At 40.0% G+C, this 72,089-nt stretch overlaps 1 protein-coding gene across 1 annotated transcript; it reads left to right on the top strand.

The window, feature by feature from the left end:
• The first annotated feature begins 28,744 nt into the window (after window positions 1–28,744).
• On the top strand, window positions 28,745–66,240 carry LHFPL1 (LHFPL tetraspan subfamily member 1). Its single transcript, XM_032837078.1, has 3 exons — window positions 28,745–29,141; window positions 37,711–37,809; window positions 65,412–66,240. Exons 1-3 carry the CDS (start codon window positions 28,760–28,762, stop codon window positions 65,591–65,593), a joined length of 663 nt encoding a protein of 220 aa, XP_032692969.1. The 5' UTR covers window positions 28,745–28,759; the 3' UTR covers window positions 65,594–66,240.
• Window positions 66,241–72,089: the final 5,849 nt, after the last annotated feature.

The raw sequence follows: 72,089 nt of genomic DNA, 5'->3' as shown, positions 1-72,089 counted from the left end.
CTCAATCACAAGAGGAAATTTGGAAAGAACCCAAATACATGGAGATTAAACCACATCCTTCTAAAGAATGAATGGGTCAACCAGGAAATTAAAGAAGAATTGAAAAAATTCATGGAAACAAATGATAATGAAAACACAACAGTTCAAAATTTGTGGGACACAACGAAGGAAGTCCTGAGAGGAAAATATATAGCGGTACAAGCCTTTCTCAAGAAACAAGAAAGGTCTCAGGTACACAACCCAACCCTACACCTAGAGCTGGAGAAAGAATAAGAAAGAAACCCTAAACCCAGCAGGAGAAGAGAAATCATAAAGATCAGAGCAGAAATCAATGAAATAGAAACCAAAAAAACAATAGAACAAATCAACGAAACTAGGAGCTGGTTCTTTGAAAGAATTAATAAGATTGATAACCCCCTAGCCAGACTTATCAAAAAGAAAAGAGAAAGGACCCAAATACATAAAATCATGAATGAAAGAGGAGAGATCACAACCAACACCAAAGAAATAGAGACAATTATAAGAACATAGTATGAACGACTCTACGCCAGCAAATTTGACAATCTGGAAGAAATGGATGCATTACTAGAGACATATAAACTACCACAATGGAACCAGGAAGAAATAGAAAGCCTGAACAGACCCATGACCAGTAAGGAGATTGAAACAGTCATCAAAAATCTCCAAAGAAACAAAAGCCCAGGGCCAGATGGCTTCCCGGGGGAATTCTACCAAACATTTAAAGAAGAAATAATTCCTATACTCCTGAAACTGTTCCAAAAAATAGAAATGGAAGGAAAATTTCCAAACTCCTTTTATGAGGCCAGCATCACCTTGATCCCAAAACCAGACAAGGATCCCATCAAAAAAGAGAACTACCGACCAATATCCTTGATGAACACAGATGTGACAATTCTCACCAAAATACTAGCCAATAGGATTCAACAGTACATTAAAAGGATTATTCACCACAACCAAGTGGGATTTATTCCAGGGCTGCAAGGTTGGTTCAACATCCGCAAACCAATCAATGTGATACAACACATTAATAAAAGAAAGAACAAGAACCATATGATACTCTCAATAGATGCTGAAAAAGCATTTGACAAAGTACAGCATCCCTTCCTGGTCAAAACTCTTCAAAGTGTAGGGATAGAGGGCACATACCTCAATATTATCAAAGGCATCTATGAAAAATCCACCGCAAATATCATTCTCAATGGAGAAAAACTGAAAGCTTTTCTGCTAAGGTAAGGAACACGGCAGGGATGTCCATTATCACCACTGCTATTCAACTTAGTACTAGAAGTCCTAGCCTCAACAATCAGACAACAAAAGGAAATTAAAGGCATCCAAATCGGCAAAGAAGAAGTCAAACTATCACTCTTCACAGATGATATGATATTATATGTGGAAAACCCAAAAGACTCCACTCCAAAACTGCTAGAACTTGTACAGGAATTCAGTAAAGTGTCAGGATATAAAATCAATGCACAGAAATCGGTTGCATTTCTCTATACCAACAACAAGACAGAAGAATGAGAAATTAAAGAGTCAATCCCATTTTCAACTGCACCCAAAACTATAAGATACCTAGGAATAAACCTAACCAAAGAGACTAAGTATCTATACACAGAAAAGTATAAAGTATTCAGGAAAGAAATTGAGAAAGGCACAAAGAAATGGAAAAATGTCCATGCTCTTGGATTGGAAGAATAAATATTGTGAAACTCTCTATGCTACATAAAGCAATCTACACATTTAATGCAACTCCTATCAAAGTACCCTCCATTTTTTTCAAAGAAATGGAACAAATAATCCTAAAATTTATATGGAACCAGAAAAGACCTCGAATAGCCAAAGGAATATTGAAAAAGAAAGCCAAAGTTGGTGGCATCACAAATCCGGACTTCAAGCTCTATTACAAAGCTGTCATCATCAAGACAGCATGGTACTGGCACAAAAACAGACACATAGATCAGTGGAACAGAATAGAGAGCCCAGAAATAGACCCTTAACTCTATGGTCAACTAATCTTTGACAAAGCAGGAAAGAATATCCAATGGAAAAAAGACAGTCTCTTCAATAAATCGTGTTGGGAAAATTGGACAGCCACATGCAGAAAACTGAAATTGGATCATTTCCTTACACCACACACGAAAATAGACTCAAAATGGAGAGAAAGGAATCCATCAAAATCCTTGAGGAGAACACAGGCAGCAACCTCTTCGACCTCAGCCACAGCAACATCTTCCTAGGAACATCGCCAAAGGCAAGGGAAGCAAGGGCAAAAATGAACTATTGGGACATTTCTGATGGCCTATTTATTTTAATGTAGCCAGCTACATCCCTAGTTGATCAAAGTTTTGTCTATTTAGCCCACTAAATTTGCCAGAGAAAGAATAAAATCTTTAGAACCATACCCCTAACTCCAATAAGGATCTCAGAGCTTCCTTAACTCCACAGAAGAGGAACACTCATGGGGGCCGAGGGGACAGAATAGTACAATGTGGAGCTCAAGAACAAGTTTAGATTGACAGAACTTGGGTGTATGCCTTCTTATGGCCTGGTAAGTCTTAGACAAGGTTTTTTTTTAAGATTTTATTTATTTTAGAGAGAAGGAAGAGAGAATGAGTGAGCAGGGATAGAGCAGAGAAGGAAAGAGAGAATTTCAAGCAGACTCCATCCTGAGTGTGAGCCCAGTGTGCAGCTCAATCTCATGACCCTGAGTTCATGACCTAACTGAAATCAAGAGTCAGCTACTTAACCAATTGAGCCACCCAGGGGCCCCTTAGACAAGGTTTTGACACAGAGGTACATCACTTTCCTCAGTTGTATAATTGGGGATACAAATGTGAAAAATCCTCACTGGGTTGTTGTGTGGATCAAATGAGATAATCAACAAAATCTCACCTAGTATAATGCCTGGCACAGAGTAATCATTTAATAAAATGTAATTGTTAAGGTTAGCCAAGGTGATCCATGGGGTATAGTTTTGAAGGGTAGAGCTTTTGTTGTCATGCAGGGAGCCATTAAACCTTCATGTCCTTGGAACACACTTATTACATCCTCTCTCCATTGTTCCTTTGATTCAGTTGGTGTCTCTGGAGTCTTTCGTGGGGCTTGAGAGGAAGCTCCCACCCTGAAAAGGACAAGGGAGAGTAATTGGATTACCTCTGCTCTAGATACAGAGACAAATATCCTCTCTCTCCCCTACAGTTCTATGCTCTTTGATTTTAGAGTGCTAATTTTTGAAAGGAAAGAAAAAGCCTTTGGCCTAGCACACAGAGGCCAAGGAACCTGCGCAATGTATATATTTAGTATTCTGAAACTTAGAACTGCATGGGGATTTAGGAGGATGGTATCCTTAGACAATTTACAACTCTGCCCCTTCTATCACTTTCTCTCACTATTCTTGGATAACATTAGCATGTTTTGTGAAAACATCTTTACTTAGATATAACTCAGATACCATTCATTCATCCATTTAAAATTATTCTTAGTATAATCACAGAGTTGTGAAACCTTCACCATTATCTAGTTTCAGAATATTTTCATTACCCCCAAAGGGCATTTACTTCTTCATTTCCTCCCCAGAGCCCTTAGCAACCACTAAACTACTTTTAATCTCTATAAATTTATCTATTATGCACATTACATATAAATTAAATCATATAATGTATGATCATTTGTGTCAGGCTTGTTTCACTTAACATAATGTTTTCAAGATTCATCCATGATGTAGAATATGTCAGAATTTCCTTCCTTTGGATAAGGTGAAAGCAGAGTATGAGGACCCTATGCTCACCTCATCCCACAGATAAAATTAAATCATACTCTCATTAGTGTAAATAACCCAGAAAATCACCTGAACACTGACAAAACAAACTCCACAACTAGAGGTAGAGAAAAGTCCACACTGAAGAAGGTGGGAAGGGCAGAGACTGGATGGGAACTAAATGTACATGCAAGACAGTACTTGAGGGAGGGACCTAAGGCATAGAGAGGGGAATGAAACAGACCATCACACCAGGGAGCCCACATGGGGAAAATGAATTCCCATAATATTTGGCTTTGAAAACCAGAGGGACCAAATTTTGTGAGTTTTTATACCAGCAGGATTAAAAACCAGGAATTTTAAAAATCAGTGTGCTTGGCTCTGGGAGAGTTGGGAGGGTGAGAGGAAACTGAGTCCCTGCCCTTAAGGGGGCAGCACAAAAAGCAGCCTGCAGAGATACAGCATAAAAGCAATAGTTTGAACTACACCTGGGACATACAGGAGGGAGAGTTATTTATTTATCTCAGAGCATGTCCTGGAGGGACAGAGACCACTGGGACACTCCTCCAGGAACAAAAGAGCTGTCAGGTTCCATTACCTTTCCCTATCTGCCCCCCAGCATAAACACATGTCCACCTGCAGGAACCAGCACACCACTGACTTTCCCTACTGGACATGCTAACACCACTGTTCCACCCACCTCCCTCTGTGCTTTGGCAGATCGACCCCCTCCAGGTGGTACTGCCTCAGTCCTGTTGCTGCAGGTATCCCCCTACAGAGGACCATGATAAATCTTGCCAACACCATAACTCCTGCACCCTGTGTATTTTGCAGGCACACCCCCTCCAACTTGGCCAGGCTCAGTTCTGTGGCAGGTCACCTCTCACAGAAAACTGGTGCACAAACCATGCAAACATTGCATCATCCTCCCCTGATGCATATTGCAGATCTACCCCCTCCAATATGCTCTTGGCCATATCCCATCCAAAGCAGTACCACAAAACTTCCAGTGTTCAACCAGCCCTGACAAGGGCCAGCACCATTCCAAAGAGACAGCTGCCCCAGGGAGAAAGAAAGATAATCACATACACCAGTCAGACAGTGGCCTTAGCAGTGGGCTGGAGGAAGATAGCTGTTAAAATTGTAGGCTCTCCTCACCAGTGAAAGCTTCTCAGAGCACAATACAAGGAAAGTGCCTTACAGTTGGTGCTATTGCATCTTGCAAAAATAAGGTCTGACATAAATCAAGCCCAAGGTGGCCCTAGACTGTCCCACTAATAACACAGGGATGAAACACTGCCATAAAGAGACAAGGAAAGACACTGCAGATGACTGGACTGAAGGGAAAAGTGGCTCAGCCACAATAGTATGGCAAACTCAACATACATAGGAGACATCCACAAAATGCCACATCTTGATGAACAGGGAACATTATACTGCAAGGCACTACAAGACTTCTCCTTAATAAGGCCACTACTTTTAGGAATAGGAGATGTAACTGACTATCGTAATACACAGAAACAAGAACAGAGAGACAAAATGAGGAGACAGAACATGTTCCAAATGAAAGATCAGGACAAAATTATAGCAAGAGACCTATGTGAAATGGAGATAAGTAATATGCCTATTAGAGAATTTGAAATAATGATCATAAAGATACCCATTATACTTCAGAAAAGAGCACAGGGCATCAGTGAGAACTTTAAGAAAGAGATAAAAAAGAACCAATCAGAGATGAAGAAGACAATAAATGAAATTAAAAATACACTAGATGAAATAAATAGAAGAAGAGAGGAATCAGAAGAATGAACCAGTGAGCTGAAGAACAGAATAATGCCAAATAACCAAGCTGAGCATGTGGGAGAAAGAAAAGTTATACAAAATGAGAATAGACTTAGGGAACTCAACAATTCCATCAAGTATAATAAAATTCACATTATAGGGATCACAGAAGGAGAAGAGAGAGAAAAGGGGGCAGAAAATTTATTTGAAGAAATGATAGCTGAAAAATTCCTGAATCTGGGGAGGGAAACAGAAATCCAGATCCAGGAGGCACAGAAATCCCTGAGCAAAATCAATGCAATGAAGTCCACACCAAGACACGTAGTAATTAAAATGGAAAAAAGTAGTGTTAAAGAGAGAATTTTGAAAACAACAAGAGAGAGACACCCACCTGGCTTAGTCAGTTGAGTTGGGCTTAGGTCATGATCGTGGGGTCCTGGAATTGAGCCCTGTATTGAGCTCTGTGCTCAGTGTGGAACCTGCTTGTCCATCTCCCTCTGCTCTTCCCCAGCTCACACACTCTCTCTCTCTGTCTCTCCCTCTTTCTGGAATAAATAAATAAAATATTTTTTAAAAAGCAGCAAGAGAAGAGAAAGCCATTTCATACAAGGGTAACCCTATAAAGCTATCAGGTGATTTTCCAGAAGAAACTTGGCAGGCCAGAAGAGAGTAACATAATATATTGAAAAAAAATGAAATGGAAAAAACCTGCAGCCAAGAATATGCTACCCAGCAATGCTGACATTCAGAAGAGAAGGAGAGATAAAAAGTTTCCTGGATGAAAAAGGTTACAGGAATTCATGACCACTATACCAGCCTTACAAAAAATGTTAAAGGGGACTTTCTGACTGGAAAATAAAGAGTAAGAAAAGTAGGAAGCACAAAAGCAGCAAAAAATAAGTATATCTGTAAAATCAGTCAAGGGACACACAAAATAAAAGGGTGCAAGGTAATGACACTATGTACCTAAAATGTGAGGGGGAGAGGACTAAATAATGGGTTCAAAATTAGGGGTACCTGGGTGGCTCAGTTGGTTAATCATCTACCTTCAGATCAGGTCATGATCCTGGAGTCCTGGGATTGAGTCCCATGTTGGGCTCTCTGCTCAGTGATGAGCCTGCTTCTCTCTTTCTCTCTGACCCTCCCCACCCCTGCTCATTCTTTCTCTCCCTCTCTCTCTCAAATTAATAAATAAAAATCTTTTAAAAAAGAGTGGGTTCAAAATTAAGCTACCATCAACTTAACGTAGAGTACTATATGCAGAAAACGTTTTATACAAACCAAATGGTAACCATATATCAAAAACCAGTAATAGATATGTAAAATATAAAGAGAAAGGAATCCAAGTATATCACTAAAGAAAGCCAATTCATCATGAGAAAGCAGAGCAAGGGAAGAAAGGAACAGAACTACAAAAACAACCAAAACAAGTAACAAAGTGGCAATAAATATATACTTATAAATAATTACCTTGAATGTAAATGGACTAAATGTTCCAATCAAAAGATATATGGTGATGGAATGGATTAAAATAAAAGACCTAAGACACCTAGGTGGCTCAGTCAGCTTAGTGTTCAACTCTAGATTTTGGCTCAGGTTATGATCTCAGGGTTGTGAGATCAAGCCCCACAATGGGTTCCATGCTGGTCATAAAGCCTGTTTGGGATTCTCTCTCTTCCTCTCCCTCTACCCCTTCCCCCCACTCTCTCTCTTGATCTCTCTCTTGAAAAACCAAAAAAACAAAAGAAAACAAGAAAACAAGATCCATTTATATTATATGTTACCTATAAGAGACTCATTTCAGAACGAACAGACACATGCAGATTGAAAGTGAAAAAATGGAAAAGCATTTATTGTGCAAATGAATGTGAAAAGAAATCTGGTATAACAATACTTACATCAGACAAAATGCACTTTAAAACAAAAACTGAAACAGGACACAAAGGACAATTATAATTGTAAACTGAATAATCCAACAAGAAGACACAACAATTGTAAATATTTATGCACCCAGTATGAGAACACCTAAATATGTAAAGCACTTAATTACAAGGATAAAGGAGCTAATCGATATTAGTAAAGTAATATTAGTAGACATTAACATCATATTTATTTCAGTAGACATAATCAGCCAAACAAAAAAAATAAATAAGGAAACAGTGGCTTTGAATGATATATTGGACAGATGGATTTAACAGATATATTCAGAACATCTCATCCTAAAACAGCAGAATAGGGGTGCCTGGGTGGCTCAGTTGGTTAAGGATCAGACTCTTGATTTCAGCTCAGCTCATGATCTCAAGATCATGGGATTGAGCCCCACGTTGGGTTCCATGCTCAGTGGGAAGTCTGCTTGAGATTCTCTCTCTCCCTCTCCCTCTGGCTCTCCATGGTGCATATTCTCTCTCTCTCTAAAAAAAATTAAATAAGTAAATCTTAAAAAAAATAAAACAGCAGAATACACATTCTTTTCAAGTGCGTATGGAACATTCTCCAACATAGATCACATATTGGGACACAAAACAAGTCTCCATAAATTCAAAAAGATCAAAGTCATACCGTGCATTGTTTCTGATCACAGCACTGTGAAACAAGAAATCAACCACAAGAAAAAACCTGGAAAGAGCACAAATATATGGAGGTTAAATAACATGTTACTAAACAATGAAAGGATCAACCAAGAAATCAAAGAGGAAATACAACAAACACACAGAGACAAATGAAAATGAAAACACAGCAGTCTAAAATATTTGGGATGCAGCAAAAGAGGTTCTTAGAGGGAAGTTTGTAACAATATGGGTGTACTTCAAGAAGCAAGAAAAATCTCAAATAAACAACTTAACTTTTCACCTAAATGAGCTAGGAAAAAAAAAAACAGACAAAACCCAGAACCAATAAAAGGAAGGAAATAATAAAGATTAGAGTAAAATAAACAAAATAAAAAAAAACCCAATAGGGGCACCTGAGTGGCTCAGTGGGTTAAAGACTCTGCCTTTGGCATGGGTCATGATCCCAGGGTCCTGGGATTGAACCTGTATCAGGCTCTCTGCTCAGCAGGGAGCCTGCATTCCACCCCCCTCTGCCTGCCTCTCTGCATACTTGTGATCTCTCTCTCTGTCAAATAAATAAATAAAATCATTAAAAACAAAAAAAAAAACCCACAAAAACAATAAAAAAAAATAGAGCAGATAGATGAAATGAAGGGCTGGTTCTTTGAAAAAAAAAAAATCCATAAAATTGCTAAACCTTTAGCCAGACTCAACAAAAGCAAAAACAAAAACAAAAGGAGAAAGGACTCAAATAGACAAACTTACAAATGAAAGATGAAAAATGACAACCCAAACCACAGAAATACAAACAGCTATGAGAATATTATGAAAAACTATACATCAAAAAATTGCATAACGTAGAAGAAAAAGGTAAATTCCTAGATGCATATAAACTATGAAAACTGAAACAGGAGGAAATAGAAAATATGAACAGAGTGGTAACCAGCAAAGAAATTGAATCATTAGTCAAAAAACTGCCAACAAACAAAAGTCCAGGACTAGATGGTTTTACAGATGAATTCTACCAAACATTTGAAAAAGACTTAATACCTATTCTCAAACTATTCTATGAAACAGAAGAGAAAGGAAAACTTCTAAATTCATTCCATGACACCAGCATTACCCTGAAACCAAAACCAGACAGAGACAGGACATAACAAAAGAGAATTACAGACTAATATCTCTCATGAATATAGATGCAAAAATCCTCAAAGTAACATAACTAACCTGAATCCAACAATACATTTAAAAAAATCATTCACCACAAGCAAGTGGGATTTATTCCTGGATTGTAAGGATTGTTCAATATTTGCAAATAAATCAATGTGATACAACACATTAAAAAAAAGAAAGGATAAGAATCATATAATCATTTCAATAGATGCAGCACAAGCATTTGAAAAAGTACAACATGCATTCATGATAAAACCCTCAGCAAAGTAGGTTTAGAATGAACATACCTCAACATAATAAAGGCCATATATGAAAAACCCATAGTTAACATAACATGCAATGGTAAAATACTGAGAGTTTTTTCCCTAAGATCAAGAACAAGACAAGGATGTCCACTCTCACCATTTTTATTTGACATAGTACTGGAAGTCCTAGCCACAGCAATCAGATAAGAAAAATAAAAGTTATCCAAATAGTTAAGGGGGTAATGAAACTTTCACTATTTGCAGATGGTGTGATACTATATACAGAAAAACCAAAAGACTCCACCAGAAAACTGCTAGAACTGACAAATGAATTCAATTAGGTTGCAAGATACAAAATCACTGTGCAGAAATCCATTGCATTTCTTTACTGTCTTTTTTCTAAGGTTTATTTATTTATTTACTTGAGAGAAAGACTGAGTGCAAGTGAAAAGGGGAAGGGCAGAGGAAGAGGGAGAGGGAGATAATCTCAAGCAGACTCTCCCCTGAGTGTGGAACCTGATGTGGGCTTGATCCCATAACCCTGAGATCATGACCTGAGCAAAAATCAAGAATTAAATGCTTAACTGAGTGAGCCCCATTACATTTTCATACACAAGTAATGAGGAAGCAGAAAGAGAAATTAAGAAAACAATCTCATTTCCAATTTCACCAAAAATAATAAAATACCCACAAATAAGCTTAACTAAAGAAAAGACCTATATTCTGAGAACTAGAAAATATCAATGAAAGAAATTGAAGATGAAACAAATAAATGAAAGGATATTCTATCCTCATGAATTGGAAGAACAAGTATTGTTAAAATGTCCGATCCACCTTAAGTTATCTACAGATTCAATGCATTCCCTATCAAAATCCCAATAGCATTTTTCACAGAAATAGGACGAACATTTCTAAAATATATGTGGAAGCAAAAAAGACCCTGAATAGTCAAAGCAATCTTGAACAAGAAAAACAGAGCTGGAGGTATGACAATTCCAGATTTCAGTTTATACTACAAAGTTGTAGCAATCAAAACAATATGGTACTGGCACAAAAATAGACACATAGAACAATGGAACAGAATAGAAAACCTGAAATAAACCCAGAATTATATAGTCACTTAATCTTTGACAAAGGAGGCAAGAATATGCAATGGGAAAAAGATGGTGTTGGAGAACTGGACGACTACATGCAACAGAGTGAAACTAGACCACTTTCTTACACCACATACAGAAATAAAATCCAAATGGGTTAAGGACCAAAATGTGAGACCTGAAACTATAAAAATCCTAGAGGAGAGCACAAGCAGTATTTTTTCTGACATTTTCTGTAACTACATATTTCTAAATATGTCTCCCGAGGAAAGGGAAACAAAACCAAAAATAAGCTATTGGGACTACATCAAAATAGAAAGCTCCTGCAGAGCAAAGAAAACTATCAACAAAACTAAAAGACAACCTACAGAATGGGAAAAGATATTTTCAAATGAACTATCCAATAAAGGGTTAATATACGAAATATATACAGAACTTACTGAACTCAACAGTCAAAAAATAAATAACCCAATTAAAAAATGGGCAAAAGGTATGAAAAGGCATTTCTCCAAAGAGGACATCCAGATGGCCAACAGAAACATGAAAAGATGCTAAAGATCACTCATCATCAGGAAAATGCAAATCAAAACAGTGTAATATTATTTAACCATAACAAAGAATGAAATCTTGGAATTTGCAACAACATGGGTGGATCTAGAAAGTATAATGCTAAGTGAAATAAGTCAGTCAGAGGAAGACAAATACCATATGATTTCATTCATATATGAAATTTAATAAACAAACAAAGGGGGGAAAGGAGACAAACCAAACAACAGAGTCTTAATTATTGAGAACTATCAGATGGTTACCAGAGGTTAAGTGGGTGGGAGGATTGGAGAAATAGGTGAAGGGATGTGAGAGTAAACTTATCTTGATGACCACTGAATAATACATAAAATTGTTGAATCAGTATATTGTATACCTATAACTAATTTAACACTGTATATCAATTAATTGGAGTTAAAATGAAAATATAAAATTAAAGTTAAAAAAAGAAAATTTCCTTCTTTTTATGGATAACTAGTAGTCCATTGTATGGATATGCCACAATTTATCTATTCATCCATTGATGGACATTTAAGTATTTTCAACCATTTGGCAATTGTGAAACATGCTGCTATTGATATTCAAGCACAAATTTTTGTTTGAGTACCTGTTTTCAGGGGGTTATTTTTGGTATATACCTAGGAGTAGAATTGCTGGATCATATGGTAACTGTATGTTTAACCTTTTCCAGGAACTGCCACGCTGCTTTTAATGGCAGTTGCATGATTTTACATTCCCACCAGCAAAATACAAGTGTTCCAAATTTTCCACTTCTTCTCCAACCTTAATATCTTCCATGTTTGTTATTATCATTATTAATATTATAGCCATCCTACTAAATACAAGATGGTTTTGCATTGTGGTTTTGGTTTGCACTTTCCTAATTACTACTTATGTTGAGCATCTTTCATATACTTATTGGCCATTTACATAGCTTTGAAGAAATAGTTACTCAAATCCTTTGCCCATTTTAAAACTGGGTTGCTTGTCTTTTTGTTTTTGAGTTGTAAGTATTTTTTAAAAAGATTTATTTGTTTATCTTAGAGAGAGAGAGGAAGAGAGAGCATGGATGAATGGAGCAGGGTGAGAGGGAGAGAATTTCAAGCAGATTCTCTGCTGAGCACGGAGCCTGATGTAGGGCTCCATCTCATGTCCCTGAGATCATGACCTGAGCTGAAACCAAGAGTCGGACACTTAACCAACTGAACCACTCAGGCACCCCTGAGTCATTCTTTGCATATTCTGGATACTAGGTCCTTATCAGATATATAATTTCAGATTATCAGATATATAATTATCAACTCACCCCATTCTGTAAGTTGTTTTTCACTCTCTCGATAGTATTGTTTGATACACAAATGTTTTCAATTTCGGTGAAGTCCAATTTATTGATTTCTATTTTGTTGCTTGTGCTTTTGGTGTTGTATCTAAAACACTTCACTGAATCCAAGGTCATGAAGATTTATGCTTGGATATTTTTCCATGAGTTTTATGGTCTTAGCTCTTGTATTTAGGTATTTGATTCATTTGGCATTCATTTTTGTATAAGGTATGAGATGAGGTAGCAGTTCAGCTTCTCTTTTGCATGTGAACATCCAGTTGTCTTTAGTCTGGATTTAGTTTCTTATACACTCCATTCATTTTTATGACTTGAGAACTCTTAATTTTATTTCTTCTGCCTGGAGGTTTCTTATCTTGGCTCTATGCATGGTTGGCTTCTGATCTTTCAGTTTTCATGTCAGATATCACCTCAGAGTTTTCCTAACTACCCTATCTAATCTAAAGTTACTTTTATTCCCTTCCTAACATCTTATCTTACAACCAAATTTTATTTTGTTCTAGAATTCATTACTCTATTTTATTAGTTGCTCACTTGTTTATTGGCTTTCTTCCTTACAAGAATGTGAGTTGTATGAGAGCAGGGAACTGGTTTATCTTGTTTTATCACTGTATCTTCAGTGCCTGACACATAATAGGCAGTTAACGAACATTGTAGAATGAACACAGAGGTCCCGTCAGTAGTATAACACTGACAACAATGTCCTCCAAGTCATTTTTCAACTTAATGTATGATATGTCACCACAGTATATAAGAATAGTTTTAAATTTTCTAAAATTTTTCTCTGGATAAGAAAATTAAGTTCTGGGAAGGGTAAAAGTGACTCTCTAAGGACAAACAGGAAGACTTTAACTTGTGGAGTGATTCCCACGACATTAATTTAGCTTGTGGTATCCCACAAGAGTAAAGGAGAAAGACACCGGAGACTGTTCAAAGTCAAATCCAAGGTGCTTGAACCTGCTTTCAGCTTCCCTGCCCTTCCTTGAAATTTCTTTAAATTCAAGAAAGAAAAAATCAGGTAGTACTAGTGTTGACGGTACTTTGCCAATTATAGCAAACATCATTTACTGAGTAGTCCTTTAAAATAGATTAAATATGAAAGGGACTTGTTAAATAAGCTGGAAGTACAATTGCATTTCTGAGTAAGACTGGTTTTTCACAGCTCATCCTTGGTTACCTCTGGACAATGGTTGATCGATAAAGCACTTAACACTGAAGGATTTTAAACCACTCTGCTGCCCCTCTCAACCTTCATGTTCCCACATCCTTCCTGAGCCAATTCTTTCTGAGCCAGCTCTTATTCTTAAGAGGCTGTGGTGTGTGGGAAACAGGATGGCAAAAGGAGGACTGAGCAATCTTAGTCTCCTTCAAAGATCCTTGTCCCTTTACCTATCTTTTAAATGTGGATGTTCATCAGGGTTTGTTTTTTTTTTCTGTCTTTGGCCCCCATATTTGATAAGCACCTTGGTCACATCTTCTACTCTTAGGGCTTGTGTCTTTCACATTGATCTTCCAGCCCAGAATTTTCCTCCAGACCCACATAACTATGTCTGTACTATACACTAGGATGTGCCAAAGATGCTTCTCACCTAATAGCCAAGCTGAAAACAATTATTTAATGCTCTTCACTGTCTGTCATTAAAGAGAAGGAGTATGGGGACATCACACTACAATGTGCCTTTATTCTTATCTTAATGAAGCATATCTCCATGAACCGCGGTTCTCGAAGCAGAAATGTAGGAATCATACTAACATCTCTTCCTCTCCCTCAAACTCTTTTTGGCCCCACCCACTTTGTTTCCCATCCAACCTGTCTTCTGTCTTCAACTCCTTTTCTGAATCCATCACTTACTAGACCTATGAGTACTATGGATTTGGGAAAGTCATATAACTTTTCTAAGTCTCAATTTCTGCCCAGAAAATTGAGGTAATGCCTACTTCATACAGTTAGTGTGAGGACCAAATTTACTATTCAAATTTAAGGGACAGTTATTTGGTAAAAAGCAAGTCTTACTAGCAAAATTTTTAGGCTGTATTTGTTCACAATTTCCAGAACATATCCATGATGACAGCCTCCTGTTCAGGTCTTCTAGACCGAAGGCATTTTAGAATCACTGATGGGTTTACTGTCACAAGAAAGTAGAATTACATCCCAAAAAACAAGAGAACAAAATTCTTTGGCTGTCAGTTGTATTTTACTCACAGCTGTCAAGAAAACATGGTGCATACTGCAGGTCATTAGGCACATGCCCAAATATGCCCTGGGGTGGTCTTACCCCAGGACCCAAATACCCAGAGAACAAAGCTGAGGTTCATAGAGCAGGGCCTTTCCTATTGTGTGATCCTTGTTTCCTGCAGCTGTTCCTTCATGGTATTTTGTGGGCAAGTAGTCTGGCTCATAGCACTGTCTCACTGGCTAGCCACTGGCCCTATCAGATTGCGCCTGTGGAAAATGTTATTGTATATTTCCTGAGCCTTACATCTCATTTCCTGAGCATATTTTGATTATCATATAATTCTCAATTTTCCCTCAGCCTCTTAGCCAATAACAGGATGGCGGGAGACACAATCATCCTTTCAACTCCTTTAATGTCCTTCTGCAGTGTAGTTGCCCAGGTCTTTTGGAGCAGCAGGACAGGCTACACCATTCAGCAAAGCCAGTAAAATGTAGTAATGCTGTGATAACCAACTGGATGCTTAGAAACCAGTCTTTGTGAATGAGGTTCCAAAACTGACAAATCTCCATGTCTTGCTTCAGGAAGCAAAGCAAGGATAATAAGGATTTCTTGGTTCTGGAATGTTGCTTCTCTTATTTCATGGAAACTCTTCTAACCCTCTAGGAAACGAATTAGGGTGCTTTAGAAAATTAGGCCACCAGTGGTCATTCTTCCAAATTGTTTGGCCGGCTGCAAAGACAGGGGTGTTAGTGCTAGAAAACTTCAAAAGACACTGAGAACTTTGTGGTGGGAGAGGAGGAATGGGGAAGAATGACAGAGGAGGTACTATTTTTTTTAAGATTTTTATTTATTTATTTGACAGAGATCACAAGTAGTCAAAGAGGCAGGCAGAGAGGTGGGGGGGGGAGGCAGGCTTCCCACTGAACAGAGAGCTTGACATGGGGCTCAATCCCAGGATCCTGGGATCATAACCTGAGCCGAATGCTCAGCTCACTGAGCCACCTAGGCGTCCCCAGAGGAGATACTATTGAGAGACTTGGGAGGAGACTTTGTTCTTTCAGCTGTCTGGACCATCATTTAGGACACTGCACTAGGAATACCATTCTAGTCAAACCTTGGTTAACTGGAGTATGAGAGAGTGGATCTTCTCTGTTCCTAGGCAAAGCAATCTCATAATTAGTTCAGCATTAGGGCACCTTGAATGCAGGTGCTAAAAGGGAAAAGAAAAGTGAAGTTTGGAGGTTGTAAATGGAAGGTAATTCCTGAAAGAATAAGAAAGATTTGAGAATAATGTGGGACCTGGAAATATCAATATTACAAATTTCTATATTTTACGAGAAGGTAATTTTCAAATATGAAGCAGATAATGCTTTAAACCAGGCAGTGGCTTCCTATTGCTGTGACTTAGGCTGGACCAGAATGTAAACTTATAAGGGTAGTGGCACTGTCTATCTTCCTAACCCTTGTGCTTCCAGTAACTAACACAGTGCCTGGTACATGTTGGTGATTTGTAGTTGTTGGCAAATTGTCTTTCTCCAAGAGGGCAACAATCAGCATGGGTGATGAATCCTCCTCATCTGGTATATCAGACTTTTTAAGAGTTTCATTTAATGCCTTGATGAAAATGTTCTCTATTCTTTTTCAGAAGTTTATTCATATTCAGTATAAATATGCTCACAGAAAGATACTCATAGTTGTTAATATAATGCAATTTAGCTTAACTCACATTGAAAGTATACTGAAAATTGGTAAATAATAAGGTAAAAAAGGGTTTATTTTTCATCTTTTATATATAAACCTGGTTTATTTTTCATCTTTTATAAATATAATAAAAAACCTGTCTCAAAAGTTGTTAAAGCAGGCAGCAATGAATCTTTTAGGACACTGCTCTAGGAATGAATTCTAGTCATTCTATATTCACAAGTAATTTATCTTTGGTTTACTTCTGTATAATACACAAATTATACTCTAAAAGCTTAAAAGTTGGTACAGCAAAAAAAAAAAAAAAGGAATATTTTAGTGCCAGCTAACAGTGTAGAGTGGGTAGACATCTATGTGTAACACACGAAACAACTATGAAAACTACCCTATTTTGGTTCATATTGTATGTAATTTATAAATATATACAAACTAAGACTGAAATAATTCTTTAAATCTGAGCTACAGTGATGTGATGGAACTGGCTTGTACCAGCTCATGACAGTAGATTGCATGTATATCTTCCCAACCCCACTTTTATTGACTTCAAGTTGATAGCTTGCAGTTGGCCATGGTGGGAATATTTACACCATGGAAATAAGCAAATGCTACAAATTAGGCCTCTCTTGCTCTCCTGCCAACCGAATCCAGTTACTAAATATTTATGAGCACCTACATCGTTAGCTAACACTATCAGCTGATCCTCTGAGGACAATTAAAAAAAAACTCAACAAAATAGTTGTCAGTTTCGATTTTTATAGAAATGTAAATATAAGTTTCATCTCTAGGTTTTCAGTCTAGAGCTGACACTACAGCATAGGCAAGGTATACCTTCCATATTCAACCTGACAGGCCATGGAGCATGCAGGTTTTTTTTTTTTTATTGTGTTATGTTAGTCAGCATACAATACATCATTAGTTTTTGATGTAGTGTTGCAAGATTCATTGTTTATTACAAGCCCTTATATGCAAACTCTCCAAAGTTCAAGGGTAATGGTGTTCTACAAATGCCTCTATAAATAAATGGTCCTTTCTTATAGACTAGGAAAGAATACGCACCCCATAGTAAAAAGAAACTTTTCTGTTTAAAAATAAAATCAAGTAGAGGTGCCTGGGTGGCTCAGTGATTAAGCCTCTGTCTTCAGCTCAGGTCATGATCTCAAGGTCCTGGGATGGAGCCCCGCATTGGGGGGCTCTGCTCAGCGGAGAGCCTGCTTCCCCCTCTCTCTCTGCCTCCCTCTCTGCCGACTTGTGATCTCTTTCTCTGTCAAATAAATAAATGGAATCTTAAAAAAAAACCAAAACAAAACCCAAGTAACCCCCCCAAAAGAAGCAACTCTGACAAAAGAGCAAAAATAAAGTATATGCTAATAAGTTGGGGTTAAGGAAAAAATTCTAGAATTAAATTGTAGTGATGGGTTGCACAATTTGGGGAACATACTTAAAAAACTGAATTCCACACTTTAAAAGGGTAAATCTTTTGATATGTGACTTAGAACTCAATGAAGTTGTCAGTAAAAAAATGGTTAAGGTATATTGGCTAACGACATAAACATAGGTTCAAAGGAGAGTTAACAGAGAAATACATTTTCATAAGCTTAAAGAATATTTAGCTTATACTGATCTCTAGTGTGTGGTTAACTTCAGGGATTCTAAAAACCTGGTGAGGGTTGATTGGCACCTTAACACAGATGAAAGCAAGCAGCATTTTAAAAAAATTTCCCTCCATTCCCCTTCTTTTTCAACCCCTTTTGCTTAACAATTGACATAATGTCTCTATCAGTGTGGATTTAACCAGGGGTAAGCATCATTTTTTTTTTCTGTTAAGAGTCTTTACTAGAGTCCTAGTAAACATTCTAGGCTTCGTGGACCATAAGATCCTTGTAACAACTATTTAAATCTGCAGTTGTAGCATGAAAACAGCCATAGATAATACACAAATGAGTAAGTTGTGGCTGTGTGACAATAAAACTATAAAACAGGCAGTCTATTGGATTTGGTGCATAACACAGCCTCTGGTTTGCTGATCCTTTGTCTAGACTGCAAAATGTTGTAGGGTGTTGATTTTGCTTGAGAAATTCTATTGCATAGAGCAATGGTTTGCAAACTTGGGATGGGGGCAGGATATATATCAGAATTATCTATCACTATACCTTGTCTTAGCAAGAACTCTTATTCCACACTGACCAAAGGCAAAATTTAGGTGTTCCCTGGGTCCCTGACCAATACCTATTTTCACATCATTAAAAATATTATGTACCATCCTATCCTCTAATAAATTACAAGATGTGTTCCTTTCTCAATCCTTCCCCCATGATCTTACAAAAGTAGGGCTAAATAGCATATTTCACTTATTTTTAAAATTTTTATCCACCCCATTCCTCTACCTCCCTCCCCTCCAGCAACCCTCGGTTTGTTTCCTGTGATTAAGAGTTTCTTATGGTTCGTCTCCCTCTCTTATTTCGTGAAAAGCACATTTTAAATGAAAAATTATCTAGAGTCACAGGATACATTTTTTTTTCCCCTGAGAGAATTATCAACTGTTAAACTAAGAACCGGAAACAGACCTCTACCCAATAAATTAGATCATTATTTAGTATACATTTAAGTTTTCATATTATTCCACTTAAGAGAACTAGGAACATAAGGAAAAAAGGATAAAAAGAGCTAAGTAAAAATGATCTCAACTTAGAGTTACAAATGATGATCAGTTTTCCAAATGATAGGTGTACCATTAAGCAAGGGGCAATATTTATTGATGCACAGAGTGGAATAAACTATTTTTCTTATGTCAAAATCTTCAGCTCTATCTCATACAGTTATTATGTGTATGCTAATATTGACTTATTTTTAATGACAGAGGGTCTAACATTTCCTTTAATACAGCCCGGCGTCTGAAGCAGTGACTCTTAAAGGGACACCACCTGGGAGATTTTAAAACTTATCTCAGGACTCACACTGCCAAAAATCTGACATTTCACCTACTAGGTCATCTGTCACTCCCCCAGAGACTGCCTTCATAAGCCATTATTACAGACAGGAATGTGGTTTATCAATGTGTTAGGGCAGGAAAAAAATGATTAAAAACTGCTGATGGAAAGTAACAAGATAGACAAATGCGTACATGAATATAAGGTTGTATCACTGATAAAAGACAGGATGCCCACTTGTAGCCACAGCAGGCAGGAAAAACTTTCAACTTTGTTAAATAATTGGGGTACAATAAATCTGTCAAACTGCTAGTTCATTTATTCTCCTCCTTTAAATTGTTGCCACAAAATGCCAGAAAATAGGTCTGATAACCTTTATAGCATTCTAGGTGGGCAAATAGGACATAGAAGTAAAGATACTTTGGACCAGTCTAGTAGGCTCTATTAAGTTAGACTGGTTACCATTCCTCCTTCCATCTCATTTTGTTTAGCAAAGTTCCCTATTCACAAGGCATCCTGGAGGGGAAATGAGACATATGTGAAAAACTCACACAAGGTAGAAGGTGATAAGTTTCTCAAAATAAATATGGAGTGCCAGGGACATTCACAGGTGGGAGAGATGACATCAGGTTGGAGCAAAGCATCTGGCCAAACTCCATTAATCTCCAGACTTCTCAGTTATCTCTCTAAGCACAAAAGCAGTTTTTGGTGCTTTGGGATAAGTTAGACACTGACTTTTGGTAGTGCTGTTATTTTCAAAGAGGCATTATTAAGCTTTTTCAATGTGTGATTTCAAGTTTCTTAAATGTAAAGTCATTACATCTTGGAGCCATTGATTGCACGGTTGGCGCATCAGACAATGGAAATCAGTTGGAGAAAAAAGGCTATTCTGTCTTAGTTCATTCAGGCATGTTTTCTGTCATTTCCAGTCACTTAGGTCTGCTGCCTAATGTATATGGTGGAGATTATTTAGGGCTTTTAAGGAAAGTTAGGGAGAACCTCTATTCCTCTGAAGACACGTGAGCAGCAGATGAGGAAGTGAGACAGATATGCAGTTGTAACATGGGAGCGTGCGTGTGCGTACACACACACACACACACAGCTGATTTGGCAGCTGTGAGGATGGAGGTGGGGAACTCTGTGCCAGCCAAGCTACTCAAGTATCTGCATGTCTGAGGCTGGATTTCAAGCCTCCAGCGTGTTTAGAGTTAATTCCCATTAGGTTGGACTCCGCCCCTCTCTCCCAAAGGTAAAGCAAGGTTTTCAGGCATCACTGCAAAGAGCAGCTGGGATTCCCATCCCCTTCTGACAAGCTGTAAGGAGAAGTTGTTTCTCAGATCTGAGTCTGAAGAGAGGGAACAAGTCAATCAGCTTTCGTGGTCAGAAGGTAAATTTGCAACTTGGGCCAAATGCAATGGAAACAGCTGGCTAAGAAACTGCTTTTGCTCTCCCCGCGCTCAGCCCCTCTTCTCCCTTTCCTTTCTCAGGCTTCCTGTACTTTCATCTTATAGCTCAGAGAAGCTGTTTTCTTCCCAAAGAGGGCCTTGTGCATTTTTACTCCCTCATAGCCTGTTGTTTGCATAGAGGGTATGAGGAATCTGGGCTGGATTCCTATTTCCTATTGACAGGGTTTGAGGACCTAAGGGTTAACTGTCAGCTGATTTTCCCAGGAGAGTTGGTAACTTGAGGAGAGGAAGTGCATGTCTCTGGGAGCAGAGGGAAGGATTTTGCTTCGGACATCTATAGAAAAAAGAGAGGATCCGGTTTGCTGGTGTGCTGGGTTGGTCTCTTAGAATTGCCTAAATTGGGATTATGGGACCAAAATGGGGTGATGGGGTTAAACTGAAATGCAGATGTTGAAGTCATTCAGTCGGGCTGGAAACAAAAGATTGTATTCACTCCATAAATATTTATGAGTTCCTACTATGTGTCAAGCATGATGATTTACAGAAAAACCTGAAATAGTTTGACTATAAATCCATTCTCGAAAAGAACATTGGGCCCAATGGTTCCATTTTGTGGTGATGTTCGGCTTTTTGGGAGACTTCAAGTCTTCTCTATTACTTATGGTGGAATGGAATCTTTTCCAGTAGAAGAAAGAATAATGAGCACCCAGCCTAGTGTTAGGTGTACCACAGATGTCATTTCACTTGAACTATGTTTAATCATCTCCATTTTATAGATAAAACTGAAACCGTGAGGTTTTAAGTGATCCTCTCAAGTTCATGTAACCTGTAAGGGGAAGACCTCAGGACCCGATCTCAGATCTGAATCCAAAACCTGGACCCTTTTCCACTAAAATGGTATTTCTCAATCATCAGTTTCCAGTCAATTGAGAATTTTTTTAAAAATGCAAATCTCATGAATTGTGATTCAGTGACTCTGAGAAGGAGAGTCATAGTGTGCATTTTAAACAAGCACTGAGGGTGCTTCTATTGCAGAGGGGTTGGGGCCATCATTTTGAGAAATGCTCTTAATATACCACACTGCTTCTCATGTCTGCCAAAGTGGTTGGTGAAGCATCTAGCCCACCTTCCTCCTATACTGTCCAGGTTCACTGAATGGAAGTGGTCAGCTGTGGTGGCATTCTATTCCCTATTAAGACAATAGGTAGAGGGTGTACTGGGCAACAGCAGCAAGGATGGGACCATGAAACTAAGGGTGTAGAGAGATACAGTACGAGTTAGCCCACTGTTGGTAAGGCTTAACAGTGTCTTGCCAGAGCAGGCTGGTAGGAATGGTTTCTAACTGGTGAATGGGACTCCGAGCTGACCAACTGATTGCTGATGGTAGTGGCATCTGTCTAGTCAGAATAAGAACTGGGACGTAGAATTCTAATTGGCACCTCATCAAAGCAGAAGACAAATGGGGAGCTCAGTAAGCACAACTTTTTTGCAGGAAAGGGAGGTGTTCATATGAAATTTAGGGAAATCATTCCAATTCCCACCCTTTCAACCTCCAACTCTAGAGAAAGGGAATAGCCCAGGACCTGACATGGAGGATCTTTGTAAGGTTCTCTCTCTGCATGGCCAAATTGATTATTCAGTAATAGCCTTCTAGGTTTTCAGTGATCGTTGGTTTTCTGTCTCCATGTATTCTCTAATTTCCTGCCTTCAACTGCCTTACCTGTTTGTGAACATCTCAGATGCAAATAAATAAATAAACCAAATAGCTAGTTTTGCTAATCTTTTTATTTCCAGAATAAAAGAGGAGAGAAGAAGAGAGAAGGCTAGAAAGAGATCAGCAAGCATGACAGCTGAGGAATTTGAAAGACAAGGCTTAGGTCAAAAGGGAGACATTAAAAGCAGAGTAGAATAGTAGTGCCAGGGACTGGTGGGAGTGGGGAATAGGGACTTGTTGCTCCATGTGTGTAAAGTTTCAGATGTTAGATGAGTAAATTCTAGAGATCTTCCATATATCTTTGTGCCTAAAGTTAACAGTACAGTGTTGTGCACTTTGAGATAAATGAAGAGGATAGATCTCACCTTATATTCTTTATGAAGACACACACACAAACCAATACAAGGAATTTTTGAAGGTTATGAATATGTTTTATTAACTTGATTGTGGTGATGGTGTTACAAATATTAACATATATCCAAATTCATTGAGATGTATGTGCTAAATGTGTGCATTTTTTTGATATATCAATTACACAAATGGGAAATAAAGCCCTTGTAGTAACTGCATCATGTGATGCTTTCAGGCATAGGAGGACTTGGAGTCACTCCCATTGCAGAGATATACAGAGGAGGAATAATTCCTGAAGGACTCAGGTGGCAGGAAATAAGGAGATAAATACTTGGGGCTGTGTCTGAAGTAGAAAGATCTAGAATGTTCAGGTTCAGGGTGCTTATATATCCAACTCGATACAAAGAATTATGTTGGGCAAAGACATGTCTCTAGAGTGTAGCCCTATTTACCACTAGAAGAATATGCCTGTGTATCTTGCTCATTTCGTACAAAAGTCTCAACACTGCATATGATGTATTTGTAACAGGGTTGGCAGGTAAGCAATGCACACCATCTGGGGGGCATGAGGAGAAACGCCTGTTCATATTCCTTTGCCAACACCAGTGCCAACAAAGCCACTCCTCACAGACCAGTCTGAAACCAATAGTCTTGCAACCATGTTTTCCTTAGCAGCTGCAAGTCTGAAACGCCCTTTCTGACCACTTCATATTCTGGTCATTAACTCACTGGGTGCTTTGCCTGGACCCTGTTACCTTTGGTAAGGTAGTGCTTTCCTTAACTCAAAAGTTGTATGACAAGCTCAAAATAGGGACAAAAGTATTTGAGTCTTTGTCTGTGAGGACTGGGGAGAAAATGAGATAAAGGAAGGACTTGGTTTCTTTTCCTCCACCCAGAAAATAATAACAGTTTTTTCAGTTTCATTTGATAGTAAGTGCCTATGTATGAGTACATACACATGAGAGTGAAAAGGTGAAAACAAATAATTAAAGACATGACAATGAGACACCACAGAGAGGTAGAATGCTCATTTTAGGGGGAAGAGAGTTAAAGGTAAGCTCCCAGAAATCTGAGTTGATTAAGGGCTCTCATCTGGAAGGCCAGCCAAGCTCTTCTCCATTCTCTCTGAGGATGCAACCAAAGAAATTAACCTTATGTTACAGCACAGAAGGTTTCAAATGAGACAAAATGAATGATTTATTAACAGTGAGAGTTGTTAACATACTGAGAAAAATCAGAGTTCCCTTCTCTGCAGTTCTTTAAAGGCAATATAGATAACCATTTGACATGTATGGCTTAGGTGGTTTTCCTGCCTCAAAAGGTTGAAGTGATTCCTACCCATGAGTCTGCATTAGAATGATGATCATCTCTCTAAAGATTAGTGAGCATTAGCCTTCAGTATGGACAGTAAATACAGAACGCACTTCATGCTTCCACCCTGGTTGTCACAAATTTCTGGCCACACTCACTGCATTTTATACAACTACTCTCAGAAACAGGCACATGACCCATTTAGGAGATGAAGAAACGAAGAGATGAGGGACCAAGTGACATCTAAAGAGAGAGGGTCAATAAGAATCCTATCAATGTCTTGTTACTGGACAAATTAGCAGGAGAACCAGTTCTTGTTTTCTGAACTCCAGTGTAGCTGTGTGGTTAGAATTCCAGGACAGGGAAACACAGCCATTGCATACATGACATATACAGGAAGAATAAAGATAGAATGAAGTATAGCACTGTGCATGATTTTTATTTATGTGAGTGCAAAGAGACTTGGCTAGTTCCTGGGATTGAACTTGGATTGCTTTGGAAGAGTGTCATGGGTGGACATCCACTGCAAGCCACACAGGAACTAAAAGTGTTTTCCTGAATGCACCTCCTTGTCTGGCACATGTGAACACGTAGCAGTGTGCTTGCATAGACTCCACATGGCCCAATGCCTCCCTGAACAGCCACAGGTGAAGCTGGGTTGGGGTTTATTCTATGCTCAGAAAACATTGAGCAATTGGATCTCTGTGTTCTCTTCCTTGACTGCATGAGGTAACATCTATGATTCAGAGAGGTTTACATTCAGAATACATAGGCTTCATCTCTCCATTGTTTAATTCCATGGTCACTTTTAACTTCATATTGTTTGAGTGCTGGGAAGAGAACATTAGAGAATTATCTGTGGCAGTGATTCTCAGCTTGTTGTCCATGGACAGTGCTGGCTCACCACACCTTTAGTCCTAAAGAGGGTGACTAACTTTCCTAGTTTTGTCACTGTAAGTCCCACATCCCAGGAAATCCCTCAGTTCCAGGAGAACTGGCATGATTGGTTGTCCTAGTCCTCAGTGAAATAAGGACAATGGGTCTTTCCTGAAATTAAAAGTATTTAAATTCTGAAAGCTGATGAGTTTCTCTAAAGCTTAGCATATGTAATTTAAACTGGATTTTGTGATTCTGCCTTCCTACAACTTGGCTTCAAAATTCCATTTTAAAAATAAAATTATAGTGACAGTGGTTGGTAGTATTGTAGTTTTTTTTAAACATCCTTATTTGTTACAGATTATGATAATTTTTTTTAAACAATTTAAAAAATAATAAAAGATTTTTTTTATTGGAGCATCCGGATGGCTCAGTTGGTTAAGCATCTAACTTCTGGTTTCAGCTCAGGTCATGATCTCCATGACGTGGGATCAAGCTCTGCATCCAGCTCCACACTCAGTGTGTAGTCTCCTTGAGGTTCTCTCTCTCTCCCTTTTCTTCTGTGTTAGAATGATGACCATTATCTCTGAAGAGATATGGTCACCCTCTCCTCGCCATGCCTGCACACTGTCCTCTCTCTCAAAATAAAGATTTTATTTATTTACTTATTTGTGAGAGAAAGAACCTGCCTGTGCGCATGTGCACACATGAGTGGGGGAAGGGCGGGGGTGGGAAGAGAGAGAGAACCTCCAGCAGACTCTGCACTGAGCATGGAGCTGGGTACAGGGCTTGATCTCACAATCCTGAGATCATGACCTGAGCCAAAATCAAGAGTCAGACACTTAGGCGGCCGAGCCATCCTGGTGCCCCCAGATGATGATAATCTAATGTCAGACCCCCACCTTTTATTTCTAGTGTAGCCTAGGTACCACTCGATGATACAGTTTCTTTCTCCACCTTAAATTATCTGCCCTTCTACTGGTTGTCATACCGAGACTTTTGATCTCAAAGTGATGACGTTTATGGGCAACATATGGGGTTGGTTCTGACTAGAGTTGCTGAGCTTGAAACAGCTAATGCTCTCATTCTACTGGTTTACACACTGCTTAGAGAAAGCAGCCTTCCTCCTACCTTCCCAGTTTGCATTTCTAATTCTTTCCCCATTCTTAAACATTTTTTTCAAGTTCTGGCTGGGAAACCACAGAGACTTTTAACTGTAATAATACTGTTAATTATTACAATATTACAATAATATAACATTGTAATATTATTATACAATAATATTACATTGTAATAATATTACATTGTAGTATTACAATATTACTAGTAATTATTACAAATACTAGTAATTATTACAATAGTATTAACTAGTAATACTATTGGGGTGATAAAGGAGAACATGGGGGAAAGGTGGTGGGTGAATGAGAAGTGGGAAGTAATGGCTGTTCCAGTAAATTACTGTGCAACCTTGGGCAAGTCACTTAGCTTTCTGACCCTCACTGTTGCTCATTTGTAAATTGGAGGTGACTTTTTAATTTATTTTATTTTTTACCAAACAGAGAAGGTTGTTGTGCAGAGTTCATGAAATAATGACCTTTGGAAGGGAATATGATGATGCAGCCCTAAGCGTTTGTCGGCTGGTTTCCTCTCATCCTCCTGCCTGGGCTTCTTCACTGGGAAGTGAGACCATAACAGAGGGCCGCTTGCATTTCTCATAATATTACAAACTCTAAAATAAAAAGCATAAGCATTATCTCATTGTGGCCAAGTGTACCTGTTTTCTAACAGCAATTACTTAAAACTAGTTCCACTTCTCCCATTGGCTTTCAATCCCTCATCACATCTTCTTCTCACCCTGCCCGCCTTGGGTACAAAACCTCATTCCCAGGGGCCCAGCTCAGGGCACTTTCTTCCCAGGCCCTGGCATTCCAAAGTAAGCACCTGCAATTTATGATCCCTTCTCTCTTCCTGCACAAAACACATAGCACACAATACATATGTTTCAGGAGGGGAATTGTGGTAGACTGAAAACAGAGCATTATGCTAAGAATCAAATAACTGGGCTCCAGTCTGGCCAGTGTACCTCACTAGCCCTTTACCCTTGGGTAAATCACTTCCTCTTTGGATTCCAGTCTGCAAAGTGTTGGGGGAGGGGTGTTAGTACTATGTAGTAGGTAAGTACTCACCCAGGAATCTGCAGATCGGATTTCTTATTCTGGTTTTGCTGCTTGCTGACTTATTCTATGACTTGGGGGAAATGATTTCCCCCTTTACTGGGCCATGTGCCCCATATGTAAAACAAGAAGGTTGAATTAGGTGATTCATTACAGTCCTTGCCAGCCTGGAAACTGGCTGCTTCTATGAAATGGGTTTCATTAGACAAACATGAGTTGGAGTGTCTACTCTGTGCCAGGTGTTGTTTAATGGTGTTTGTGAAAATGTCCACAGCTGGGTATAGTCCCCAAGACCCTGAGTATAACTGCTGCTTGTTCCTGACAACGTCCTAAACTGGCAGTATGGTAGCCCCATACACCTAGTGCCTGTATTCCCCTTACCTTGTGTCCCCACTGCTGAACCTTTCTCCCACCACCTGTAGCTTTAAGCAACAGTGATGAATCATGGAGAAGTTTCTGAAATATACTCCACCATCTGCCTGCTGGAGACATTCACGGTGCTGTCATCAAGCTACAGTGTGGTCTCTGCCCTAATTGAGGCCAGAAAGCAATGGCAGATTAATGTAGTTGGGAGGGAAGTGGTTGATTTTCAACAGAGGGGTCTGTGAAAGCCATTTGTGAGCTGGGCTGAGATTAGATCTGAAAAAACTCAGCATCTTGAATCTGAGATTACTTGTTCCAGAAGGCACCTTGAAAGGTCCTTACAGTTACATATGTATGTTCCTACTGCCAGGCAGGGGGTACTTGATCCATTTCAGAGAGAGGAGAAGCTTTCCTGACTATACTGAGTAAAGGATGAGGCAGGTTTTCTTAGTAGCCCATCTAGAGTTAAACAACCCTCACTGCTTGGAAAGTTGCATCCCATATTGTTTTTGGGGAAAAAGTGACTGAACAGTGCTCACTCAGTGACAACCATGGGGTGTGAGACAGACACCCTTTGTTTTATTCTAAACATTACAACCCTGTGTACAGTTCATACTGATGCACTACTGGATATCCTACATAGGTCCCATGGACACATCCTGTAACTCCATAGTGAGCTCTCCTTCCCTCTTCTGTCTTGTAGGAGGGGCCGACCCGTAAGTTGTCTTCCTTCTTCTTCCTTCCTTCTTCCTTTATTCTCTGAAAACAACTTGGTTTCTGACCCCTTTGAGATATCATCTTCTTCCAGGTTCCCAGGACAGCAAGGCCATTCCACTGGAAGCTGATGATTCTCTGGGCTGCCTTGGTTTCATTCCAGTTTCAGCTCCTACAACTCATTTCATGCTAGATAGATGTCAAGAGTTAGTTGAAAGCTGACTAATTAGGCTGCATTTGAGTTGGCCGAAGAGTCACTAATTCACTTCTATGGTTCTTCTATCTAGAGACCCTAGAACTCTGAATCAGGTGGGAGGAAGGGAAGATGGGAAAAGTACTGGAAAGCAGAATCCCAGAAGGACCTATATGGGCCTTGAAAGAATGATCTTATCCAAAGGCAAAGACCAAGTTGTCCATAAACAAGCCCTAGGACTGGTTAGCCAGATGAAAAATAGGCCAATGGAGCCTACATGCTAACTTTCTGCATTTGGTGCTATGACCCAACTCATCTCCCCATCCCTGCAGAGAAACCTGGGACCATGAGGAGCAGCCTGACACTGGTGGGGACCCTCTGGGCCTTCCTGTCCCTTGTTACTGCTGTGGCCAGTTCTACCAGTTACTTCCTGCCTTACTGGCTCTTTGGATCCCAGCTGGGGAAGCCAGTGTCATTCAGCACATTCCGGAGGTGCAACTACCCTGTGCGGGGAGAGGGGCACAGTCTGATCATGGTGGAAGAGTGTGGGCGCTATGCCAGCTTCAGTGCCATCCCAAGCCTAGCCTGGCAGATGTGCACAGTGGTGACAGGTGCCGGCTGTGCTCTGCTGCTCCTCGTGGCACTGGCTGCTGTCCTGGGCTGCTGCATGGAGGAGCTCATCTCCAGAATGATGGGACGTTGCATGGGAGCAGCACAGTTCGTGGGAGGTAAGACTGTTGTGGGGGTTGGGTAGGTTGTGGAGCTTTGCAGTGGGCGTAGGGGTGGGAAGTGTTTCTTTATGGAGAAATCCACTCTCAGCGCCTCCCCTTTTACCCAACCCAAAGGCTATGAATGGGAACTCCTTTGAAACACCCAGCCTAGGACTCCCTAAACTGCCATCTACACCAAGATTTTATTCGTAGCAAAATTGACTGGCAGCAAAGTTGATATCTGGTTTGTTAGCCCTCCATTTCATCACCTTCTTCTGCCTGAATAGTGCCCATTTAATGATATTATCCAGGTCCACTTTCCAGGGATAACAATGTGTACTCTAAATATGCTTGGTTTCTAAAAGCCTTGACCTCTGGTAGTTATCTCAGAGGACAGTGATCTGATAAACATGTAGACACAAGTGCTAATTACTAACAAGTTTGATGTATGATCCGCACCAAAGAAATACAGCTCTAAAAGTGAAATGCTAGGTACCAGACAGACTGTAGTGACTGCTTATTTGGCCTATATCTATCTATGGCTAGCCCTGTCTGGTAGCCATTAGCAGTCTATCACCCTGAGCCCTTTTCTGATTTGAGAGTGGCAACTTAGCTTCATTTGAATTTCTAAGAGTTGCCAGCAGAGAGTGAGGAGGGACTAACTGGTAGAAATCAGAAGGCCAGTAGCAACAGCTTCCATCAGACTCCAACAATTAACAGTGGCTTCTGTTCCCAGCTTGCTTGGGCTTGACTGAGACATTTATGAAACCCTTGCCATTCTCCACATGATACATTTTAGTTTGTCCCACTTCCTAGGTCGGGAAAATCAAAGGAAATTCTTGAGGAGATATATGGGTAGGTCATGGAGCTTTAGACACTCATAGACTGAGTGAGGAGGTACTTTGGCTGAGTGATAGGTGTCATACAGAGGAAATAAAAACATCAGCACCCTTTTCATCTCATATGTTTCCCCTTATAGAATGATTCCCCATTGACTCATGCTCATAGGAACATGGCCACAGTATTTACACTTAGAGGAGGGATTTTAAAGTTCAAGAATAAAACGCCATTTGACAGTAGTCTGGAAGGAGTCAAAACCCAAAGCATGGTAGTGCAAGGTTTATCCCTGGATATGTGAATGATATTGGGCAGGTTGCTAAATTCTAACAGTTTCCCCATCTGTAACACCAGCCAAATAAGTGTCATTCCTACCACCTTTTTAGAAACTGGTGCCTGTCACGTTTATATCAGATGTGAGGGAATGGTGAAGACTGCTTGGATGTATGATATTTTCTAGGAGCCCCTTGGCACATGATCATAACCCGAGGGTCTTCAAAGACCTTGGATCTGACCTCTTAGAGATACACTCTGCCAGTGTCCGGAAGCTAAACCTGAACAGCATGTTTAGCACCATGGATAAAAGACACAAGAGAAGGAACTGTGGGGGTTAAGTTTAAGCTTGTTGTTCAGCTGAGGGGGATTGATTTTTGTTGCTCCAGGCCTGGCAGCTTCTCGGCAGCTAGTGCATTAACTGAAATACATTAGTGGGTGGATCCAATTTGTTTTAGGTCTGGTTTATCTCTGCCAGACCCCAAACCACTGAAGAGATGGAGTATCCATTAAGAACAACCTCCTCCCCCTCCTGACGCTTGTTCCCCAGTTTGGCAGCTGCCCACAGAGATGAACGGTGGGAAGTGAGAGAGACAGGAAGAAATAAAGAGCTGCTGGCCTGAGTCAGACTTAGCAAGGTGACCTGATGGGGCCCTTGGGTCCCATTTGCTCCACCTGCAGCTGATCCAGCTGGCCAAGCCTAGGGTCCAGAGAGCCTTCCACTGGGACCTTCATGCCCTGCTCCAACCGGTGAAGGAAACATCTGGCCAGGAGATTATTTCAACCCTGGGGATGCTGAGGTTTCCAACCAGCTGGCCCCTAGTCCCTGAGAACAAGGTCATTATTCACATTCCCCTGTGTATACATATGCAAGCTGCTTGTGAATTGTTCTCTATCTTCGGTAAGAGCTAAACAAAGAAGAAATAGTTGAGAAGTAAATATAAGGAACTTCTTGGCAGGAAAAAGTGTAAGATCTTGGATTGAGTTACTTGAGGGAGGCCAGGAAACTTTCTAGAGCATGGAATGTATCAGGATCACCTGGAGTGCTTAAAAAATGTGGACTCCCCATCTCTCCCATCCTCTTTCCCATTCTGATATACATAGGAACAGGTGGAAGTCTGGTGTTTTGAAAAATCTCCCCAGTGACTCTGATGTGTACGCTGTGTTCCCTTTCTTCAACTTAAGTGAGAACCATCACCCTGGACATTTTTTTTCCTTTAAGGAGATAGAATTCAACATACCCAGACAGGCACCAGTGTTTTTTTTCCATGCACAGTCCTAATGCTATATGCTTCAAGCTCAATGAAAATTGCCACTGGAGACAGATCACTGAGGACCTGAATCAAGGAAAGGGAACTATTTTTCTAAAAACCATTATCTTCTCTGGAAACCATGCATTTCCAGGACAATCCTTCAAAGTTTCACTGGCATCATTTCATTTATCCTTACCATGCTAAACAAGGATAAAAATGGCTTTCTGTTTGGGAAAATAGTATTTAAAGAATTAAGTAGCAAATATTTGTGTAGCAAATTGGAACAGAGCAGAGAATATGGGTCAGGGCTCCTGAATCTCAGCCCTGAGCTTTATTCACGGGTACTATTGATTTTTCCTTTCCCCCTTGAAGATGAAATGCTATCCCAATGTTTTTCAGAGTGGTCCATGAAACACCTGTGTAAGAATTACCTGGGTGCTTGTTAGTGCCATTCTAAGCCTACTGAATCAGAACTGATGCCTTCCACTTTGTATTTTACACAGCCTTTCAGACTGATTTATTTTTTAAAATATAGTATAAAATAGTTCAGAGGTATGTACCACTCAGCTTAAGAAATAGAATATTACCAATACAGTTATAGTCGCCTTCATATCCTGATCACAGTCCCTTGTTCCTACAGCAAAGGTAACTACTGTCTTTGATTTGTTATTTATCATTCTCCAGCATGATTCCGGTACACGCTAAAATTTGAGGGCCTCTGCTCAGTTTTATTCATAGTGTTGCTTTTTTCTAGAATTCCCTTTTCTTCCATCTCTGTCTGTAAAAATCTGCCTATTTCTCAAAGTTCATGTCAAATGCAGCCTCTGTGTGAAGACTTCCCTGATCTACTTCAAATATCTCTCACAGAAGAAAATTGTCTTGTAACTCCGAGAGAATATGGGGTCCAATGAATGGGAGAGTGATTGGGGAGCTCCCTGGGCAGGAAAAGCTGAGATTATAGCTGGAGGGCAGACTTAAAAATTTTCTACTGTGTTTGAGTTGAAGTGCTCTAAGAGCAACAAATTGAGCAAATTAATAACAAATTAACCCATACTAGACTTCTGCTCAAGTAGTAAATTCAGACTACCTAATAACCATATTTAGACAGATATTTGGTGGAGAGTATAACAAAATGATTGCACACTCAATATTTGTACTAATGAATGGCTGCGGAGGGGGAGTGAAGGGGGTCGATAGCACCCAGGGAGAGGGCTTTCTCTGCCCAGAGACAAAGATTTGCCATCTACCTAATGGTGAATGTGCAGTTAGGAGGAGTTTATACAACTGTTGGGATGTAGCGAAGTAGTAATTCTGGCATCAGGGGAAGGTTGGCATCTACCTAATGGAGAATGTGCAGTTAGGAGGAGTTTATCAGGGGAAGGTTGGCTGTAGCTGAGAAGTAGCTTCAAGGAGGGTTCCAAGTTCATCCAAGAAGGTGAGTCTGAAGGTTTGAGGCGAAACAGAGTAAAGTGTTTAACTCCAGTCCTCTGCTTGGTCAGAGAAGTGAATTCTAGCCATAGCAACCATGTTTGGGGAGGACATTTGGTACATTTTGCAATAGGGGATTCTTGTAGAAAAAAAACTTGAGGAAGGGAAGCAAGATGGCAGCCCAACTGGTCACTGTATAGTAGGGAAATAAGGATAATAACATACCCTTTCTAGAGGCAGATGAGAATAAGAAAGTACCTAGCTGAACAAGGGGACATACGTGGTTGGAGAGGTAATAAGTCCAGGAGTTAGCAACAGCACCTAGAGAAGTTGGAGTCAGGGCTACAGGTCATATGTGGCAGGGCTGGTATTTAAACTAGTTTTCTCTGCCATCAGAGCTGCTTGTTCTTCATATTTTTAGTGGTGTTTAAGTGTTGGTACCAGAACCAGATGCATCAGCATCACTAGGTGCTTTTGAAATGCATATTCCTAGGCTACAGTTACTGAATCAAATATCTATGGCTGAGGCCCAAGAATCAACATTTTTTAATAAGCCCCATTCTTCCAGAAGATAGCAAGGCCTGGCACTGGCAAATGACTTCTGCATTTCTATTTGAAGCTCATCTTCAGAATCCCAAATTGATGAGAACTTTTGGAAACAAACATAACTGAGGATAAATTACCTTGTGAGTTCATTTTTAAAATGTGTCTCCCAGGACACATCTTTCTCCAGCTATGAGCAAATGTGATGGAATCAGCTATCAGTTACAAGTCAAACGTCCCCATGAAGCGTGTGTACAACCTACTGCACTCATCTATCTAAAAGGCAGGAAGGAGGATAGGGAATGGGAAGAGTAGGAAGACTGGTTGGGTAGAGCTTGGGGCCACACGCACTGGGGCAGAACACATGCCTGGCCAAGATTTCTAGTCTCTGGCTTGATGCCTGCAAAAGATTGCAAGATAACAACTCCAGCCAGGAAGCTTTTGAATGGAGCCTTGTTGAGCATTTGACTTTTCAGCTGTATTTTTTATGAGGACAAAGAGGTGAGGAAGAAATTAGCATGGAGAAAATAGGTGGAAAGTGAGAGAGGAGTCATAGGGAGAGGCTGCTGTTTAATGAAAATAATTTTTTTGTCGAACACTTTCTATATGCTAAGCACTTTCTAAGTATTATTTCTTGAAACAGCCCTATAAGATGGAGTACTATATTCTCATTTTAAAGTCAAGATAAATGAGGCACAGAGAGATTAAGTGACTTGCCAAAAGTCACATATAGACCCTAGGTCACAGAGTTGGAATTTGAACTTAAATCTAGACTGACTACAGAACCCATTCTCTCTTTTTTTCCATCTTATTAAAATATAATTGACATACAACACCCTGTAAGTTTAAGGTGTACAATGGGATGATTGGATACACATATATATTGTGAAATGATGACCATAATAAGGTTAGATGACACATCCATCACCTCACATCATTATGGTTTTTTTTGTGTGTGTGGTGAGAACATTAAAGATCTATTCTTTTAATGACTTTCAAGTATAGAATACGATATTGTTCTCTGAAGTCATTGTGTTGTGTTGTCTCTCTGGATGGAACACCTATAAGATTCCTAGTGCTTGCTAGAGATATTGTTGTCAAAAAGTGGTCATTTCTGCATACCCATCTCCAGAACAGCAGAGCTTGTAAGGGTTGATGATCACTCTGATTAGTGGGAAAAACTGTTGTCAGTAACTGGCAATGTGACCATAGGTAAATCTCTTTCCCTCTCTGGTCTCAATATCCACATCTGTAATGGGGACAAATTGGAGTAGGTAAACTCCAGAGGCCTTTCTCTCTCTAAGATTCTATGTCTGTATCTGGTGTCTAGGATGATCTCCCATCCCTGCTATGAAGATACCTTCAGAAGGCTTCCCCCCTTGGGTAGCATGGGCAAAGGAAGCTGTCTGTCAGGTACACATAACATACTCTGAAAGAGATGCATTTATTGGACACCTATTACATACCAGGTGCCAAGTGTTCCTCCCTTCCAAGAACACACACGTTAGTAAGGGAAGCAGACCTCACTCAGTTGTGAAGCATATATATCTCAGGATATTTTAATCACAGGATTAAGCACAGGGTGCTGTGGGAACAAAAAGAAGGAATATGTAACTTAGACTGGAGGTGGGACCTTGGGGCTAGTGAGAAAGGCTTCCTGGAGGAGGTAATTGCTGACCTGAGCTCCTCAACATGGTAAGGTCTGAGGAACAAGAGAGGGCTGAGGAAAGTAGAAGGTTCCCCTTGTCATGTTGAGACAGACACTTGGCCAGCAGGAATACCTGCTTGAGAAATCAGAGTTCATGCCAGTCCCAGGGTTCTGAATGTGGAGGTTGGAAAGCAGAACTGCTGTTCTTTTATGAACTTATGTTCTTTTCTTCCTAGTTTGTGTGGAAAAGCTCACTTTTTAGTAACTCTTCCCTCAAAGGATATATATACTAGAAGCAGGAAAAGGCTTAGACTTCATTTCCAATTTTGTCCTTAACCCACTGTGCATACTCTGGGTTCCATATTCTGGCTCATACCTCCTCATCTCTCAGGATTTCAGTTTATCTGTGGTACAAACAAGCAAACAAAGGAAGCCCTAAACAAATAGGAGTGTTGTTCCATTGTCAATGGATAAATTCCAGAGCCTAGAAAAGTCTTTGAGTGACCAGTTTCATTTCCTTTAAGACTATGAGACAGATAAGAATGCCTTCTAATTTTAAGCATTCCACTGAAGGGAATTTCTAGCCTTAATTGGTCATTCTTTTAGTTTCTAAACCCTCTCTCACTGTCAGAAAGTTATCACTGTTATCCTATTTAAACCTTTCTTTAAAAAAAAAAAACATTTTTATTTATTTATTTGAGAGAACAAGGAAGAGAGCACAAGCAGGGGGAGGGGCAGAGGGAGAGAGAGAAGCAGGCTTCCTGTTGAGATGCAGGGCTCAATCCCAGGACCCTGGGAACATGACCTGAGCTAAAGGCAGACACTTAACTGACTGAGCCACACAGGCACCCCTAGATAAACCTTTCTTGCTATTTCTTAAGGCCCTCATCTTTTTCTCTGGACTCATGGAATAGTGAGAAAAGCTGGTTGCCATGTTGCAGACAAGCTTAGAATACTTTGTGATCTTCTTCCGAAAGGATTCATCTTAAGACAAAGTGGGCTTATTAGCTTCTTAGAGTGTATATGGAATCTTCCTCAGTGGGGAAAGAGAGGTGGAGGGGATGCCAGCAGTCTCTGGAATATTCTGCCTTTCACTGTCCAGCTAAGCCCTGGAGCTCTGAAACCTCTAAATATGCCGTTCATTCATCATTGATCAAGCACTTGCTCTGTGGAGGTTCTGTGTTATGTGCTAGTTTCTGCATTTATATTCGTGGCATATCACTTTCCCATAAACTTTGGTATAGCACCCGAGTATAGTGTTCTTGTTATTAGGCTCACTTTGTTGCTAGTAGGAGAGACTCACTTGAGTTCTTTCACTTAAAAGGAGTTTATTATAACACAAGGAAAGTGGAACTGGAAAGCCATTGGGAAGGACTGGATTTTCTGTAGCTCTTTCATGGGGAGTATGGAGTTTTTCATCACGGTGTATCTGCTTCATGCCACTGTATCCTCTTTCTCTAGCAATCAGTTCACTCAGCTTCCCCAGAATTGACATCTGTCCATAACTTTGAATTGAACTTGGCTTCAGCTTGACACAGACTTGATTCTACCTCTTGGTGTTTTTCCTCTAACTTCTATTCTATCTGCTAACTAGCTCAGCATCTCTGTTTCTTGATTAAAATTTCCAGAAAGAAGAATCTGGCCCAACTCTTCTCTTCATGCCAGGTTATGATATCAGCTTTCACTGGCCAGCCAATGAATTTTGTCATTTTTGTGTCCAGTGTCAATGCTTAGCCCAACCCACTGTCACCAAAGGCATGCGGCAGGGTTGGGGGGGGCGGGTTGTAGGTTATAAAAGGTAAACCTAGGCAGTAAGCAAGAGCTGGGGATGAGGCACTTGCCCTTGGAAGGCAGTGTCAGCAAGCAGAACCAGATGTACCTTTTGTTGGAAGAGTAAGGTTATCACCAAGATCCCACAGTTTCTCTCTAGTGACCAAATAACCTAAACAAAATGGACATGAAGACAAGGGGTGCAGTGAAAAACATTAGAATCCAAATAAAGGAGAAATGCTTAGCATAAAGCTGGAATGATTTCTCAGAATAAGAAAGTATTTCTGGAAGAGGGAGTGTGGTGCCTTCCTCACCAGGAGAAGCCTACCCAATGTGTATGCTTTCTCTAGATCTCAGTCTGGCAGCTGAGATAGAAGTGATTCCAAGTGAAAGAAACATGACCTACCTTCAACTAACAGGGACCTATTTGACTCTTAGAAAAAGCTGAATTTTAGGAAAGAGTAGCAGTCTCTACATTGTTATTCTTTGAAAATCAGACCAAGATAGAAGAGGAGTCGGACTGGGAAGGCCAACTTAGTCTTATAAGTTATTGTCAAAAACATTTGGGCTGTAAAAAGTACACTGGCCTGTCTCAATTCCCAACACTGCCCTTCCTTTATAAGTTGTTCCCTCTACTATCTACTTCAACTCACTGCTTATGGCGTGGCAAAGAAATTCTGTTGAGTTGGTAGTGTCATAGACATTTAGGGTTAAAGGGGAAAGGTAAACTCTGAACAGAAGAGGCAGAAGTTGAGCCAAGCTAATCCAGAGAGAAATTTTGGGTGACAGAAAATATGTTATATTTTTCTACCTATTTGTATGCTTTTCTTTCCAGGGCTGCTGATAAGCTCAGGCTGTGCATTATACCCCTTAGGATGGAATAGCCCAGAGATAATGCAAACATGTGGGAATGTCTCCAATCAATTTCGGTTAGGTAAGGTGGCCTGGGCAGGATGGTAGTGATGGTTCTTTTGGGAATCTAGTTTTCAAAGTGCTTTACTTCTTGGAGGGGACTCTGCTGGCTAGTGGTGTTTATCTGAGTCTCTGTCATTATGTTGGCTTGTGGGAAGTGGTGGCTTGGCCAGATTCATTTGGCCTCACTAACTCACAAAGGACTTAAACTCCTCTTTTTAAATTATGTCTCTCCACATTCTTTACGCACTTTTACCCAGAGTCCTGTGACCAGTTTGGGGAAAATCTATCTACAGGGGTATTTTAAATGCTTACAGACTGATGATTTGTCATTCTCTGAAAAACTCCTAGTTCCTATTATTGTTTCTTTCCCAGGCATTGTTATCCAACTATAAATCAATAGTATCTCTTCTCACTCTCTACCAAGGATGTAACAAGAGGTCATTTGGTTTACACCAAGCATTATGAAGTAAATTAAATATAGAGAATTGTTACTGGCATTGTTACATTGTTACTGGTATGTTAATGGCAAGAGCTGTCAAGTATTAGAATGGGCTACAGAAGTACCTCTGGACTCTTATGGTTGCCAGTCCTCACTGAGAATGGCTTAAGTTCACTAATGTGAACTGGGAATAGATTAGTCTCTAACTGAAAGTCTTCAAAATATTTTCCCAACCTACTGTGATGGAAGGGAGTAGAAGGGAGTAGAAGTAGAAATACAATTGATTATTCTCAATTGTAGGAGAGGATTTTGGAACAATGAGGCCAACTATTCCTTATAGCTTATGCTCCAATACTTCCCTTTCTCTCTGTTGCCTCAGACTTTTTTGAGTCTCACATGACCCATTTTTGGAGAAAGGGGTGTTCACTATACAAATATAACAAGAGGGAAGGGCTATATAGAAGATGTGACAAATGTGGACCCTGGAATGTCCAGTGTTGCTGGATCAAGCCATAGCTCTCTGGCACCTTCTGACATAGGTGAAGGAATCAGTAAATATTTGGGGGCAGGTTCTGAAGAAGAAGGAAGCAGACCACTGATCCAGCCAATCAGGATAGATAAAATTGAAGACTTAGCACATTTCTCCTACATGGTTTTTAGACACATAATTCTCCTTTTTAAAATAATAGCTTTATTGATACACAATTCATATACCATAAAACCTGCCCCTTTAAAGGCTACAATTAGTGGTTTTCAGTACATTCACAAAATTGTGCAATCATCACTACTATGTAATCCCAGAATATTCCAAAGGAAACCCAATACCCATAAGCAGTCACTCCCCATTCCCCCCCTACATCCCAGCAACCACTGCCAATATAGATTTGCCTATTCTAGAAATTTCATATAAATGGAATCAAATAATATGTGGTTTTTAGGTCTGCTTCTTTTACTTAGCATATTGTTTTCAATGTTCATCCATTTGTACCATGTATCAATACTTCTGCTTTTTATGGCTGAATAATATTCCATTGTATGGCTATAACACATTTTGTTTATCTGCTCACTAGTTGATGGATACTTGGGTTTTTCTACTTTCAGGCTATTATGAATAATACTGCTATGAATATTTGTGTACACATTCTTGGATGGACATATATTTTCATTTTTCTTGGGTGGATTTCTAGAAGCAGGATTGCTAGGTCAAGTGTGAATCTATGTTTAAGTCTTTTGAGGAACTGCCAGGCTGTCTTCCAATGTGACTGCATCATATTAAATTTCAACCAGCAATGTGCAAGGGTTCCAATTTCGCAACATCTTCACCAATACTTATTTTTCATTTTTTAAAATTATAGCCATCCCCATGGGTATGAAGTGGCCTCTCAATGTGATTTTAACTTGCATTTCTCTGATAACTGATGATGTTGAACTTCTTTTCATTTACTTATTGGACATATCCTTCCTATATCTTCCTTGGAGAAATATATGTTCAAATTCTTTGTCTTTTTTTTAACTGGGTTATTTGCCTTTTTTGTTATTGTTGTTGAGTTGAAAGAGTTCTTAATGTGTTCTGGATACTAGACTCTTTTCAGATATATGATTTGCAAGTAGTTTTTTTTTCCCATTCTGTGGGTCATATATTACTTTCTTAATTATATCCCTTGAAGTACTAAGTTATTTCATCTTGATGAAATCCAATTTTGCTTATTTTGCTTTTGTTTCTTGTGCTTTTGGTGTCATATCTAAGACTATATTGCCAAACCCAAGGTCATGAAGACTGTTTCGGCTATCTCTTGCTTTTCCATGTAAATTTTAGGTTCAACTTGTCAATTTCTGCACAAAAGCAAGCTAGGATTTTGATAGATTGTGTTGAATCTGTATATAAGTTTGGAAAGTATTGCTACTTTCACAATATTAAGTTTTCTAATCCAAGAACACAAGATGACATTCCACTGAGTTGGATCGACTTTAATTTCTTTCAATGATATTTTGTAGTTTTCAGTATATGAGTCTTACACTTTTTTTGTGAAATATCTTCCAAAGTATTGTTTTTTTAAGATTTATATATTTATGAGAGGGAGTGGAGGAGGGGCAGAGGGAGAGAATCTTCAAGTAGACTCTCCACTGATCATGGAGCCCAGTGTGGGTCTCAATCCCACAACCCATGAGATCATGACCTGAACCAAAATCAAGAGTCAAATGCTTAAATGACCGAGCCACCCAGGTCTCTGTATTGTTTTTTTATAGTATTATAAATGGAATTGTTTTCTTAATTTTATATTTTGATTGTTCATTGTTAGTGTATAGAAATACAAGTGATTTTTCTATATTGACCTTGTATCCTACAAGCTTGCTGAACTCCTTTATTAATACTAATGATACTTTGGAATAGATTAAGATTTTCCATATACAAGGTCATGTTATCTGAGAATAGAGAGTTTTACTTCTTCATTTTCAATCCAGGTATCTTTTATTTCTTTTCATTATCTCATCGCTCTGGCTAGAGCCTTCACAACAATGTTGACTAGAACTGGTGAGAGCAAACATCCTTATCTTATCCCTGATCTAAGGAGTAAAGATTCCAGTTTTTCACCATTAAGTATTGATGTTAATCATTTTTTTTAAATGTGTGGCTTTCATTAGGTTGAGAATGTTCCTTTTTATCTATTTCTAGTGTGTTAAGTGCATTCATCATGAAAGTGTGATGGGTTTTGTCAAATCCTTTTTCTTTACCTACTGAGATGATCACATGCATTTTATTGATTGCTCTTTATATGTTAAGCCAATCTTGCATTTCAGAGATAAATCATAGTTAGCCATGGTGTATAATCCACTTTATATGTTGCTTGGTTTGGTTTGTTAGCATTTTATTAAGGATTTTTGTATCTATATTAATTAGGAATATTGGCCTATAAATTTCTTTCTTATGTTTGTTGGATTTTGGTATGCAGGTAACATTGGTTATAGATGTTAGGTTATAGATGTTATAGAATGAGTTGTTATTTTGATTAATATAAAATGCCAAAGTAAAAAATTGCAGGCATGATTTGTGCATAGTCATTTGGCAGTTTTCTGTACTAGTCACCACCCCCCACAAAGGACTAGTTCACAAATGGGCAATTTTGTGTGCAACTATCTTTGTTTCAAGTTGATGGTCATCAATCACATTTGCCATAGGATCATTATTTTTCTCTTTTCACTCAATATTTTTTATTGTTTCTTTCTCCATTACATTCTCCTCCTTATTTACCTTTCTCCCTGCACCATGTCTTCCCAAGGGCTCTGGCTCCCCTCTCCTCAGTGCCCTGAATACTGTTGTTCTGTGAATCCTTAGGGATGAAGGGATTGCTGAATCCTGCTTGAGTCAAACTCTCCCAGTTCCTTTTTTGAACTATTCTTTCAAATTCTTCCAACTGCCTAAGTGTCTCTCATCCATGAGCCACATTTCCTGCCCATATTCTTCAATTACAGGCCTCCATATTAGCACTTTTCTGGTTAATGCTGAAAAGAAGAGACATCCTGTGACATCCTTGATCCTTTTCAGGTCAGCTGCCCAAAATACATGATAGTGCCAACCATATTAGCAGCTATTCCTTGTAATATAGAGGTGCCAGGAGCAGCAACAAAACATGTAGTAGAATTTAAAAAAAATATATTTTATGAAATGTTGTGAACAGCAATATGAAATATTTGATTACTCTGCTGGAGGGACCAAATGGAAAGTCCCATAGATGTTTGGAAATAGAGAAAGGGCCAGCTGAGTCCAAACTTTCAGCCATCCCTTCCAAGGCACCAGACTTGTGAGTAAAGCAGTCCTAGGCCCTCCATTCAAGCCATCCAAATATCACTGAATGACTCTAGTTAAAGCCAATTGCAGCGGAGCTAGCGCTCAGCTGAGTCCTAACTAAATTGTGACAAGTAGATTCATGAGATATGATAAAATGGATGTTGTTTTAAGCTACTATGTCCTGGAGTTAGTTTGTTGTACAATAATGGTTGTATAATAGACTAACCAAAAAAATGTCAAATCATATACATATAAATTTATTATTTTTAATCAAAAGTAATTTTTGTATGTGATAAAATAGCACATAAATGTATATGCAAAGTCAAAGTCTTTTTCCTAACCCTGACTCCCTTCTCCAAAGGGGCCATTAAGTTTTTTTGTATCTCTCCAGAATTTTTAATAAATATAAAAATATGAGCATATCTTTATTTTGTTCAATCAAGACCATATTATATATCTATCTAGCTATATAACTAACTATACCATTCTGAACCTTGCATTTTTCACTCACCAGTATCTCTTGGAGAGCTATTAATGTTTATAGATCTCCCTTCTACATTTTAGGCATGCCGTATTTTCCTATTGTAGGGATAGCACAAACTCTATGAAGGCAGAGATTTCTTTTTATTTTCTGTAAGATTAAGTAACTTGCCTAAGGACTCTCAGAAGATAAATTGGCACAGCTGGGATTCAAATTCTAGAAGTCTGATTCTAGCTAGCACCATCCAATAGCAGTTCCTTCAATGATGGAAATTTTTTGTGTCTTGCTATCCAATGTGTTAGCCTTTAGCCACATGTTGTTATTGAACAATTGAAATGTTAGATTGATGGGACTGAATGTATAATTTAATTTAATAAATATTTAATCATGTTAATTTAATTTATTAATTTAAATATAATAGCCACAGTGTGACTAGTGGCTACCATATTGGAAAGCACAGCCTGAAAATCTGGGTCCTTATCTGCTATGCTCCTCCACAGAGAAGAAAGAGCCTACTAAGGAGACTCAGAAAGAAAAGCCAGAAAAGAAAAATAAGAATGCAGGGTCACAACATCCAAGAGAAAGAGGGTACATTGAAAAAGAGGGTGTAACCAATTGTGTTTAATATTGATTCAAGTTGCTAGATGAGGATGGAGAAGTGACCATTGGAGTCAGCCAGACTTTAATGGTGTCCTAGAGGAGCAGTTTTGCAGTTATAGATACTGGAGTCATTGTGAGGTGAGGAAAATGAAAACAATTCTTTCAAAAAGTTTTGCTACAGGGGAAAGCTGTGAAACTGAGCAGTAGCTGGAGGAGAATATAGGATTAAGAGAGGCTTTTTCTGGGGTGCTTGGGTGGCTCAGTGGGTTAAAGCCTCTGCCTTCAGCTCAGGTCATGATCCCAGGGTCCTGGGATCGAGCCCCACATTGGGCTCTCTGCTCAGTGGGGAGCCTGCTTCCCCCCTCTCTGCCTGCCTCTCTGCCTACTTGTGATCTCTCTCTTTCTGTCAAATAAATAAATAAATTTTTTTTAAAAAAAGAGAGGCTTTTTCTAACTTGGCCAAATACTTGACTCATGATGATAATGATTCTGTAATGGAGAGAGATTTATGCAGAAAAGCAATGTCCTTGAGAATGTGACGGTACAATGAAAAGGAACCTTGAATGGAGACTTCATTTCAGCTGGCTTCCAAATACATATATTTTAGCTTCACAGTGATTTTCAAAATCCTCTTAGATCCACCAAACTACTAGGGAATTCCTTCATACCCAATGGCCTATCACCCAGATAAGCCCCACTGAAGATTTCAAGAAGCTAAATACTCCTAATGTGACATAGTTGTTTTCAAGCTAGCTTACAAAACTACTGTTATCAGTAGCACTTAATTCTAAGGTAAGGGCTATACCTTCTATCAATGGATCACATTTACAACATATTCTCATGAGTATTATCTAATCTGATTTTCAAAAGTGCATTGATAGCAGATGATAATATGCCCATTTTATAATGAGGAAACCTGGAAGTAGGAATAGGTAAGTGATTTGTGTAAGGTCGTAGATCAAGTGAAAGGCAGATCTGTGATAGGTGCTTATCTCCTAATTCACCATTCTGTGTGTGACTACAATGACTTCCCCCACCCCCCATTGGTGAGGGTATGTCTCCAGTTATTTGCAAATTCTCCTCAAGATACACTTTAGCGATGTGGCATATATACACAATGGAATACTATGCAGCCATCAAAAGAAATGAAATCTTGCCATTTGCGACGATGTGGATGGAACTAGAGGGTATCATGCTTAGCGAAATAAGTCAATCGGAGAAAGACAACTATCATATGATCTCCCTGATATGATGGAGAGGAGATGCAACATGGGGGGTTAAGGGGGTAGGAGAAGAGTAAATGAAACAAGATGGGATTGGGAGGGAGACAAACCATAAGTGACTCTTAATCTCACAAAACAAACTGAGGGTTGCTGGGGGGAGGGGGGTTGGGAGGGGGGGTTGGGGTTATGGACATTGGGGAGGGTATGTGCTATGGTGAGTGCTGTGAAGTGTGTAAACCTGACAATTCACAGACCTGTACCCCTGGGGATAAAAATATATGTTTATAAAAAATAAAATTAAAAAAAAAGATACACTTTAGCTCTATTGTTTTCAGAAACAAATGTCTGAAACATCATGGAAAGTACCGAGTTTTACATCTTGCTTCCTGCACTTCTACCCTCAGTCTAAGTCCCCTGTTGATCTTTTAGTATAACCAGGGTACAAATACAGAAGGTGGCAGCTAAACCTGATAGGATTCTGGAAGAGATTGTAAGTGGAATGGACATGTGTAGGAAATTTTAAAGTGCCTCTAGATTTGACTTGCATTAATAAAGACACCTACACTGTCTTGCTAAACTTGATCATAGGAGAAAGATATACAAAATTCTTGTTTCATATGTTCTAAGATTATATACAATCTTCCAGGGCCACTCTCTGGTTTTCTAGCATATCTACTCCTTATAGTACTACTTATCTTAGTCGCTCTTCTTGAAAGAAAGGGATTGGGTGGGGCAAGAAAGGAGAATAAAAGAACAGAGGGCGCTCTCCAGAAAAAAGCACAATTGTATAAGGAATCCCCATACTCTGGTGCCCCAAAAGTTTGACTATCACCAGCAAGATCCCAAGACCTTGCCTTTACTGCCTACCTGCTTGTACTCACAGACCTTTGTCCCACGTTTTCCTTAGGCTCTTCTTTCCAGCTTCTCTTAACTCAGGCAAAAGGAAAGTGAAACTGTGCCTCGAGCAATAGTGACTGCCCTAAAAAGATCTCCAGCCACCCCAACCATTCAGACCAGTTTTAAAATAGTCCCTGACTCCCATCTGCACAGATGGACCATGGCATGAACTCTAGAATGACAGATGACTACCTTTATTATAATGCTAAAATCTCCACCCAAGGTGGAGACTCAGCCTCATTTACATAACATGCAATAAATGTATAGGCATGGTTCCTTAAGGCACACTTGTGACCTTATGCCTGTCTCTACATACAATAACAAGGCTTCCCTATCTAAATATTCATCCTCACCCTAAATAAAAGGAACCCATCCACCCTTGTTTGGGGACTCATGGCTTGGAAAGCTACTCCCCGTAACCTCCTTATTTGCTGCAAATAAAGTTTACTTTGTGCAACAACTCAACCTAGTGCAGTTTCTGACTCACCAAAGAGCCAACGCAGGTTGGTTTGTTTACGTGACCACCTTCCTTCCACTGCCTCTCCTGTTTCTAGGCTGTTCTTTCCTGTCTTGCAGACTGCTGTCCCTATCCTCCCTCAGTGCCTGCTCTAACACACTGGAAACACACCTGGCTCTGACCCAGGAGTCATTAGTTGAGCCGTTAAAGAAATTGACTGCTTTTTTTCTTTTTTACCATTTAAAGAAGAAATCAACTTGTAAGAAACCGTAAGAGACCCTTGAATAGTCAAAATAGTCTTGAGAAAGAACAAACCTGAAAGTATCTTGTGTCCTGATTTCAAATTATAATATAAGTCTATAGTAGTCAAAACAGTATGGTATTGACATAAAAGCAGGCATGTGGAATAATGGAACAGACTAGAGAGCTCAGAAATAAACCCACACAAATATGTCAATTTATGACAAAGGAACTGAGGATATACAATGGGAAAAGGAAAGTCTTTTCAATAAATGGTGTTGGGAAAACTGAACAATCATATGCAAAAGAATGAGGCTGGACCACTATCTTACACCATACACAAAAATTTACTCAAAATGGATTAAAGACTTAAACATAAGGCCTGAAACCAAAAAACTCCTAGAAGAAAACATAGGAAGTATGGAAGTAGCTCCTTTACATAGGTCTTGCCAATCACTTTTGAATTTGACACAAAAAGCAAAGGCAACACAAGCAAAAATAAACAAGTGGGTCTGTGTAAAACTAAAAGCTTCTGCACAGCAAAGAAAACAATCAACAAAATGCAAAGGTAAACTACCAAATTGGAAAAAATATATGCAAATCATATATTTGATAAGGGATTCATCTCCAAAGTATATAAAGAACATATACAACTCAATAGCAAGCCCCCCCAAACAATCCAATTTAAAAAATGGGCAGAGGATCTAAAGAGGCTTTTTTTTTTCAAAGAAGACATACAGATGATCAACAAGTACATGAAAAGGTGCTCAATACCACCAATCACCAGGGAAATGCAAATCAAAATCACAATGAGACATCACCTCACACTTGTTAGAATGGATACTATCACAAAGACAACAAGTAACAAGTGTTGGTGAGGATGTGGCAAAAAGGGAACTCCTGTACTTTTGTTGATGGGAGTGCACTATGTAAAATACTGTGGAGGTTCCTCAAAAAATTAAAAACTATATGATTCAGGAATTTCATTTCTTGGTATTTATCTGAAGACAATGAAAACACTATCTCAAAAAGATATATTCACTTCCCTATTAATTGCAGCATGATTTATGGTAACCAAGATGCAGAAGCAAACTATGTATACATTAATGGATGAATGGATAAAGAAAATGTGGAATATGTATACAATGGAATATTACTCAAGCATAAAAAGGAAATCTTGATATTTTCAACAACATGGATGGACCTTGAGGGTATTCTGCTCTGTGAAATAAGTCAGATAAAGACAAATATTGTATGACCTATAAAGCTAACCAAACCAACCAACCAACGCACCAAAGTCATGGATGTAGAGAACTGATTGGTTATTACCAGAGACAGGGGGTGGATGAAATAGATGAAGAGGGTCAAAAGGCTCAAATTTCCAATTATCAAATTAGTAAGTCTTGGGGATATAATGTACAGCATGGTGACTATAATTAATAATAGTGTATTATATATTTGAAAGCTGCTGAGTAGATTTTAAAAGTTTTCATAAAAAATATTATAAATATGTATGGTTATGGATGTTAACTAGGCTTATTTTGATGATTATTTCACAATATATGCAAATATTGAATCATTATGTAGTATTCTTGAAATGAATATAATACTATATGTCAATTATATCTCAGTAAAAAATAAATAAGAAATTACAATCAAGTATATAAAACAGCGGAAAAACCCCAAACACTAATCAGGAACTTGCACTGAAACCTACAATAGGAGGGACCTTGCAGATTAATTACTGGGGCTATTTATAGTTAGTGAGACCAATAGGGGTAGGTGATTTTTTCAAGGCCCACAAGAAGGGACTTGGAACTAGCTTCCTGACTCTCAGGCATATTGTAGGTGCTGCTCAATGGCAATCCCATACCTGTTTGTTGAATAAATAATTCATCAGTAAGAAGGGGAAAGTCAGACAAAGGCTCTTAGCAACAGTCCTGTTAAGTGCAAACTTTCCCACACTTTAATTTGATTACGTAAATGAAAGATTTAAGCTGAGAAAGGTGTTTTTATGGTTGTTAATTAAACTCTGGCCACCAAATAGAGATTTCAACAACTTGATCCCACACAAATGAATCCTCAGTCCAACAGTAAATTAATGCATTTCACTCCACCTCCTAGTTGTCCTTCATCAAGCCTCTAATTGGCATCAAAACAGTGGGAACCAGGGTAGAAACCTAAGGGAAGATCGCCTAGTGTTAAGAGTGGGCTTTAGCATAGTTGCATCCTTAGCTCTGTGACCTTGGGCCAGTTTTTCAGCATGTGGGAGCTTATTGCTACCTTCTGGGGTTGCTGTAAGGATTAAATGAGATCACACATGCAAAACACCTAGTACAGTGTTTGGTATACAGTTACCTGTCAACAGTTGTTGTCCAGTTCCAGTATCATCATTGTCATTATAATAATACCAATTGTTGAAATGGAAATGTTCCCAGCACTTTTCAGTAGTTTTCAGAAAAAGGACCTATTACAGCAAGGAGCCATTATTTATTGCATGATGGCTTAAAAACATAGGTTAACAGTAGAAATCTGAGCCTTGCCACTTACTGGTTGTGCATCTTGGGGCATGCTACTTAACCTCACTGTGTCTCCCTTAATGGGAATTGAAAATGTAACCTGTGTTAGTAGGTAGTCAGCCCAGTTCTCAAGAGCCTCCTTAGTTAGGGAGGATGCCCCAGGTTTGGCTTCTGGGAAGGACAGAGAAACTCATTACATTTGACAAAGGCCTGCAATAGAGGCTACCCAAAGGCCTTGTGTGTGCTCCCTGTGTTTCCTCTCTCAGAGGCCCATTTCCTTTGCTCTCTCATCATTTCCTCTCATTCTTGCTAGTTCAAAGCCTTTTACGGTGACTCGGGGTTTGGACTTTATGGGTTCAGTTTCCAGGCATTTCCTGTTACCTTTCCTCTCTATCAGTTTCCTTCTTTGTGGACAGTGTGTTTTCTTGTGCTCACTAGAGCACAAGGAAGCAGCTTAATATATTCTCATGTCCACAGAGGGGCAGCAGAGTGTGGTAGAAACAGTTTTGGCTTGGGTATCAGGACAGCTGTGTTTTAATTTTCTGAAATTTGCTTGGGCATGTCACTTCCCCACCCTGAGATTTGGTTTCCCTGTTATAATAGAGAGAGCATTGAACTAGACTGATAAGCAACAGAGGCCCCAGATACCTACCTAGATCCCTGATGTTACTTACCTTTGTGGTGAGGTCTTTGACTAAATTTCATATTTATCTACTGTATTCTTAAAAAACCAGAAGGGCACGGGTGACTGGGTGGCTCAGTTGGTTAAATGTCTGCCTTTAGCGCAGGTCATGATCACAGGGTCCTGGGATTGAACCCGAAGTCATCGGACTCCCTGTTCAGCTGGAAGTCTGCTTTTCCCACTTCCTCTGCCCCTCCCTGTCCCACTCATACACAGTCTATCTCTATTTCTCTCTCCTTCTCAAGTAAACAAATAAAAATTTAAAAAAAATTTAAAAAACCCAGAAAGATGAACCTTAAGTATAAGGCAGCCATCCTAGAGGAGAGGAGGCTTTTAGTATCATTCACCCATGGGAGTGAGGGCCAGGGATTGACCCAGGGGATTGGGAAAAGCAACTCATTTGTTGGGCACCAAGAGCTAGAATGTCCTGGGGAGACTGTCTTTCTGGAAAACTCATGGCTCAGGTGTTGCTTAAGATTTTTCAGTTGTCCTCCTGGCTCACACAAAGAGGAGTTCCCATCCAGAGAAGCTGGGCTAGCTAAGCTGGAACAGGCAGGAGGGAAACAGTGAGTCAGGGAGCAACGTAATTCAACAGCATATCCCTGGTGCCTGGCACATGCTTGGCGCTCTCTAAATGTTGCACTGAGTGGAATGAACAAATCACAAGGTGGCTCTGTTGCCATCTTACTTTGTGACCATAGCCAAGTCATTTCAGATCCTTATATTTTTGTGGTTTTTATTGAAATATATTTGACCTATAACATTGTGTAATTTAAGGTATACAACATGTTAAAATGATACAGTTCTATATTGTAATGTGATTGCCATTATAATAATTATTAGCACCTTTATCATATTACATCATTATTTCTTTGTAGTGTTTGGAATAATTAAGTTCTAGTCTCTTAGCAAGTTTGACGATTATAATGCAATATTACTGTCTATATTCACTGTACTTTGCATTAGGCCCCTAGGGCTTATTGACTACCTGTTGCACGTTTGTACCTTAAAACAACATCTGTCCTATCTCCCCACCTGCCTCCATCTCCTGGTAACCATCATTTGCTCTCTGTTTTGGACCACTTTGGCTCTTTCAGATTTCTCATATACATTTCACTTCTTTAAGCCTAGCTCCCAGCGACTACAGTGAGGATGATTTTATCTACCTTAGGGATCGTTTTGGCCATGAAATGACAAAGTGCATGTGAATGTGATTTATGAGAACAATGCCCTACAGGTGTAAGGAGTAGAAGTTGAGAAAGCGTATCTACTGATTCCTCCTATCATTTTAATGACTAAACTTCAGTGCCAGTTTTCTCACTGACCATCTTCTATTAAAAATAGTCAAGAACTTCAAGTAATGAGACTCTATACATCCCATGGGATGCTAAGCTAGTTTCATTTTGATAGAAAAAAAAATGATGGTGCTTATAAACATTTCTGCCTTTCCTGAAAATAGCCTGCATGAGAAAGAGGGTGTTTACTCCTGGAATAGTCAATCCTTAAGGTGACTTCCAGCCTGGTGACTCCAGAAGATCTAGAAAAGACCTCAAAGGGCAGGTTCTCTGTTTTATTTGACCTTATTTCCCCCACTTAGCAACTTGCAGAGGATCTAGCAGGCTCTCTGTCTCTGTCTGACTGAAACAGTGAGCTGGTTGTCTGTCCATCAGACCACCACCGGATGGCGGTAAAGTCAGGTGAATTCATTCTGTTCCTCTGCTACTTTCTGTCCCGCCTCTGATCCTCAGGTCAAAGAATCTGATTCTTGCTTCATCTCCTTACTTCTGTTTCCTCCACTCAAATTTCCTTCTATAAACCTCAATAAAAGTCTTCTTTATCCCCCTCACTTTTAGTGAGGGTCTTTCCTTGGCTACTCTGGATGAAACAGTATCCTAAACCTTTGTTTAAAAACAGAAACCCGTTTTAAATAGGGGTGTTAGTACCATGGTGCCCATTTCACTGTAATCTTGTGAGGATGGAATGAAGTGACATACTTAAAACTTCGTACAGGGCCTGAACTGAATAAATGCCATAAGAACTGTCATTATTATTATTGCTGTTCTTATAGGTTAGACTGACCCATGTTATTTAATAAGTGAAATAGATTTCAAAGGCAAGAACCAGGAGGAAAACCAGGGACAGTTCTTGCACACCCTCAGGGCAGTTCTCTGGCAAAATTAGAATCACCTATTAGGGGTTAACCTATATGTACATCTGCTGTGTTGCATGACTTTTTTAAACCATCTTTACCGAGTCTCACCCAGGTGAGTTGGGAGAAATTGCCTACAAATGTATCTTTCAAGAGAAAGCCCATAGCATTGCATCAAGATGATTGTAGGTTCTTTTTTTTTAAATTAACATTGTTAAAATGTCTATGCTGCCCAGAGCAATCTATACTTTCAATGCTATCTCAATCAAAATACCAATGGCATTTTCAAAGTGCTGGAACAAACAATCCTAAAATTTGTATGGAACCAGAAAAGACCCTGAGTCACCAAGGAAATGTTGAAAAAGAAAAACAAAGCTGGGGCATCAGGTTGCCTGATTTCAAGGTATATTACAAAGCTATGATCACCAAGACAGCATGTTACTGGCACAGAAATAGACACATAGACCAAGGGAACAGAATAGAGAGCCCAAATATGGACCCCTCAACTCTATGGTCAAACAATCTTTGACAAAGTAGGAAAAAATATCCAGTGGAAGAAAGACAGTCTCTTTAATAAATGGTGCTGGAAAAATTGGGCAGTTATATACAGAAGAATGAAAGTAGACCATTCTCTTACACCATACACAAAGATAAACTCTAAATGAAAGACCTCAATGTGAGACAGGAATCCATCAAAATCCCAGAGGAGAACATAGACAGTAACTTTTTTGACATCAGCCACAGCAGTGTTGAATATAGTATCTTCTTTCAAAACATGTCTCCAAAGGCAAAGGAGAAGATATTTGCAAATGACACTACAGACAAAGGGCTGATATCCAAGGTCTATAAAGAACTCCTCAAACTCAACAAATGCAATACAGTTAATGATGTCAAAAAATGGGCAGAAGACATGAACAGACACTTCTCCAAAGAAGACATACAAATGGCTAACAGACACACGAAAAAATGTTCAACATCATTAGCCATCAGGGAAATTCAAATCAAAACCTCCTTGAGATACCACCTTACACCAGTTAGAGTGGCAAAAATTGACAAGGCAAGAAACAACAAATGTTGGAGAGGCTGTGGAGAAAGGGGAACCCTCTTACACTGTTGGTGAGAACACAAGTTGGTACAGCTACCTTGGAAAACAGTGTGGAGTTTCCTCAAAAAGTTAAAAATAGAGCTACCCTATGACCCAGCAATTGCATTACTGTGTATTTACCCCAAAGACACATATGTAGTGAAAAGAAGGGCCATATGCACGCCGAGGTTCATAACAGCAATGTCCACAATAGCCAAACTATGGAAAGAGCCGAGATGCCCTTCAACAGACAGATGAATAAGAAGATGTTGTCCACATATACGATGGAATATTACTCAGTGATCAGAAAACATGAATACCCAACACTGGCATCAACATGGGTGAAGCTGGAGGAGATTATGTTAAGTGAAACAAGCCAAACAGAGAAAGTCAATTATCATATTGTTTCACTTACTTGTGGAGCATAAAGAATAACATGGAGGTCATTAGGAAAAGGAAAGGAAAAGTGAATTGGGGAAAATTGGAAGGGGAGATGAACCACGAAAGATTGTGGACTCTGAGAAAAAAACCGAGGGTTTTGGAAGGGGGGGGGATGGGTGAGCCTGGTGGTGGGTATTAAGGAGGGCATGTATTGCATGGAGCACTGGGTGTGGTGCATAAACAATGAATCTTGGAACACTGAAAAAGTAAAATTAAATTAAAAAATAGATTTCAAAAAAATTATCCTGACTGATACAATTGAAATATTTAAAATTTACATTGATAATGCTAAGTGAAATAAATCAAGCAGAGAAAGACAATTATCATATGGTTTCACTTACTTGTGGAACATAAGGAATAGCATGGAGGACATTAGGAGAAGGAAGGGAAAATTGAAGGGAGGTGTGGAATCAAAGGGGGAGACAAACCATGAGAGACTATGGACTCTGGGAATCAAACTGAGGGTTTTAGAGGAGGGGGGTGGGGGGATGGGTGAGCCTGGTGATGGGTATTAAGGAGGGCACATATTGCATGGATCACTGGGTGTTATATGCAAACAATGAATCATGGAACACTACATCAAAAACTAATGATGTACTGTAGGGTGACTAACATAACATAATAAAAATTATTTAAAAAAACTATAAAAAATAAAGATTTATTTATTTATTTATTTGAGAGAGAGAGCATAGAAGGCAGGGGCAGAGGGAAGAGAATCCTAAGCAGATTCCACACTGAGTGCAGAGTCCTATGTGGGCTGGATCTCAGGACCACAACCTGAGCTGAAACCAACAGCTGGTCACTTAACCAACTGAGCCACCCAGGGCCCCTCTCCTTGCAGGTTCTTAATTCAAGTTTGACTTCTCGTCTAAAGGCTGGATGACTTTGAGCTAATGATATGGTCTCATTCAGGTGATACCCCACCGGACTGTGCATTGCAATCATCTGGTCCCTCTCCCCAGAGATCACAGTTCTATAGAACTCTAGCAGGGACTAGAAATCTTTATGCTAAAGCTGTCTCCAGACATTTTTTTTTTTAATTTCTTTTCAATGTAACAGAATTCATTGTTTATGCACCACACCTAGTGCTCCATGCAATACGTGCCCTCTATAATATCCACCACCTGGCTCCCCCGACCTCCCACCCCCGCCGCCCCTTCAAAACCCTCAGGTTGTTTTTCATAGCCTATAGTCTCTCATGGTTCATTCGTGGAAACTAGTGGATTAGCTGAAAAGTGTTTAGCTGAGAGGAGAATGGGCCCAGAGTACTGATCATTTTAGGTGCTGTGCTGAGTGCTTTATATGTGTCATATCGTTTGACCTTCACCACTGCTCTGTGGTGTCACTTCCATTGTACCCATGGGAGAGTTGAAACTCAGAAATGTTAAATGACTTGCCCACAGGTTCAGTTTGTAAATGACAGGTCATGGTTGCAAATAGCATTCTCTGTCATTCTCACCTAGGACCTTGTTTGTGCACCACATGATTTCTTGAGCACATATGGGCCTGAGCTGGATTCTACTCTCTGGCTAAGTGGCAAACTTGATCAAATACTTATCTGTCTGCTCCATGGCTTTCTCTCTAATGACATTCCTGCCTCTACCTGGGACTTGATGAATGAATAAAACAAATACAAGAGGATTAAATGAAATAATGAATAGGAAAAGTGCCTTGTGAATTGTAAAGTGTTATGCACATGTTGGGTGGTATTATTTGTGGCATTGGTTGTTACCCAGAGATACTGGGCCCAAGGAGAGCCATCAAGGTCTATATCTATTGGCCAATGGAGCATGGATAGAAATAGCTGATGTTCAAACCTAACCTTGCAGGTATGGGGCTAAGTCAATGGCTGGAATGAGGGAGCACTTGCTTCTGAGTCCTGAGCTTTGTCAGCTTTCCTGTTCTGGCATTCTAGCATTCATAAGTGAGGATTCTGTCAAAAGTACATAACAGTAGAGCAGTGATGTGGCTTGCTGCAGGTGGTGAGGATATGTGCACCATTGCTCCTTCCTCTTTCTGGACTCTGTCTTTGGGGTAGAGGCTGCAGTGCTACTGTTCAGTTTTGCTGGAGGGCATCACTCTAGAAGATCAAGTCTTGATCCTGGCAGGCACACCCCTAGAGGATGAGGCTATCCTGGGTCAGTGTAGAGTGGAGGCTCTGATCGTCCCAGAAGTAGCCAGCCTCATGCTTGGAGGTAAAGTCCATGGTTCCTGCACACTTTTGGCAAGAAGAAGGGCCTCAATGCCAACTCTTAAATCCATTGTAATCCTGGCTTTCCCCAATAAAGCCACTTAGTCCCATCAGAAAAAAAAAAGTATATAACAGTCAATCAGTAAGCATATGATGGGCACTTACTGTATATGAGATACCGAATGAGACCCTACATAATTTTAAAAGAATTCAAAAACATAGTCTTCAAGAAGCTTTGAGGAGACATTTTATATATGTCTATTTAGCAAATACAACCATAATTATATCAATCCCAAATCATAATGATATCAGTCATCCAGGAGGAATAAATGCTGCAATACTGCTAAGGCACATGGGAACTCTAGAACCTACCTTCTTTCTCTTAGCCTCAATTTTCATCTGTATTATAGAAAACAACCCGTGACTCTCTCTATATTCTTGAAGATACTGCATGCCATTCTCTTGGTATGCCTTTCATTCTGTGGCTAAAGTGATATTCCAAAAATGCAAATCTGATGTCATTCCCATTCTTTAACAATAGTTCCCCATTGCCTGCAGGAAAAAAATTCCTTAAGCATAGCCTGCAGGGACCTTGGCCATCACTTCCATCAGCACTCAAGTTCCTCCTCCTGTCCAGCCACACTGAAATACCATGTTCTTTCAAACCTTTACAACCTTGCATGTGTTCTTCCCATAGTTAGGAATACCCTTCTCCCCTTCCTCAGCTAGTTAACTCCCTACTTTTTCTTGAAAACTCCCTGCCCTCTTTCAATTGCACTTGATGCCCCACATCTATATCGTCGTATTGCTCTATGTCATAGCACCTGTCACACTAATAGTCTGTTTACTTGTTCCATTTCAGTCTCTGGCTCCCTTTCACCCAGTCTAGCTTGTTGATCTTACCTATGCAAGAACAACATATTTAAAGAGCTTACCACAGTGCCTTTATTAGCTGAAAAAGTTCAAGTGGATGCAATCAGAAATCTATCAAGCAGATGCTAGAGGAGAGGGGCCAATTTCTTAGAGGCCAAGTATCTTACAGAGCTCATGCTGAGTCAAGCAGGTTCAGTACTTGGTTTTTGACTAGTCCTTTGGGGAGAGTACCTGTCTTAGTCTATTTGGACAGCTGTGAAAGATGCTCAAGACAGGATGGCTTACAAACAACAGAACTATATTTCTCACAGTTCTGGAGGCTAAGAAGTCCAAGATCAGGGTGGCAGCAGATTTAGTGTCTGGTGAATTTTTTCTTCCTGATTCATATTTGTCAGTCTTCTCACTATGTCCTCACATGGCACAAGGGGGTAAGGGAGCTCATTGGGGTCCCTTTTATAAGGGCACTACTCCCATTTATTAAGGTTTCACCCTCGTGACCCAATCGCCTCCTAAAGTCTCCACCTCCAAATACCAATATATTGCATGTTAGAAGTTAACATGAGTTTTGGGGGACATGAACATTCAGTCTACAGCAATTCCCAAAGCTCTTCTGAAATGTTTCTTCAAGTCTAGTCTGATGGGCTATATAAAGAACAACACAGAGTGACATGAAGGTTTATTCAGGGGTAGGTGGGGGCCAGTCTTGAGAAAGACACAGAAGCACAATCTAAGTTGACCTGAGACTTAATTACTCCCCTTTATTCCCCAATGAAGAAAAAGATGATCAGAATAGTTAAACTCAGTATCCTGCAGGAAATAACATAAATAGGAAAGACTGGTTGGCAACGGACAAGTATGGGTCAGAAGCAAATGCTTACTTGTATCAGGAAAGATTTCAATGGAAGGACTCAACTTTTTTGGCGGAAGTGTATGAGAAAAAAAAATTCAACCCTATCAGGGCATCTCTGTCACCATGAGGATTTGATTCTTTGCTGAGTGCTACCTTGACTTTCTAGGAAGTGGCTAGAAATAGTGGCTACTAACAAAAAACACGTTTACCTGAATTACTGACATTTCCAAAGGATTTTTTGTTTTGCCTTTTTCTCTGGCAAGGGAGCCTAACAGGCTTATGGAATCTTTAATAGGTTTTGGGCCTCCAATCTGGGCTGCTGTTGAAATTCATGCCCAGCCTGGAGAGTGAGAAGAAAGCTGTCCTCATGGCTTTGGCTATCTTTTTGCTGGGGGCTATAGTGGGGTAGGGGATGGATAGGCTATTTTGCAATTGCCCTTGAATTCACTGGCTTTGCTTTATTTTTTACAATTATTCATCTGTGCTGGACCTAGCAGAGAAAGTTCTCTCCTCATTTAGCTTGGCTGCATTGAAAATATTTTTATGCTGCTACCTATGGAGACCCTATAGTTAGCAGTATCTCTCTGAACAGATGGGACCACCAACTTCTTCCAAACCCTTGCTGCCTCCTTAACACAAAATGCAGGTCCCCATTGCAAAAATATGTTGAATAAGCAAATAGAAACCCTATCCTTCCCCCCACCATACACACCAAATAGCAATTTGGGAGGTGGGTTGCAGTCCTGGTTTCATAAGCTCAGATGGTGCTACAGTGATGGGAAGGGCAGCTGATTTTCCTGAGCTGGGTCTACTCTGGAAAAACCCCACCTTTATTAGGAAGAGGTCTGTTGAAGACCTCAGCCTCTCCACTCAGTCCTTATGTAACAGGTTCTCTGGTGTTCTAATCTTATACTAATGTTTTCTAAACTAACTCCACCTGCCTTTCTTTTCTTCTTCTTCTACCTACCCCCATTGACTCTCTTTTAGACACTTTCTTTTCTTTGATCTCTCTCTAGATCTTCCCCTTTCCTTCCGTAGAATTCTAAAGGAACTTAGGTATCTCTCTGTAGCTGAGGTGATTGCTCTGCAGGGCCAGTGCAGGCAGCCTGGTCTGATATGATGAAGGCTGGGAAGGTCCCCCTGGTGGCTCCTAGACAGACATCTCTGCATATCTATTCTGTCTACTCTAGAAGGTGAGTTTGCGGGCAATATGCTGGTTCACATTGCAGGTCCTCCTCCATCCTTGGGGTCAGTTTCCCCTTTATTATGCCTATAAGGCTAGAGCAGTATCTCTCAAGTTCCCTGGATATTGGAGTATATTAGATGATAAATATATCATTTTATTAGATGATAAAACTGATGACAATATTGTTCCTTTGCATTGTAACTTCTATACATTTACACAAATATATATTGACATGTATCCACCATTATACTATCATGCAGAGTATTTTCACTGCTCTACCAACCTCCATGCCCTGCCTATTCATCCCTCCCAAACCTACCAACTCATGGCAACCATTGATTCTTTTATCCTCTCCATAGTTTTTTCCTTTTTCAGATGTCATATAGTCAGAATCCTATAATATGCAGCCTTTTCAGATTGGCTTTTCACTTAGTAATATATATTTAAGTTTTCTCCATGTTTTTCATGGCTTGATAGCTCACTTCTTTTTAGTGTTTAATAATATTCCATTGTCTGGTTGTACCATGGTTAATTTATCCATACACCTATTGAAGGATATCTTGGTTGATTCCAAGTTTTGGCAATTATGAATAAAGTTGTTATAAACATCACTGTGTAGGTTTTTGTGTGGACCTAAGTTTTCAACTCCTTTGAGTAAATACTAAAGAGCATGATTGCTGGATCATATGGTATATGTATCTTTAGTCTTATAAGAAATTGTCAAACTGTCTTCCAAAGTGGGTTTACTCTCTTTATGCCTTTTCCCTCTTTCTCTAAGCAGGAATCCTTTCTTTGGATTAGTTCTCTAGCATTGTTGGCTTCTAAGCTGGCATTCTGCAAAGAAGCGTCTCTGTTAGACTCTTCCCTACTATGATTCCCAATCCTGATGCCCACACCAGTACTAGACCCCACCAAAAACATCAGCCTGTGGCTTACGCCTTCCAGTAGTTCGTCATGACCCATTTACAGTTGGCCAGACACCATATCCCTAAGGACATAGGACTGGTGCTCTATAGAGGGGGGTCAGTTTAAGTATCAGCCAGTGACAATTTGTTCTCTAAACAGCAGACATGTAATAATATAACTTAATGCTGAATCAAAGAAAATAGAGTCAAGCTCCAAACCATTTTGATTTGCAACTTGGAATAAAAGCAACATGTCTTGATTTAAATGTCAGGCCCACTGCTGAGTGATGATTTAATAACTTTTATGAGGGATCTTGTCACAGCAAATTCAGCACTGGAATAGAATGACTCAGATAGAGTGTTAGAAATTATACAGAAGAGCACAAAAAGGAACAGGCTTCTCTTAGGGCTCCTCTAGAAATTTTTGCATAAAACTAATTTGTAGTTAGGACCTCTTTTCTCCTCTTATCCTACTGCCCAGTCTTTCTCTTCACAGATACCTATGCATGTATGTAGAGACAATCCCCAGCTGTGATGTTAGCTCACTGAATTATTTTCTGAGGACATGAGAACAATTCTAGCATGGAGGCTCAGAATTGGTTCAGTCAGTCTGAAAGGTGAGGCAGAATTGAGCCTGGTTATTTCTGAAAGGGACCTCAAGAACACATCTGGTCTTTATTGCTTTGTCTTTAGACAGATACTGAACTACTTTCTCCCATTTTAAAGGTGAGATAGCTTAAGTCCTGTGGGGTTAAGAGATTTCTTCAAAGACTCCTATCTCCTGATTCTCAGGGAAATCAGTACTTTCTCCTGAATACCTTGTGAGATCTCTCTCCTTGACTTTCCCCAGCTTCCCTGGGCTAGCATACTAGTATGCTCAAAACTGACCCTGTCTCAGTTCCAGTCAGCTTCCCAAGTCAATAGGAAACCATGCACAGCTGTTCTTTAAGAAAAAGATTCTTTTCTGTTGGCCTAATTGTTCAGTTATCAAGATTCATTTTGGAGGTAATTTAAAGTGTAAATATCTGGTGTTTGCCTAGATGAAGTTTTCCTAACCTCAAAAATACTGACATTTTTGGCCAGATATATATATTTTTTTTGTTCTCTAGTGTTATGTATTGTTGGATTATGTATTGTTGGATGTGTACCAGCATCCTTGTCTTCTGGTTAACTGGTCTCTTCCTACAGTATACAACTGTTTCCAATCCCTTTCATACAAAGATTTTAAGTTAATCTTCCCAAACTATACCTCTAGCTCAGTCTTTCCTAATAGGAAGCAAGCCACTCCACTCCTACCCCCATGGATACTTGACAATATCTGTCGATATTTTCAGTTTCCATAACTCAGGAGGGAGGGATAAAGTGCAGACATCTAGTAGGTAGAGGCCAGTGTGTTACAATGCACAAGACAAACCTCCCCCTCCACCTCATCCCACTCCCATACAACAAAGATTTTTCTGGCCCAAAATATCTTTAGTGCCAAGGCTGAGGAACCTTGTTATATCATTTCATCCTCTGGTCAGAAAATTTCCATTGTTCCCCATTGTTTGTGGGAAAGATACCAGATTTCATGAGTCCTCCTGGTCTATATTCAGCTTATTATTTGCCAACTACAGCTCCTTTTCTGAAGCAACTCTGAATGGGGTACTGTTTCTGAGACATGTTGTCAACTTTCTCACTTACATAACTTTGGTCACACCAACCACTCCAACTGCCTAGAATGCCCACTTCCCACTGCTAAAGTCAAGTTGAAATGATATCTTCTCTATAAAACACTACCTAAGCCTAAATTCTCTCAGATACAAAAATTCTTTTCCTAGATGTTCCTGTAGTATTTCCATGCTCTTAAGGCATTTATCATGTTCATAGTAGAATGGAAATTTTGAGGTGGAAGAGGCTTTTAAATAATCTGTCCAGCAATGGGGCACCTGGGTGGCTCAGTCAGTTAGACATCTGCCTTTGGCTCAGGTCACGATCTCAGGGCCCTGGGATCGAGCCCCACATTGGGCTCCCTGCTCAGTGTGGAGTCTGCTTCTCCCTCTCCCTCTGCATTCTCTCTCTCTTCTCATTCTCTCTCAAGTAAATAAATAAATCTTTTAAAAAAATCTGTCCAGAAAAATTCCCTTCACTTAAAGAAAAGGAAACTGAGAATCAGAGAGCTGAAGTGATCAGTTGAAGGCATACTTTCCCATAAGTCTTGGACCATAGTAACTTGTATCCTTGGCTCCACTCTACTGGCATGGTTGAAATAGATGACCATGGACTTTCAGTCTTGGCACTCACATCTGAATTCTGACACTCGTAAGTCAACAGTGACTTTTCTTTCTGAGATTCTGTTTTCTCAGCTGTTAATGAAAATTAACTGTTGTGAGAATCGAATGAGATGGTGTATTCAAAATGTCTGGCACATGGTAGGTACTTAATAAAATATTTGTTAGATGAGTAGAATAATCAACAGTGCTTTAGGAAGTAGGTCTTAGGGATTGGTGATGGTCCATGGGACTTCACTAAAAGGTGACTGGAGGTAAAGTGTGGTATCTCATTATCACTGCTCCCTATTTTGTACCCTTCCATGGGAAACACAAATTCCTTTGTAGGCCATCAGACTAGTGTCCACGCTTTCTTTGGAGTATGTGAATACTGACAGTTCCTCTCAACTTGAAGACATAGTTCTGGAAAATTTTGCTTTGTTCTACCCTTTTGCAATGCTACTGATATAACCTCTCTATTCCCTCAAGCAAATAACAGGTAGGGTTGTGGGGAAGGGCTGGATAGAAGATATGTTTCCTCCATTTCTCCTTGGCTGCCTCTGTGGCAGCAGCCTGGAGCTTAGGTGCTATTCAGTGGCCTAATAGGAGTCTCTGTGAGAAGAAACTGATTGCATTTGGTGTGGCCATGGGAACATTTTGGTGCTGACTCCTAACTCTGTGATACCTAGTTCTGACATGACTTCAATAAGGTTTATTGAAGCCCTTCTAGCCAGCTCTTCACTCTGGAGCTACCCACTCTGTCAGCTTTCTTCCTGCCTGGGGCTTTGGGAAAATGGCATGCTATACATTTATTCCTTTCATTTACAGAAACAAGTCTTTCCCTGGTCGTAGGTTGCATGTATCTAATAAAAATATCCCTTCTACTCTAATAGGGGGATGACTTGACAAGTAACTGAAGAAACAGAGTGAGACTTCTGATGCCTTATCTAGATTAGACTGGGAGCATGCCAGAGAGGAGGAAATTGCCTGACAGTGGGTCCACTCCAGGGCTGGCTCCTTCTACTCTACCATGTGAGCACAGGAGATTTTGGTTAGGAGGGCTACGGGAAAAGCTCAGGTGAATCTATTACTAACTAACTTAGGAACCCCCTCTTTAGGGCTTATAGGTCAAGAGTCCTCTAAGAGGAAAAAATGGCTTTTGGGAGGGTGAGGAAACCAGTAGAGAGGACAGAGTACCATTCTGAGAGTAAAGAGATTTGGTATGGATCACTGCCTCTACCTCTCTGCTTCTGAGAGAGTTCCTAGGGCTATGAACTAAGCCTCACATTCATATCTGTGAGCTGGGTACAATACAACCTTCAAGCTTCTTCCTGAGGATGGTAGAAGTTGAAGGTTTGCCCATATGTAGAGTTTTCACCCTGTGAAACCAAAAGCATTATATAAAATCCCCTTTTTTTAGTGAATAAGTATGTGTGTATGTCTAAAAGGAGGTGTGACAAGGTAGACAGAGGATACAAATTTATTGGCTGATTACCTCAGTATGGTATTCTTCAGTTTACCTTTTCCAGAGGCCCACCATTATCGTTCATGTTGAGGCCACTTTGTGGGTAGTTGAATTATTTTCTCTAAGAAGGGTTCACTTACAAATTCACTCTATCTAAGGATTGCATTGTTTCCATATCTACTATAGTTTGGCTCTCAGTATAATTTTGGGTGGGACCATGGGATTTCAAGAGTTATATGACTGCCTCCATCTATTGGTAAAATACTGTCTCTTCTGAAGAACTAAACTTTGACATTGTCATGGCAGGGGATAAGGGATTCAAGTATAGAAGGAAGTATACACAGTACTAACAAGAACCTTTGATGAAGGAATCTGACTTAGGAGTCAGGAATTAATGATTGGGCTGAGCTTTGAAGAATGACTGAACATTGACTAGGCAAAGAGAGTGGTGGGAAGTATTTGTGTACATGTACATATGCAGTAAGCAATTTAGGCAAGAGAGTAGGCATAGGTCTTATGATGGGAAGAACTGTAGCACATTCCAGAAACAAATAGAATAATACTACAGCTGGTTTCATAACTTTAATAAAAAATTTAAGCCATAGATTTGTATGTTGAGGATTAAAAATGCAAGTTTACCCATATTTGGAGTATTGTTAGGCTAAAACATGCACAGTAAGCACCCACTGCTGATAGAGCTTAGGAGATACTATCAAGAAAAAAACAAATACATCTGCACTGTTGAGCCAACAGTCTGGAAGTGGGTAAAGGGCAGATGAAAAATATGTCACATGCAAAGTTTCCTCCCAACATTTTATCCAACAGGTACACCCATGTAAGGGATATAGATAAACTCCTAGAGGGCTACTTGGTTGAGGTGACTTGAGCCCACTGGGATTAATCTGGAAAAGTTTCCTGGAAGTCCTGGATAGTGTTCTGAAGAAGATATGAATTGGTGAATAAGAGGGAAGAAGCTGTTTCTGGCAGGAGAGACAGTATGGATAAAACTTTGGTGGTGGTAGGAACACTATTTCTGAGGTGAGAAATTTGGGATAAATTAGGCTGGCCTGAATGGAAGAGCAAAGAGCCTACCTTGAAGCCATGCTATATTCTTTATATGACATGCCAAATAGTCAATTAAAAGAAGGAAAATTAAAGTTCACTGAACACCATGTAAACAAAAGCAATTGATTATTAAAAAGTATAACCAAGATGCCCTTCAACGGACGAATGGATAAAGAAGATGTGGTCCATATACACTATGGAATATTATGCCTCCATCAGAAAGGATGAATACCCAACTTTTGTAGCAATATGGATGGGACTGGAAGAGATTATGCTGAGTGAAATAAGTCAAGCAGAGAGAGTCAATTATCATATGGTTTCACTTATTTGTGGAGCATAACAAATAGCATGGAGGACATGGGGAGTTAGGAGAAGGGAGTTGGGGGAAATTGGAAGGGGAGGTGAACAATGAGAGACTATGGACTCTGAAAAACAATCTGAAGGGTTTGAAGAGGTGGGGGGGTGGGAGGTTGGGGGAACCAGGTGGTGGGTATTAGAGAGGGCACGGATTGCATGGAGCACTGGGAGTGGTACAAAAACAATGAATACTGTTATGCTGAAAATAAATTTAAAAAATGATTAAAAAAAAAAAAGTAAGTTATCGGGGCACCTGGGTGGCTCAGTGGGTTAAGCCTCTGCCTTCGGCTTAGGTCATGATCTCAGGCTCCTGGGATTGAGCCCCACATTGGGCTCTCTGCTCAGCAGGGAGCCTGCTTCCCCGCTCTCTCTCTGCCTATCTCTCTGCATACTTGTGATCCCTCTCTCTTTGTCAAATAAATAAATAAAATCTTAAAAAAAAAGGAAGTTATCAAGATCAGTCTTGACATATCCAACTAACTGACAATGGTCAGGACTAGCCTTCTGTAGGACTGTGAGGTAGGTGAAGGTCACTGTCTACCTCTTTTCTCAGGGCCCTTCTACAATTTTCTATCACTGCATCTTCTACAGTTTCTGACGTCTTGTTTGCTTAGGCACTTTATTTTAACAATTAGTTGTTACTCTATTCCCTTATAAATTAATAGCTCTCCTTTCTTTGGGCATTGGCATTTTCTGAGGGAAAATTCTCTGAGAAAACATAAATACTTCAAAGGACAGAATCTACCTCTGATAGAAAGGCAGGTGGTGGAGTGGATGTTTTTGAGCAGGTGACCTTCCCTATTACCCTTTAAATTGAAACTACTGCTTTACAAGCTTGACCTTGATTCTAATATATTTCTTCCTTGGATACTGAAAGGGTAGGTTAAGATAGAGGCATGTAACAAGGGGCAATGGATTTTTATTTATTTTTGTGCGTGTCAAATCTCCTGATGGTGCAGAATACAATTCTTTGGAAATAGTCTGTGCATGGCAGTACATCGATGTTGTGAAAAAGGTAAAGCTTTAGAGTCAAGATTAGCCAGAGTTTATATTCTGACTCTATTGCTGTCTAGCTCTCTGATTTTTCACAATTAACTTAATCTGTGCCTCAGTTACCTCATCTTATATAAAACAGGGATAATAAGAGTGCATATCTCATATAGTTACTGTAATGGTCAATGAGATGTATGTCTAAGGAGTTTAGCATAATTCTTGACACTTGATCAAATTGTTCTTGTCTTCAGTTTCATTATGGCACCATCACCGCTACCACCCACACCACCCCCAGATTCCTACTGTAACAGAATAAAATTCTATAACTTCTTGGTAAAGAAAATACCAACCATCAGCAAAAGAGGAAAGGGGGAAACAGGAGGCCCAGTTGTATTCACTGTTTCATATTCTCACATTAACTCTAATACCTCAAGGAGAATGTATGAGAAGACAGCCCAACTCTCATGTCTCTGTCCCTATTTCTACAGGTACCTGTCGGCTTGGCTGGGCCTATTACTGTGCTGGAGGTGGAGCAGCTGCAGCCATGTTGATCTGCACCTGGCTTTCTTGCTTTGCTGGAAGAAACTCCAAGCCTGTCATGTTGGCAGAAAGCATCATGAGGAACACCAATTCTTATGCCATGGAGCTTGACCATTGCCTCAAATCTTGAGATTTGGCAGAAGATTGGAGAGGGTGGGAAAGAGAAAGGAAGATGGCCTTGAGAAGAGGCACTAAGACTGGGTCACTTGCTAACCACCTGCTAGTAGTGTAGCCTCATGTTTGCATGCTTTTTAAATCATCAGTCACTCATTTTCGTTTTCCCTTAAGCCAGTGGGTCAGTGCTTATTTACAAAATTCATCAAGGACAATGATTCTCTCAAATGTTTACCTAACTGGTGAGTACCCACTAGCCCTCAAGTCCCAAAGTGTTCCTTTGTGCAAAATAAGGAGAAGACCTCACCTGGAAGGTAACTTCATGATCAAGCAGATCTTCAGAGTTCTACAGATCCTGTCTATCACTTAAAGGTTGTGTAATAACACATGTGCAGGGAAGGACCAGGAGATGAACAGGGCTGGTTCCTACCACTCCATGCATATGGCCCTCCCCCTGGTCTTTACTGCCATATCCAAACATCTATGGAGTGCCACTGCTCAAATTTTTGTGACTTTCTCTGGACTGTACCTTGACTCTTCCTACTCTCTCCTGCTTCTCTTCCTTTCCAGTTGTGGGAAAGCTTGTGGGGAGAAGTACTCCCATTGGGGAAAATACTAATCAAGGATGACTGCATATAGTCTAAGACCCCTTCCTTATTATGCTTTAGAATATTTATAAGAGTTCATTTTGTGTTCTGGCTGGGTGACTGGCATCAACCTAGTGCAAGTATTGCCTAGTCCCTTATAGATACAGACATGATGTTCATCCAATGTTCTGAGCAGAGACTAGCATTTGTTGTACATTCAATAAACATGAATTCACAATGATGATGACAAGGATGTTTCTGCTGGCTCCTTATTAAAATTTCTATTAGAGTTCATTTTTATTGACTAAGAAATTCACAGTGGCCTTTTGTTCCAACAGTCATTCCTAGCATAATATAAGTTTCTCTGCCTGTTTCAAAGACTGGTCATCAAATTCTTTCTCCTCCATCTGGGGTGAATTAGACATGAAAGAACACAGCTTTGGTGTTACCTAGGGTGGATGTATTTTTAGGGCTGGCCTCCATCCCATCTGTGCTCAAGTCTGATGGATGGTATAGATGAACCTGGTGTCTCCCAGGAACAAAATTTGTCTCCCTCACTCCAATTAATTCAGGCCAGCTCTATTGTTCCATAACTACAGCTTTAGGGATTAGGGAGAGCTGGGGCTCAAAAGGCCAACTCATCTCTTTCTATCCTTAATCACTCCAGAGTGGTTTGGGTACAGACCCACCTGGAAGGGAAGAAATGGCAAAAACTGTCCTCATTAGTTACATGCCATTTCAAGAAGGGTCAGGGTCCTGATATTGACCTTACATAGGTAAGTGACTTCAAGCATATATTTCATTCATGAGCTCATTCATTAATCTAGTCACTCATTCAGGACACATCTCTTGAGTATCCTCCTAGATGCTGCATTCTGTGCTAATTGCTGTGGATGAAGGAAGAAGAAACACTTTCTCACCCTAAAAGAGAGAGTGGTAGGCATTGACAGACATATAGATAAATAATGGCCAGTGTCTTAAGTGCTAGTAAGTGAAGAAGAGGGGGCTAAAGGATCATGCAGAGAGGTTATTAAACCAACTTGGAGTGAAGGGATTCATGAGAAAAATTCATAGAAAAGATGATGCCTACGATAAGTCTGAGAGCTATAGTAGAAAAAGGAGCAGGGGCATGAAGACATGAAAGAATATGGCATCATCATGAAAGCAATGAACAGGGTTGTAAAAAAGGTGGTGACAAAAAATGAAGCTGAAAAGGGAGATACTACCCAGATTCCGTGAGGCTTTCTAGACCGGGATAAAGAATTTAGATTTTATCATAAAGGAGTACCACAGAAAGGGAAGCAACATGAACATATTTGTGTTTTTTCAAAGATCAGTTTGATGACAGTAAGGAGAAAGAGAACAGGGAGAAACTGGAGATACTTCAGTAACCCAAGCGTAAAATATCCAGTCCTGACTAAGGTAGTAACTGGGGCTTGAGCAAGATGGATGAATTTGAAAGAAGCTATATTAGGTTAGGTCCCATAGCACTTAGTCTAATGGATATGTGTAGGTGAGGGTGCAAGTCAAAGTTTGGGATGACCACTTTGGGATACTGGTGGTTCTTATTACCAAGTTGGGGAATACTAGAGGAATAACGTAGTAAGGAACTGATGATTGAATTCATGTCAACAATTGTCTTCCTCGGGGCACCTGGGTGGCTCAGTGGGTTGAGCCTCTGCCTTCGGCTCAGGTCATGATCTCAGGGTCCTGGGATAGAGCCCCGCATCGGGCTCTCTGCTTGGTGGGGAGCCTGCTTCCTCCTCTCTCTCTGCCTGTCTCTTGGCCTACTTGTGATCTCTGCCTGTCAAATACATAAATAAAATCTTTTAAAAAAATTATCTTCCTCATGGAACTAGATTAAGTGTTTAAGGTAAAGCAAGTTGAACACACCTCATTGGAAGGGAAGCATTGTTGTAGTTGGTTTTGCAAGTATAAGAAAGATGACCAAGAAGACGACTAAGAACAGATAAAACAAAAATGGAACCAGCTCAAGCCTCATTTTTATTATGTAGACAAAATAATGCAACTTAATTTAGGAAACCCCAAGATAGGGATAAGAGCTCAAGTATCTGAGAAAAGGCAGACCACTCTCCTTAGAAAAGATGGATCAGGTGATATCTCTTCTTAGGATAGGGCACCTCCTGGAATTCAGTGGGATAGAATTTGTGGAAGTGTTATAAGTCTTTAAGCTACGGTTTTGGCAAGAAACAGATGGCATACTCAGTAAGGTATACTTAACTGGGATGAACTTAATGCAAGGGCCATTTGTGGTGGTATGTGTAGGATTAAAGGAAACTGCCAGTGCTTGTGGGACATAAAAATACTATGAACAGTGGGGAGCTGTTATCACCTGTAAGCCTGAAAGGGTAAGGGGAAGAAACTGTGTTATTGGAACCCAAAAAGAGCTATACAGTTGCAAGAGGGGGGCTGACTGATAAGAGCTATGGTTTAGGTAGCACAATGTGGACTCAGCTTAAATGCAACACATCTGGGAGGGAGACAGGGGCATAAACTCTATATATCTCACTCTCTTACCACTCTGATCTTCTGTCAGTGTCCACCATTATCCAGACCCAGCCAGATGCCAGCTGGTAAGGAAGCCTGTTGCTACAGTCCACTGAGGTCAGCTTTGGCACAGAACATGGCAGAGAAGGGCAGAGAATAAACCTTGGGGGGTGTGAAGGGCAAATGGAAAATAACAGCGCAGGGAGTGTACTTGGCCCTTGACAATGTCATTCCCTTACACAGTGCTCCCTAGGAAGCCTTTGCTTTGCTGCCCTCCAAGGCATAGACACCCAAACACACTGCGAAGTAGTTATACCCTAAAGAGGAGACTGATCAGGAAGGAGTTAATTCCAAAGAACCATTTTAAATAACTTTCACCTCTTATAAGGTACTAGTTAGTTGGAATGTTTCCTCTCCTTTTCCAGAGAAAGGAGATAGGATTTAAAAGGGATTTTTTTTTCCTGTAAGGAAGCTAGGCCTTCAGGGGCTTATACTTAAAAGGGATCCAGCCCCTTGTTCAATTTGAATTTCAATTCCTTTCTATCTGTGTATGGTTTCTTTGCTGTCAAGCCTTGTTATTGTGTAGATGTCTGACTAGCCTGTTTCCCACCCCCACCGTGGCCTGGAGTAGGCTCTTGAAAGCTAAGCCTGCATCCTCTGGCTGTTGTTGAACAGAGAGGAAGGAGAAATGACTCAAGTGAGAGACTGTGGCAGTCATGCTCCTTACCTGTGTACACAGGTGACTCCTGGAAAGACATAGATCTTCTTGAGGTGGGTAACAGGAGGGAGGCTATTCACCTGGACAAGCTCACAATCGACTGAGTATTTCATAAGAGCCCATTAGCAGGATTTTCTTTCAGGAAAGAATGCCAGATTGACAGTAACTGCCCCCATTCACATGCCTTCATGTCTGTAGGGTTATAGTTTCTCCACCTGGGATGGCCCTTGGTATACTGCAAATGTTAAGTCATTCAGGTGTGTCTTAGGTGATCTTATCCCTCATTATTCCTGGTCCCAGTGGAGTAGCTGCCTCCATTCACTTGCAGCTACTTGTGATCCGGCACTGATATCCTGCCTTGCCGAGGTGGAAAGGAAATGAAAATGAAAAGACTCTGACCTCTGAGTAAGGGGTTTCTGGTTTCTGCAAGAATTGGTGACCATATGGGGTTCTTGCTGGATGAGGGGAAACCCTGGGAAGATGAGGGCATGAGGAAGCTCCTGAGAAGCACAGGCTTCATAAATTGTCAAACATGGTGCGCAAAGAGGGAGGGCCTGGCCCCCTCATATGTGATAAAGACACTTTCTTTGGTCTGGCTTTCACTTTTGGTAGAAATACTAATGTGGAGAAACTTCAGGATGGTATTTGGTCCCAAGGCAGCCTGTTGGTGGGAAGGGGGGAGGAAGTTTCAAGAAAATAGTGAATGCATTTTGTAAAAGATGGAAGGCATCCCACTTGGTGGTTTGAAGGGAAAGGTGCGCTATTTCTAGAATGCATTATCAACCTCTTACCAGGCCCAGTAAATTTTCTTAGCAGACAGGAAGCAGGACCCTTTCAAGGAGTCATCGCCACTCCATGCCCTTGGTTTAAAAGCATGAGCTTAAGATATTTATTACTGGCCTCTCTTTCAGATGTAGAGATATGTATTTTCAGCTTCAATTTTCATTTTGTCTACTTATGAGATTAGGCTCTCACAGGGTTGATCTCTTCTCTGAATGCATTGAACCCCCACTGAGTCCTCAAAGCTAAAAGCAAAATAAACGGCTGCTATGTGTGCACACAAATGATTTAGATTTTCATTATACAGAGCTGCTGATATGTCAGGAGGCAGAAGTAGGGAAAGACAAAATGCTTGGTTTTGACTGCAGCATTGTATCCTATTCCTTCCTTCCTCTCTAGAAAGGAGGCCCTAGAGAACAGTACTTGGGAAAGGGAGACATTGAGGTCAGCTGGCATCCATGAGGGCAGCCCACAATGTTGTCTTCTTTTCATGTACTGCCCCCACTTCCTGGAGAGATGGTGGCAACTACAGAAAGGAAACAAAGTTGGTAGGAAGGCCAAAGGGAATAAAAGGAGAATAGATAAATAGGTAAATATTGGCATTATTACAGAGACATCTTGCCTCTTCCCAATGTGGCCTATTAGAATCTCATTTGGTGGCGGTGCCTGGGTGACTTAGTCAGTTAAATGTCTGCCCTCTGCTCAGGTCATGATCCCAGAGTCCTGGGACTAAGCCCTGCATTGGAGTCCCTGCTTAGTGGGGAGTCTGCTTCTTTCTGCCTGCCACTCCCCCTGCTTGTGCTAGATCTCTCTCTCTCTCTCTCTCTTTCTGTCAAATAAATAAATTATTTTTTTTTTAATAGAATCCCATTTGGGGAATTTTGCAATTTTGCACTTCTTTCCAAGACATCTCTTTGTACCGTCTGAGCTAAAATACTGACCCCCTAGACAACATGGTAGAGTGAAGACTGTCTAGGTTTTGGAGTCAAGCAGCTCAAGGTTTCAATCCCAGCCCAAACATTTCGAAGCTTTGTCTCTTTGGGTAAGTTACTTAACTTCTCTTTGTTTACTAAACTTTCTGAGATAGCATCTCCTATTTGTTGTTGGCCTTCACATTCCCAGGAGTTATGCTAGACATTTACCATTCAGCAGCTCCATACCTTCCACTTCGCATTGATGATTCTAACACAGTGATTTGTAATTCTGGTTCACATTAGAGTCCTCTAAGAAGCTTTGAAAAAAGTTTGATGCCTAGGTCCCACCCCAGTTTAACTGAGTCACAACCTATGGGGGCCACTAGACCATCCCATCCCATTTTCATTGTTAATATCGTCTGCTGGCTTCCCACTCATCTCTCATTTATTGAGTACTTCAGCACGTCGCTTACTTCTTGTCTACCATCCTTTCAGAAACGTCAACATTCATGTGAACTTCTGTGCCAACTTCTTGGCCTCCAAGTTCTTTGGCTTCCTTACCTCCAATTATATTTTCTTGTACCTAATCTCTGCTGTTCCCACTCTAGAAATCAGCAAGAAATGCAACCAGCACCAAAATCGTGGTTTTAAGCCTCCTATTCCTGATCAACACCTCTTATCCTTTCAGTTCACCCTCTTAATATCTCCACTCTGTCAACTCTTTGATCTCATCTTACCAATCTAGAGTCCATAGTTCATTAATGTAATCACCTCTTGGATAAATGTTTCACTCTTTTGCTCCTGTCATATATTTTTCCCACAAAGCCTTAATCCTGTTTACATTTAGTAATCTTACTGGTCTGTGCTTGTACCAATTTCCTAACCATTGAGAGAAAAAAAAAACAAAACAGTAACTGTTCTTGCACTTTTATTCTGTCTATACCCACTCCCTTGATGAGTTCATCTAACCTCATGGCTTTAAATATCCCTACACTTGCTACTCAA

The sequence above is a fragment of the Lontra canadensis genome, unplaced genomic scaffold (assembly GCF_010015895.1).
Source record: "Lontra canadensis isolate GAN:19392208 unplaced genomic scaffold, GSC_riverotter_1.0 scaffold96, whole genome shotgun sequence".
Taxonomy (NCBI): Eukaryota; Metazoa; Chordata; class Mammalia; order Carnivora; family Mustelidae; genus Lontra; species Lontra canadensis.
Note: the sequence above shows the minus strand (reverse complement) of the source record. Positions and strands in the feature narration are given on the sequence as shown.

Bases quoted from the DNA above. Each gene is read 5' to 3' on its own strand.
- LHFPL1 (XM_032837078.1), top strand. From the start codon at position 28,760: ATGAGGAGCAGCCTGACACTGGTGGGGACCCTCTGGGCCTTCCTGTCC. The intron at 29,142-37,710 runs GTAAGACTGTTG...TTTTCTTTCCAG, and splicing joins AGCAGCACAGTTCGTGGGAG to GGCTGCTGATAAGCTCAGGC. The intron at 37,810-65,411 runs GTAAGGTGGCCT...CTATTTCTACAG, and splicing joins CTCCAATCAATTTCGGTTAG to GTACCTGTCGGCTTGGCTGG.